This window comes from Mchenga conophoros, linkage group LG14 (assembly GCF_057382185.1).
Source record: "Mchenga conophoros isolate Kocher_MC1m ecotype Shallow Benthic linkage group LG14, M_conophoros_male_GT1.1, whole genome shotgun sequence".
Lineage (NCBI taxonomy): Eukaryota > Metazoa > Chordata > Actinopteri > Cichliformes > Cichlidae > Mchenga > Mchenga conophoros.
Window position 1 is genome coordinate 3492504 of NC_140539.1, and position 72089 is coordinate 3564592.

General features: G+C 40.5%; 1 protein-coding gene and 1 non-coding gene across 2 annotated transcripts; one reads left to right on the forward strand and one right to left on the reverse strand.

Moving 5' to 3' along the window:
* Nucleotides 1-36349: 36349 nt before the first annotated feature.
* On the reverse strand, nt 36350-36431 carry trnas-uga (transfer RNA serine (anticodon UGA)). The gene has a single exon. It is a non-coding gene; the product is annotated as a tRNA-Ser (tRNA).
* Nucleotides 36432-41007: 4576 nt separating this feature from the next.
* On the forward strand, nt 41008-43703 carry LOC146559097 (E3 SUMO-protein ligase ZBED1-like). Its single transcript, XM_085244961.1, has 3 exons — nt 41008-42356; nt 42533-42785; nt 42955-43703. The coding sequence occupies exons 1-3, from the start codon at nt 41239-41241 to the stop codon at nt 43369-43371; spliced, it is 1788 nt and encodes a 595-aa protein (XP_085101087.1). The 5' UTR covers nt 41008-41238; the 3' UTR covers nt 43372-43703.
* The last annotated feature ends 28386 nt before the right edge of the window (nt 43704-72089 follow it).

Here is a 72089-nt window from a genome sequence, read left to right on the forward strand (position 1 = left end):
AATGGAGCTGGGTTTTTCTTTTCACTGAGCTCATTTAATGTGTTTTATGAGGACTGGAGAAGTCAGAATGCAGGGATAGATTTACCTCCTGTTTTCACTTTTTCACCTTTAATTTGTCATTTTACACAGTGTGTAAATCTCTGAATTTAAGGAGAAAGCCGGTGTTTGTCAATATTTTTCTTACAGTCAACAAAGCACTTAAAAGAAACCTAAAACAACAATAAATTAGCAATCGCAGCGCAGTCTCTTGGAAGGGCAGAGTTTATCCACCTCCTTTTTTTCAGTCGATTTGGTGAATGTGGGCCATTCATAGGCTTTCCAGTTCTGTCATGTGAGCAAGCTTGCTGGGAGCGGTATTGTGATAATTAGTGGCTGCATGATCTCGGTGGCTAATATGCACTACAGTACATCAGTAAGCTTCTAATGACACAGATTTCGCTGAAATGTGAAGATTAACTTCAGTGTGTCATTTTCTGCTTTTGCTTGTTATTTCTGTACTTATTAAAAAAACGAATTGAGAGGTTGTGGTTTAGCGTACTGGTTCGTTCAGGCAGCCCATATGGGCTAACGCACAGGCCTGGGCCTTTAGTCTGTGTGTTCCTGCACACGCTCTCTCCCAGCTTTTTATCAGCATCTTTTTTCAGAAAGGCCTGATGTACGGTCATAAGAGAAAAATTCTGTCAATTGATTAATCAGTTCATTTTGCCAGCTCGTTGCACTAGTTAGTTTCATTATGGAAAGAATGAAAGGTTTAGTAGGAGCCATATATGTTTAGAGATTAGTCTTGTGTTATGTATTAAAAAGCTTTAGGAAGGAAGTAGTACAACTGGTTGGATGGTGGGATAAATACCATGGTTTTTGGATGGTTTAGGCCTGTGCATTGTCTAATATATAGTTAATATCTGCAGTTTCATCTTATAAGATAAAGTTTGTGACAAGTGTGGCCACAACACTTTACACCAAAAGAAAAAAAGTGTTAGAATATGTCAAACATTGTAAGTAAGAATCATAACTGAGGACAGCATATGTGCTTTTCTGTTCTCTCTTGCCATTACTAGTAGTTTATCACCTTCATCAATAGCAGGGTCAAGAAGATGATGGCAATCTCACATGCGCACACCCTGCACGACCCAACTCAGTGCATTGTAAATTTTACATACATTCATGTGTTGTCTATCTCTGTGTTTAGGGGACATTTAGATAAAAAATGTTAACACTACAGACCTCTCACATTTCTTCCTTAAGATAAATTGTATTATATATCTCCAATCACAAGCAAGAATACACAGGTTGCTTGTTCCATTATATCATTTCTGAGCTATTTTCAACTGTGACTGCACCTCTACACACACAGACACACAGAGAGAGAGAGAGAGAGAGAGAGAGAGAGAGAGAGAGAGAGAGAGAGAGAGAGAGAGAGAGAGAGAGAGAGAGGCTACCTAAGCACCATAATCCACAATCTGTGTTTGAAATGCAGGGCCAGGGTCGAGGATTACAATAAACACTGATGATCAAATAATGCAGGAATTCTTATTCCACTGGAGCGCCTGATTGTCTCGACTCCAGAATACTCAAGAAGGAAAAAGGGAAGGAGGATAAGGAAATGTGAGGATGAGGACAGGATGGGGGAATAGAGGGAGTAGAGAAAACATAAGAGCGTTGAGAGTAAACAGCATAGAAAGCAAAACAAGGGAGAAAAAAAAATTGTGTTTCGCTGGAAAACCAAAATTCTAAAAGTAAAACAGATGCTTAGCAAAGTGTTCACGTATGAGGCGCCGGTGGGAGGTATGTTCACATGGCTTCCAAATGTGATCCTCTATTAGCCCAATGTGTTGTGCTGCCTATAGCTGGTTGTATGCATTTACACTGGAGAAAAGGCTCGAGCTATTTAGCACTGCAAAATTGCCGCAACCAAAATTATAATCAGATCAGCTTAAATTAAAGCAAAATGAAGAAAAAAACTTCAATGAATGTAGAAATTACACACTCCAAATAAGGAGGACTGCATTAGCATTAACAAATGCTAAACAAACCTACACTTCAGATACAGACGGCTCAGGCAAAACGAACAGAAAATAATGAAAGCACCACTAATGAACACAATGACTAATTATGTACTGAAGTCAAAATTGCATGATTTTTAGCAAAGTAACAAACCAACAAAAATAGTGTCGGCTCATTTAATGACCAGTCAGTATTTTCTGGATGTATTGTTCACCTACATATACATGCATGTATTGTTGTGCAAATATGTGTCTTTTTGTTTTTTAATCGTACATTTGTGTGTGCAGTGTCATGTCAGAGTGTTTGTAATTCAAAATGCAGTTTCATAAACATCTACTTTAATTCAGAGTAAATCAATGGTGAGCCACACAAAGACGGGTTACTATTTAGTCAGACTGTCATCAAGTCATGTTGCTGTCTTTGCTGTATTGTGGAGGATTTATTATTTTTTTAGCTTCATTCTAAAACCAAAAATTGAAATCGATGAAAAGCAAATGCCAACAGACTGAATGAATGCTTGATGCAGACAGGAGGAGCCATTTCGTGCATTATTACCCAAACATAGTACAAGAATTACTAAAACTGTAAATGTAGAAATAAAACAAAACAAATATATAAACAAATATATATATTGATATCAGGTGAAATGAAGATGTGTCAGGTATGATGGGGGTAAAAACAGAAAAGCTTGGTTACTAAAAAGGAGAAGCAGGAAAGAAACGCCCAGAGATGACAAGAAGAGACGTGAATAAATAAAAAGGAAAAGACGCAAAAAAGACAGAGCCCTGAAGAGGACTGAGGAGGAAAGCGGACGAGTCATCCATCTCTCCATCTCTACGCTAACGTGGGCCTTTGCTGAGCCCCGGGCTGGCTGCATGACACGGACAACGTATCCACCATCTGTGTGATCTCTGATCAGATAGCAAGAGGGTGTGTGTGTGTGTGTGTGGGTCTGTCAACCTGTGCATGACTGTGTGTGGCCCTCTGCAAGTGTGGAACCTATTGTATGTGTGTGTGTTAGTGAATGGGTAAGTGAGTGTGTTTGTATTTGTGTATGCCATTTTCTCAGATTGTGAACATACTCTATAAAAACACAGAGGTGTGTGCATGTAATTGCATGAGCCTGTGTGTGCATGTGTGTGTGTGAGCGCGCGCGTGTGTGTGTGTGTGTTTGGACCCCTAGCTCTCTCCACTGGGCATTAACATTCATGGAGCCAGCGGGGCATGTCAGAGCCCATAATGACCCCAGAGAGAGGGTCCTGGGCTGGGGGAGGGCCAAGAAGGTGCCTGGGGGTTTGGGTGTTGATGGAGGCCTGGAGGTGGGAGGAAAGGAACTGCTATATCGAGCCGTCTGATGCGGTTTGTGTGTGTTTATGCATTTATTACAAAAGAAGGTATTGCTAAAGGAATTTTGTGAGCTAATAAATCCACTTCATCAACAAAACTGGAAGCTGTTAACATGTTACTGTCAGGGAAATGGTTTCTTTAGTGTTAAGCAAGTTCCAAAGCATCACGGAAAATGGACGACAGATCCGACTAACTTGAAACATAAGCTTCGTAGACATTATGGTCAGACATTATAATGATAGTTATTAATCTCTTATTAATAATCTACTATCAGCTAGCTTCCTCATATGCAATGATGGAAGTATGACTGTCAGTTACATTAATGCAGTTAAAACCCTTATCATGGGGTTTTAAAGGTTCTTTTCAAATATCTGAAAAAAATATTATTATGTAGTGAGTTTTGTATTTTTAGGTAGCTTAGAGAAATGGTGTAAGTATTTTGCGTTATTTTATGTAAAATATATATTTTAATATATGTAATGAAGTCAGGTAAAAAAGTGGAAATTATAATCCTTAGAAAAAGTGCACAAGTCCTAAATTTCCTTGAAAGTGTAACATGTGTAAACATAATTACACATTAGAAATATGTTTACATTTATGCACGAGTAGTGTTTTTTGTTTATGGTGGCACTTTGCTGATATAGTCTGGATCTATTTATCCCTTTAGAGGCTCACTGCAAATCAATATGAAGGTATTTGTAGCAATCACCATTATCCTATGATTAAACATTTCTATCCTGATGCAGATGGTCAGCATGACAGTAGCCTCATCCAGATAGTTTGATAAATATGAAAATAATGTCAGTTATGTTTTATGTACTTAAAAGTCAATGTCAGCTGTGTTGGGAAGATTTTTACAGTGTTTGAGGAAGACTCTACGTCTTAAGCGGGGTTGAATTTCAAATGTCCTTCAAGCCACTAAAACTACATAAAGAAAATGAAAATAAGCAAATTGTGTCACATGATTTCATGTCGGTGACTGAATTGAAGTTAAACAAACAATTGTTTCTATTGCAGTGTTCTGATGTCTAAGTGCAATGAGGAGCATCAAAACTATCAATATATACGGTGCTGTGAAGGAGTATTTATCTCGCTGTTGATGTTTTTGCTTTTGCATATTCGTCATATTTAAACGTTTCAGATCTTCAAACAAATGTTTTTATATTACATAAAGATGACCTGAGTAAAAATGCAACTTTTAATTTGATGATTTCATTTATTGAGGGAAGAAAGTTATGCAGACCCACCCAGCAGCGTGTAAGCAAGAGCACTCAGAGAGACCACCTCCCCCCGAAGGACAAGAGCTTTACCAAAACGTTGGTGTTTTATGCTGATGAAAGTAATAACAGTACGTAAAAAAACACCTTAATTTTTGTAGATGATCCAATGGAAAAACACTATTTCTTAATTCCTGATTTAAGCAGAACTGACTTAAATCTTTGTCTTCTATAAGCTGTAAACACATCCCCCGGGAGGCCTAGTATATTGTTCTGAACTTTTTATGATCTATAAAACATTGTAGGTAATGTGAAATTTTACTGATTTTCAAATTTGGTATGACCTTGACCAAGTATTCAACAAAACTAAATGAGCTTGAGCTATTACTGATATCCACCATCACACAAAATGTGAAAATGATATTCAATGCAATGGAATTCACTCATTAACCTATAACTTAACACACAATAGAAATCATATTGAATCAAACCATTCCACAGTTAAACCCATATATTTTGCAAACAAATCTAAATGAAGTTATAAATAATAATTAATTTCAAAATGATTCACACACTCCTGACTTAGATAAAACACAAAACACATGCATAAGGATAAATAACGCAATATTCACACAACCTCCACACAACATTTCCACAGCATTTGTGCACAATACACCGTTACTCTTAAACATGATGTTATTAAAGTACAACATGGCGACAGAGTACTGCTAACACCATGCTTATAAGAACAGGCTTTTCTCTTAAGATCTTAATACTATCAAACTAATATACATTTTCTAAAATTGTCAATTGCTTGTCTCATTAACTCACACTTGTAAAAGTACTTAATATACCAATCCTCTGGAAAAGACATACTGCTGTGATACTGACTTTGTTAAGAAAAATTCAAAATTTAGGGGGTTGATTGTAGCATTTTCCAACCTACTATGCCTTCACTGTAGCTGGAAAACTCAAAGACCAGTTATATTTGTTGTTATCTGTCGTCTACCCGGGCGTTACTCAGAGCTTTTGTCTGATTTAGTGTTCAGCTTGTATAAAATAATCATTGTGGGTGATTTTACTAAAAGTCACTGCCTCAACAAGGCTTATTAGACTGAACTGTCTTCTCTCAAAATGTAGCAAAAAACATTTTCTGGCACAACTTCACCTGCTTCCAAGGTGCATGGAGAGGATAAAAGAATTCACAAAGCAGGAACTCCAGCAAGACTTGAAGGAAGATGACCCTGATGAAGGCCACAAGCCGAAACGCGTTGGTCTATTATTAAAGTTGTTCATCTTCCTTCAAGTGTTGCTGGAGTTCCTGCTTTGTGAATTCTCTCAAAATGTAAAAGAACCCACCACTTCAATCACGCTCTAGATCTTGTTTTAACAAATGGCATAGTGTTTCCTGAAAACCCTCTTTGCTGATCATTTCCTGATAACAGAGGTGGGACCAAGTCATTGTTTTGCAAGTCTCAAGTAAGTCTCAAGTCTTTATCCTCAAGTCTCAAGTCAAGTCTCAAGTCTTTATCCTCAAGTCTCAAGTCAAGTCTCAAGTAATGTCAGGCAAGTCAGAGTCGAGTCTCAAGTCACTGGTGTAAAAGTCCGAGTCAAGTCACAAGTCTGAAACTTTGAATTTCAAGTCCTTTCGAGTCTTTAAAAAAAAAGAAAGAAAAAAGAATGTTGCAGTTATGCTAAATGTAAATATTAGACCATGTAATTTTAAATCTGTGTTTTTCTCAACACATGACAAAATAGTGAACTTAGAAAATATACACAAATTGTGGAATTGCACCTCTTTAAAATGCAGCTCAATTAAACCTAGCTCCAAGAATAATTTTCACCGACAGTTCTGAGATAAGCTGCATGTTATTCTTGGATGCGCTTGTAGGACCGGCTTTAAAATCACATGACAAAAATATCATACACATTAAAAAAAACTGTATCACCAACGTAGCCTGGACAACATTTGCTAGTTAGATGAAGTCAGCTATCTCATTGTAGCACATTTATATGCATATTTATAATTATATGGTTCTTGGAGTGAGTGCACACACTCATGAAGTTTAGTAACTTCAGGTCACTGCAACAAGCCCAGGTACAGTTTACCAACGGATGGGTGCAGGACCTTGAAATGCACCGTGTAGAACGAAAGACCATCGTACGTATCATAAGTTTACCAGTCTCACAAATTGTCGTCATAAATACACATTCCTTAACCGTTTATTAATAGGACCTTTGAGCTCAATGGTAATTAATTAGTAGGGGAAATAATTTCTGGTAGCATTACAGAAATGTAGCAGTGACAATAATATTGTATGCTGTAATCGTACTGGGCAATTAGTGATACAAAAAACCTGATTTATCCTGTGAATAAAAGTATATGTTTTTGTCAATGTACCATAATAACAGAGGCGAAACGCAATATTGTGTCAGGACAATTCACTATTTATGCACAATAAATAAAGGAGCATAGCGCGACAATTTCTGTTCAGCGCCAGACTTGCTTGTAACCTATATCACCAATTATGTTATGAAAATGACGCATTAACTACAACAGCAGACTGACCTTTGTGTAAATGCTTGGAGCAGACTAACCTGTGAGCTGGAGTGTTCTGGGACGTTATATTTGGTCTTTGAATGGCTGCAATCCAGGCCGTCTTTGTTACTTCGGAAACATGGCTCGAACAATTTCTCTTCAACGACGTAATCCGATAACAACCGATCTCTTTACCCGTCGGCTTCCCGTGGCTGTCATGCGACCGGCTATTGCAGTTAATAATACAACAGCTTCTTGACATTTTTGTGTTTCTTTTTATCGCTGTGTGACTGATTTCAATTGAAAGCCTGCGTGCGCTAGTACCTCTTGCCACGAGTTCCCAGAATCCTTTGCGGTTTACCCCTGAATGACGTCACATTTTCAATCTCTATATAATATGCATGTTAAATTTTATATTTGGGGTGAAATATCAAGTCTTTTCAAGTAAACCAGTTCAAGTCCAATTCAAGTCCCAAGTCATTGGTGTAAAAGTCCAAGTCAAGTCACAAGTCTTAGAACATTTTTTCAAGTCAAGTCTAAAGTCATAAAATTAATGACTCGAGTCTGACTTGAGTCCAAGTCATGTGACTCGAGTCCACACCTCTGCCTGATAACATTTTAATTTACAATAATTGATTACACAGCAGTGGTGAGTAGATTTCATCACAGTAGATGTCTTTCTTAATGTCACAATCTGGCGAGGGCAGACTGTATGAATTGAGAAAAGGACCCAAAACGCAGACTCCAAGGAACAGGGAACAAAACTTGAATGTTAACAAAAGGTGAGCCGTTTAATATGGCTGGTAGAAAAGGTACAAACAAAGGGCAAGGCAAACTGAAGCAAAATTAACACAAACCTAAACTGGGGAATCTAAACAAACAATAAGAAAAACCTAGACAAGAAACTTGGAAGCATGGCATGGCATGGCATCGGAAACATGGCGTGGACAACAGACGACCTGACAATCACACACTGAAAACAGAGGACTTAAATACACAGGAGGTGATTAGGGGAAGTGGAGACACATGAGGAAACAGCTGACTAGGATAAACATAATGATGCACAGGCAAGAGTAAAACTAACCGCATGAGCACAGAACACAAGACCCCTTTTCAAAATAAAACAGGAAACATGCAGACTTAGACACGACAACCAGAACTTGACAACGTAAGACACAGACATGAAACGCATGAAGAGCAGGGGAGATTTAACATGGTTGGAAACACGAGGGGGAAATAATAAGAACTAGAAACACTTAGGCATGATAATACAAACTTGATAACATAAGACATGCAGCATGAAACACGAAGGGTGAGGGGAAGCTTAAATACAGGAGAAGAAAACACAAGGAGTCTAATAACCAAATGAACTTAGATAACCTAATGAACAAAATAAACTCAAACTTAAAACGCTGGGTCAAAAGACCCAGGACCATGACACTTAAAGTGTTGCAACTAAGGTTAAGGCTATATTTCCTCCACTGTTGTCATCTTCAGTGCCTCGTACCAACACAGTGCAGAGCAGCTAATTGAACACTACTCCCACAGAGGAAAGTTATCTTGTTAATAAATTTACATCTTCATTGTGCACAACTCTGCCTACTATAGCTCCTTTAAAATACAAACCCTCAAATCAGAAGTACTTGACACCCTAACTCTCAAAGTATAACTCATCAACTAGATAACTGATAAGCTGGAGAGGAAATGGCATCTAACTAATTTAGAAGATCATCATTTAACCTGGAAAATAGTTTTAATCCAATAGTATCAATAATTTCAACTGATACTCAATGCCTGCAAATAGTTGTGTCCTAATTTTATGCAGCCATTTAGAACCAGATAGAGCATCGCTGGTGAGAAACATCATGAATCCGTTAATGCAGGCTTTAACTTTTTGTTAACACCATGGAAAAAAATTTGAGTTCAGATACAAGTTTTGGAAATGAGCTTTCTTCGAAATGTGCATGTGGTTTTCCTTAGCAGTAAGGTGAGGAGTTCAGCAATTTGGGAGGGGCTCAGCGTACAGCCGCCGCTCCTCGACATTGAAAGGAGCCAGCTGAGGCCGGTGCACCTCCTGGGTGACAGGTTCCAACTGGGCATGTGCTACTGGGCTTACTGTGCCTAATTGTGACACAGGTGACAAAAATAGAAAACAGTCAGGAAGGAGGCAAAGACTTTTTCACACCACTGTATATGTAGTTTATATATTTGTTATATTGTATATATAGTTTGGTCTCTCTTTTCTTTTTTTAACGTATTATTGAATTGTTATAAAATAGAACAGGTCTGTGTATGTATGTGTGTTTTGTCCATTTACTTGGACTTAAGGGCAAACTGTGTAAGAGAGTTTTGGTCAAAAGTCAAAGATGGGAATATAGACATGCATATTCAATTTAATACAAGGAAAACTGAGAAAAGCCTCAACAAACATATGACACCTATAATTCAAGAATTGTAACTATTATGAAACAATTGTGCCAAAAATGTCTAACAGAGAAACTGAAGCATTTCAATATGCTTATCATTAGAACCCACTGCAATATTGGGGGACTCCCATTAAAAACAATATTCACAATATTAACATTGGGAACATGCAAGACATGAAACCAAATTCATGAAATAAATCATTTTAAACAGCAAATCAAGCAAACTATGATACTTAATAAACGTTTCTTTTTCATGTGCAAATAAAAATCTGTCTGTGGTAGCCTTCGAATATGCACACTTTTTTCTATATATTCACCTGGGCTACTGGATGTGTATACATACAAGTGTGTACCTTGCATACACATCAGTGAGCTTTGTTCTTTGACAAAACATTTATTCTGCACACACATGCATGCATGTGGAGCTTGGTGGTCATCCCCCAACCTCCAGCCTGGAAAGGTCAGTGCCTTCTTTGATGTTGGCCCCATAGATCACCATTATTACTGTAGTCTATTGATTCCTATGGAGATGAGACCTGGAGTTGTGGTTCTGGGTGACTGAAGCTGAGGTCAGGGTCTGCCTCCTCTGCCTCTGCTTCAGAATATAAAATCCAGCTAACTGCTACCTATTGCTCAGCATGCTGAGCTTGTCTGAAGGACACACAGGTACATATATAAAAGAGGCATGAATACACATACACATGAAATAGAATGCACATACACTGTAGCTACAAGTACTCAAGTAGACTGCAATTCTGTGGAGTTTCTATGCTCATATACTGAACTGAAGATGCTCAAATACATTTTATACATGTTTTTGTGCTGAGATTTAAAAGCTTTAAATATTTCCAACGTTTAGCCTTTAGGCAAGAACAACAAGAATTCTGCATTCTTGGAATTTTTAACCTAAAAATGACCATGATTCCATTTTGGGGGGGAAACACATTCATACCAGACACTACATTATGATTACAGCAAAGAAATGAAAATATGAGTTATGTGATCCAGTACACTTACCAACTCTGCAAGGTTTTATTGTGTTTCTGAAGCACTTTAAAGTCATTACGACGTGGAAGTGTTTTATACTTCCAGGCCCTGAATCCAAAAGATACAGCAGCAACCTGTGTCTATGTTCATGCATATGACCCTGACCCACAACCCAAAGTGCTTTGCTACTGTTGTTAAGCATTTTGTCACAATGACCCCCAGGTCAACCCACTTCCTCTTCCTGCCTGTTGCTGCAGCGACAGTCAGCAAGGGCCTAGCATGAGTGCTGCTGTGCTCACATCAATCATGCTCACTCTAAGATGGCAACCTTTTCCACCTTTACTAATGCTCCCTCCTCATTTGTAGCCTTAGCCAATCTGCTCTGAATAACCCTCAACCCCCTCTCAGCAACATAACCTTGTACAGGTTAGTGTTGCAAAGATAGTCAGGCGGTTGGCACTTGAAAGAGCCTTCTTTGTCCTTTTATGACAAACTGAAAGAGCAGAAAAGAGAGTGGACACACAAAGAAATCAAGTGGTGAAAAAAATAAGCATTCTTATCTTTTAGAAAAAGAGTATCTCCAGCTTTAGCAGGCTCTAGTACACGAGTTTGACCAAGGAGCTGAGAAATATTTGCTACATTTGGATTCTGTGTTTGGTGCTAATTAGGGCTGTGCAATATGACCAAAATCCAGAGGTGGGAGGTAACAAAGTAACAAAGTATTCTTTGTTACTGTACTTAAGTACAATTTTCAGGACTACTTTTACTCCCTACATTTTTAAACAAATATCTGTACTTCCTACTTCTTACATTTTCAAAACAAAATAGTTACTTTGGATTAATTATATTACATATTTTGAGTGTAAAGGAAATCAGCCAGGACATGAAACATGAAACATCTGCTGACATCTGGCTGAATTAAGTGGTGTAAATCCACAAAGACCAAAAAAGGCAGCAGTGAGAAAATTTACTGGCGCTCTCAACAGAAATTATTGTGAGTTTGGGTTATTTTCCCCACACTGAACCATTACAACCAATTTTAGGGTTCCCCCGCCTGCTAAATCTCCCACTTTAACCCCCGACTGTACAAATTTTCCTGTTTAGAGGCAAAGTCATCCTCTACGATAAAGGGAACATTATTTTCCTTCTTTTTCTTCTGATTCAAGCTGAGTATAATTAGGAAACAAAGCTAGACTAAAGTTTGTATTCCCATCTGCTGATATTATCATTTTGCTAATATAACACAAGGTTCAGTTAACTTTGCACAAAAATAGAAACCTCCTCCAAAGAGATATTTCTTACTGTTTTTTCCTGAGTTCAGAGCCTGTACTTTTTTACTTTTACTTGAGTAAAGAAGTTGAATCAGTACTTCAGCTTTTAACAATAGTGTTTGTACTCCTACTTGAAAACAGAATCTCTGGACTTTTGCCAACTCTGCCAAATTCTTGTATCCTGACATAAGTCATTTTTTTTATCCTGATAACAATGTATCTCAATATAGTGCATTTTCTATAAATATACCGAACAGCTTATATAATCATCACATGGGAAGCACTATTTTTTAATATTTAAATTAAATCATCAAAATAAAAAAACTGGGCAAGTTGTTTTTTTTTTTACTTTAGTCCCCTATTTTCAGTTCCATCCATCCATTCGCTTCCGCTTATCCTTTTCAGGGTCGCGGGGGGCGCTGGAGCATATCCCAGCTGTCATAGGGCAAGAGAGAGATATTTTCAGTTCCCTGTTTGCTTTATTAGTCAATTGACTAACAAGACACTTCATAGTCAGGTGAGGCATGTTCCCTTGAATTTGGAGCTCATAATACAAATGATTTTGACTTATTTCTAAGTGATTCCTTTCACCCACACTACATCGCTACTTAACCTTAGGGTTCCTCACCTGTCAAAGAAAACTTTAACCCCTGACAAAGGTGGACGATCAAGTAATTATTTTCTTAAAAAAGCTCACCTCACAATATCTAGTCAAGTCAAAAACAGTATTGAGTGGTTAGGCATATCAAAGTCTACAATGCCTTATTGAATGTAAATGCATAGGGCTTACAACAAAATGCAAACAACTGGCTACACTCAAGATTTAGACTTCCGAAGAGACTATGCTTAGAGAGCTCTACAAACCTCATCTGTCATCTGACCTCATCTGTCAACCACTGTAAGCCCTGTTTGCAGCTGCTGAAAGCAGCTTGCAGAGCATCTCACGGGAGGAAACTCAGAATTTGTTGATGTCCATCTGTTCTAGACTTCAGATCTTCTTCAGTCTTCTTGTTTTGCCTGGTTATGGGGTCACCATAGCTGATCATGTGTGCTCATCTCATCTACTGCTAGACTCTTCTTCTGTCACACCAACTTCCTGTATATCCTCCTTCACTATATCCACTACATCCATGAAGACTTTTCCCCCTGCTTGGCAGCTACATATTCAATATCCTTTGTCTAATGTATCCATTATCCCTCCTCTGCACATTTCAAACTACCACAAGCTTTACTCTCTAGTTTTGTCTCCAAATGGTTAGATAGTCTCTGCTCTCTATCCTACCATGTCCCTTCTGGTTACGCACAGCGCTGAGCTCCTGGACACTCGGATGTACAGCCTGGTGACATCAGATGAACTGAAACATAATGTTCCAGAGGTGTTCTACTGGATTTAGGTCAGGTGAGTGTAGAGGCCAGTCAGTGGTATTAATTCCTTCCAGGAACTTTTGCTACATAAGGCCAGGCATTATTGTGCACCAGGACAAACCCAGGACCCACTGCACCCGTGTTGGGTCTGACAATGGGTCCAAGGATTTAATCTCAGTACGTAATGGCAGTCAGGATGCCGTTGCCTAGCTGTACAAGTTGGTGACTGCCCATACTAAACGCTCACAAGCAGCATAACATTCTCCAAGGTTTCTACAGACCCTTTTACATCAGTGACATATTCTTAGGGTGAACCTACTCTCATCTGTAAAAACTACAGGGTGCCATGGATGAACCTGCTAATTCTGATATTCTATAGCAAATGCCAGTCAGGCTCCATGGTGATGGGCAGTATGCACAGGGGTCGCTAGAAGATGTTGGGTGTCGTCCACTCTTATGAAGTCTGTTTTAGATTCTTTGGTCAGAGGAATTCACCCCAGTGGTCTGCAGGAAGTCATTTTGTAGAGCTCTTTCTGTGCTCAACCTGTTCCTCCTTGCAGGACAGAGCAAATACTGATCCTGCTGATTGTTAAGGACCTTCTACTGCTCTGTCCAACTCTCCGGAGTAACTGCGTCTCTTCTGTAGTCCCCTCTAGGGTCTTGAGAGCATATGTGCTCCTTCTGGCAATGTGCCATCTTGGAGGACTTCGACTACCTGGACTCTACCTCTTTAGAGTCCAGGTATTGCCTCATGGTACCAGTAGTGACACTGATTAGAGTGAAAAACAAAAAAAAAGTGCAAAACTAGTGAAAAAACAATCAGAAATGATGAGGAGGGAAACAATGTCAGTGATCTCGACCTGCAAAATCATTTCTGTCTGTTCTTGGTTTCATTAACATCAAAGCAGCTGAAACTGACGAACAAACCTCTCTGCTACTTAACCGATCGGATCAATATCCCAGAAGTTTAATAATCATGATGCTATACTCTGATTGCAAGTGCTCCTTTAATTTTTTGAGCAGTGTTTTCTAGCTCCACAAAGACACTGTGCAACTTCTTCTGATGCTACCTATACTTAGCCATCAACAATCAAGAAGCAAACACACATTTTTTACATCTATATTATTCTTTCTCAATATAAAGACATTTTGCCGCTGTCTGACACTTTTCTTCTTTACAGTAGCTCTTGCCCATATTGATGGTATGGCTAATCAGCTTTATACCTTTACAGTTACTGCAGCTCTGCACATCATCCTTGCTCTTCAAAAAGCCTTGCTCTTGAAATGTACTGAACACAATCCTAACATTTAAAATGAGCTTAATTTGTACAATTTTGTTTTTAAATGGGACAGTGTATAAAAATAGTGTTAATTCTGTAACAGTGAATGCTATAGTTTTATTAATCACTTGAATAAAAGCTGAAAATCTGCACTTTAAAACATAGCTTTTTTTTAAAGCTCAAGCTCAGCTAAATTTAAATTTAAAAAATGTGTGTACATGTGAAGAACATATAGACTCATGCTTTCCTTATGTCCTCGTGTTAGACATATAATCCTTTAAGAAGTTCTAAAAACAATAAATATTGTAACACATGTTGTTTAATGTGCTTTCCTTGCACCGAGTGCACTGCCACTAAAAGACAGAAATGGGCAAAACACATGATTTTGCATATAAAATGCTGTTGCACATTATCTATGAATATTTGCCCATTAGATCAATATTTGTTTTGAAGCCTTCTATCAGCTGAAGGAAACACACCTTGTCAGTGCCTAGGCTGAAGCTGCATCCAGTATGACTTTCCCACTGATAATGAGCATTTCCACACAGCAAACAAAAACACAATCAATAGTGCGCATTCTATCTGGCTACTCAATTTCAGCACACTTGTTTATTGGCTTTGACATGATGGAGTGGCATTGTAAGCTGCCTATTGAATAGAGCTGAAAGAATACTGTGCTTGAGGGTCAGAAGTGTGCTTAAGAGAGCAAATGCAGTTTTGCGTAGTGGCTTTTGTTGCGATGACACTATTCCCTATGCTGTTCATAAGTGGATGTGATTCTTTTGTATTTATTACATTAACAAACCTTAATTATTTTGCAATTAAACACTAAGTCACAGACAACCATTATAGAGAGGTTAAATCAAATATAAACTAATAAAATCAAATTTTAATAGTCTATTTAACAGAGATAGGAGCCTTGAAGGTGCTTCATTTAAAAAATGTGTTGATTTTATGCTGTAACTATAACTTACAAGTAGCTTATGGAATTGCCAATCACCATATATCAATAATAATAGTTAAAAAAAAATCAAAAATTATATATGTTTTTTACTTGCATGCACATATGCCTGTTTTGGCAACATCTACAAAACTGTACGCAGCTTATGTGTGTATATGTATGCTGCTTCAGTTTCAGTCTTTACATTTATACTATATGTGGCTCTATGCACACACACAGAACTAAAGTACTGATATGAAGCTGAAACGCTGGTTTCCTTCCATTCTGACACATGATTTCCCTGGGAAACCTGCGATGTTACCTGAGAACAAAGGGGGACCTGGACACAGCCAACGGTCTATCTCCAGCACATGCCACTGTTAATCAAAGACAATTAAAAAGGGCCCTGCCAGCAAAAGCAGCCATGATGATTTATGAATAAATTACAGGGCTCATTTGTATGCCATAGATCACATTTGTTGGGCACATTCACCCCTGTGGAGCCAGGAAACAGTTAGGCAAAATTTCAGCTAAGGGCACATACTACATAACAAGGTGATTGAGAGGTGAGATTGTGGTGCAAACTGGTAAATATGAGAGAGGAGAGAGATGAGCTTTTTTCAGTTCTCTTTTGTCTATGAACTCGTGCAAATAAAGGTTAGATGTGATTTTAAGAACAACAAATTGTTTTGTTTTCCAACACACAAATTATCCACTCAGGATGGCCAAGAAAAAATGTTTTGAAAGTACCTGATCCCTTTAGTATTCTTGGTGATTTTACTTCCTGTCTTTTTCTTGTTCCTCAGATTCGCTGAATTTTTGTGGTTTAGGAGATTGAGGAAGTACAAACTCCAGAGTCTTATCATTTGATATTTAATGGTCTTTATTTTGTGCATGCAAAATTAACCATCATCAAAAATATTATTTTACTGATGTTGCTTAAGGATTTGGACTTAATAATGTTTAGTTCATCAGGAGCAATAATTTAGGGAAACGAAGTAATGTGTATTAAGGTTATGCACCTTAATATCCTCTAAAAATGGAACGTGCCAGAGGAAAGGGACCTTTGATCAGAAGGTCACTACCCCTGGCGGCACGACCATTGCCGAGAGCATCTGTAGTGCCCATCACCATCTGCCAAAAGCCAAACCACACAAAGAAAGTCATTAGTGTGCTTAGAGCAGGAGAGAAGCCCCTAATAACATTATACTGAGGCCTCTTCAAGTCTTTTTAACACAACACAAGACTGGCAGCTGTCACCGGTCTTTGGCAGACAACTCAAGTTTTCCAACACATTTTCAAGACGACACCTGACATCATCCTTGTGTCAGAGGCACGCTTAAGCTCGCCATGCTGTGGGAAGAGAAAGAGAGGTACCAAGACCTACAGTAGTCAGTGACTACCACAGACATGGCCGGGGTGTGAGGTGCTTGCCTGTGGCGAGAGTCTAGAAACTTTGCAGGTGAGTCTCTGCATGGCCTTTTCTCCACTCTGGATCACAGGTGGAAGAAAGAAGGGCCATCATTAACAGCACAGAGGCAGTGGAAAAAGACTCCACGTGGTTCTGGATAAATTGAGGAGCATTGTGCTGTGGTTAAATCTGGCTGGTCCCTATGGTGCAATGCCTCAAAATCCAGTGGTAGAAACTTCGGAGAGGCACCCTGTACCAGTCATGGTAAAAGACATCATTTGGAATTATTACAGCAACTTCTGTTTGAGAGTTTTCCCGGGTTCACACATCAGAGTGGTACAGGCTGGAGAGAATCATGGTTACACCATCTCAGTGATCCCATTTGATCTGGCAACAAATTTTCTGGTAAAAGCAACTGAAAGCAGAGTTGGAGGCCCTGCCATTGTGCATGAAAGGGCGTGTGAACAACATACTTCTCTGACAAATTCTGAAGAACTATGTAAATTTGAATGTTCTCATCTGTTGTAGTAACTGTGGGTCAACAGAAAGTATGATTCTGTTTAGCAAAGATTGCCTACTGCAAAAAACATTTATGACCAAAAAATACAGTATTGGGAGACAAGTCATGTGGTGATTCAAAAATGTGTAGTTTTGGTCATTGCCAGAGAGCAGAAATGACGTGGACCTGGTACATCTACGCCTGGTTTTCAGGCGTAGATGGTGACCATTTAGCGCAGATATGTCAGGAGGTTTGGGAAGAGGGTCCATTCAAAGACATTTTACTAATTTAGTGTCCAAAAGTTTTGTGTATTCTCAGTGTCAGGTGAAGCTTGGAAATTGAATAATTTTCACCACAGGCATTGTGGTATGGGTTAAATGGAGGGGAAATGAGATCGGGGGGAAGCACTGGAAAATTTTGCCTGCCAGGTTTCTACTTTTATGAGTGAGGATCGTCTTTTGGTCGCTGACAGCAGTGTCCCATCTCCCCACAGTACACTCACCTGCTGCAATTCTCCTGCTCTTTCCCTCGGGTGTTAGTGAACCCTTCAAATTTGCATCAGGTTGAATCAGTGCCTCCTATCACATGTCCCTTTTCCCATTGTTTTGGTGTGGCTTCCTTTCTGGAAGCAGAACCTCTCTGTGTTGAACCAACCAGCAACTCTAGGCCCTCAGGCAACAACTTTCATGAATGTGATCATCCATTCTAACGCACATAGAAACAAATGAGAGACTCATTTGTGTAGTCTTTTTGCCTAGCAAGTCTCCTCGGCCAGTATCAGAAAATCCACCACACTCTTCCTTCCCTGTCGAAGAATAAACATTCAGTGAGCTGCAGCATTTAAAGTTAATAATAAACTCAACATAGGAAGTAATTTAATTGAAACTAAGCAACACTTGGGCAAACCTGAGCGCTCTACATCTCATCGAACTAACCAGGAAAACAATTTGTGAATAGTCGAAAAATAAGTCTGACTGACCTGTTTATACACAAGATGAACATTAGGCTAGGAAGCTTGGGCTTGAGCCAACTCACCAGAGACTGTTTCTGGCAATCAAACATGTCACCACTGTCGACACAACAATCTGGCAAGGACTGAGAAAAATCTTCAACCTTTAGAAGGCTGCTGATGACAGTATGAACCACAGATGACTTAGTCAACTAACAGCTCCCAGGTGTGTCTCAGCCTCCGATGTATTATATCAAAGATCCCTCACACAAAGAGAATTTACAATAAAATCACAAACTGCACATGCATTGTGGCAATAATATCAGTGCTATCTAGCCAACCTTTTTACTGTGCTGTGCTAACTTTATTGTCAACTTATTCCTATGCTGTGTGTTTGTGTGTGTGCCTGTGCATACTAAATGCACAAATCTTACAAATACACATGCCTATATGTACATTCTAATGTATGAATCCTCTGTGAACCCAAATGCTCTTATAAGAGCCATCACTCTCTGTTCTATTTTGATCTATTTATTTCTATTGTATTTTATTCTGTTACATTCCCAACTTTGTTATTGTGTGTTTTCTGTTGTGTATTTCTATCCTGCTCCCACCCGCCCCTCTTCATGTTTCTGTGTGTGTGTTATAATGACAAGCTACAGTCACAATTAAAAGTTTAAGACCACTTGAAAAATGGCAAACAAAATCATATTTTGCATGACTGGATCTTAACAAGGTTCCAAGTAGAGCTTCAACAAGCGACAAGAAGAAATGGGAGGGAGGCAAAACAAGTTTTTGAACCTTTAAAAGGCCAAATCTGTGCAAAAATATGGATTCATCGTCATTTTCTGTCAAGTAGTCACACTGTCACAATGTTCTAAAACCGTGTGGTTTTTTAAAAAGTGGTATATAATTAACATTGGATTGGATAAGCCAAGGTGATGGATACATGTTCCCTCCATTTATACACAAATTGGTTTGATGTTTGAAGGTACACATTGGTGGGAAGAAATTTGCTTGAATTCGTGTTTAAACCTCAAGTACTGAAGCTATTTTGAGACCAGAAAGTAAACAAATGATAGGGAATAAAAGTAAAAAGTTATGAAAATAATTAATTGTCAAGTAAATTACAGATACCTGAACAGTGATGCAAACTCCTCTTGTGAAAGAAAGAAAAAAAAGGGAAAACAGCTATATTTTAATTTTTAAAACATTGCTATAAACAATAATTCATTTTTCTGTTAAAACAGAGAAGAAAAAAAACAGATAAAACACTAGCTTACAGGTTAGAGATTCTTAGCGTGTCAGAAAGGCAGTAATTACATTGGTGAGTGAGAGTTTGTACCTGGGCAGAAACTTGTCCCAGGCCTGCTGGAACGGCCTGCATTACAACACTATTACAAATGGTGATCTGATAAAAGTGATGGAGCACGAAAGGAAGGTTTGTAACCTGGGTCAGTGCTGGTGTGTGGGGAGGAGCTGATGAACATCATTAATCTGCTGGTTGGCATGAATCATTGCTCACAGATTGGTCAGTAGGTGCCTCAATCATCAACAAGCCACTGGGATCTGATGAGCATGACGAAAATGAATGAGGACACCTAAGTTCTACCACCGTGGTCAGCGTGGTGAATCAGACTAAACATTTAACAGTGTGCTGTCTGTGTGGCATGATTACTGAGTGACTTGTTGAGGTGGGAAGTAACAAAGTACAAATACTTTGTTACTATACTTAAGTAGAATTTTCAGGTATCTTTGCTTTCCTTGAGTAGTTTTTCTTTCTGACTACTTTTTACTTTTTACATTTTTACGCCTGTTCCTTATAATCCTTACATTTTCAAAACAGGCTCAATATTTTTGGTTTAAGTCATTTGAGGGAAGTTATTATTTCTTCAAACATCAAACCGATTTGAACCGAAACATTAACACATGAAAGGCAATCCTTTGAAGCAAAGCTTCAAGCTCTATTTGTGAAGAGCACATTAGATGACAAAAAACAGCTAGCTAGTACAGCTGGGTAATATTTTCATAAGCTAAGATGGACTTAAAATTACAGCGCTACATTTGGTGGTGCTAGTGTTAGGCATGTTAGCACGTTACCTTCAACACGTGGACTGAGTCAGACTGAGTCCACAGGTGAACACTTGGAGGTTCAGCAGAGCTCCTTCACTCTTCACCTAGCTGTATCGGGCAGAGTTTAAATCCCGAGGCTGAATTAACTTTGTACAAGCACACGCTCTTTTCAGCAGTGCAAAGCTATGAGCACAAACAGAAGTGTAGAAAAATCCAGGTAGCCAGCCTGTGTCTGTCCAACCAATCAGAGAGCTCCCGCGCGGTTAATTTGCATTGCTCCGGGATTTCAGAAATGAGATAGCTAATCCAATCGCTAACACGATAGCCAATCCCAGAGCTAATCCAATAGCTAATATGATAGCTCATTTGTGAGCTAACAGGAAAGGGAAATGGATTTTCAAATGAATAGTGAAATCGCCATTTTAAATGTCAGAAATAAATCTTTGAGTTTTGAGTCCATTTACTTATTTCTGTTTTTTAAATTGTGTTTTAAAAACAATTTTGAAAATTGACTTTTTAATTTGGAATTCCAAAATGGTTTGTGAAATGAGGTTTTTATTGAGATTTTAATTCTTTAGCTTGATAAATTACTTTAGTAATGTTTGAATAAATATCTTTAAAAAATGAATTTACAAATGCATAATTTATTGTACAATTTGTTATTTAAGCACAGAAGTCTTTAGTTCGATGCACGTGGCTCTTGTGGTCCTCCATATTATCTAGGTGCATTTATTCTATTTAGAAAATTTCATGTAGAGTCAGAATGCAGCAAATAATGTAGAAAGATGCTTAAACCGCCTATGGAAAAATATATTTGTACTATATAGAATAACATCAGTGAAAAGGGAATATGAACTGAGCTACATTTATGACTCTAATTTGGAACTAGGTTCCTGGTTTGGCTATGTCCTACTTTTAAATAGGCTCTAAAATCTGCCATACAAGATTTTTACTAGAATAAATTGTCCAAAAGATAAGAAGAAAGAGCAACTGAAGTCAAACCAGAAGCCCGTAGCCAGTTTTATGATGACTTGCCTGTGTAGCTGCACTGGATGGCAGAGTAAAACTAAGAAAATGGAGCTTTATGGTCATATTGGAGTGCCTCATTGTCTGTACATACATTTTATTGGTGTGACTAAATGCTCCAGATGCTCTTCTCACACACAGTGATGCAGTAAAAACTAAATTAATAGCCATTATCATTCACAAACATTTGGGAGGCTGCAAACAGATGGAGAAGGCTGCTGTTGCTGCTGCTGAACATTTCAAAGATAAAATATTTTCCTTGATGAACTAAACTGCTTGGTATTGGCAATACATAAGTGATAAGTGGATAGGGAAGGTAAATCGGTGTGACACTATAGATTAAGAGAGAAAAAAAAACTAACCCTGAGGATTATTCTGTTAATTTTTGTGCTTTAAACCAGATTCACTTGAAAAGGAGCTGTCTTTTTAAAGCCAAATCAGAAAGTCACATTTTACATCTAAGTGCAGTGAATTGGAGATTATGTATCTGAATTTCAGGAGCGGGACCACGCCTCCAAACACGCTCCTTTCGGTTGTCATCTATATAGGTTCCCTCCAGTTCTGCAAACTGTTCATTCTCATTTACGTGCCCCATCCTCCCTCCCTCCTTGTTCTCAAGTCTTTAACTTCTTCACTTCTATTTAGTGCATGGGGATCAGCCAGGCCCAGGAGCTGTGGCCAGTCCCCTTCGAGGCCTTCCCCAAACTGCAGCTTAGTTCATGTCCAAGCATTCGCCTTTACCTACTAAAACACTGTCAATCCTAAAATGAGGACGTGGGCCCAGCTAGAGAAATACAGTATTGTATTTCTATGTGACATCTATTTCTGTACCAGAATTGTAACAGCACAATCAGTTTCATCACACTTTTGATTGCATTATGAAAACACCACACATTACAGAAACATCTAGAGCAATTCTGTTTTACAGGTATGAAAGCTCGTATTAACCCGTTTAACCCCCCTGTTTCTACAAACCGGATTGCAAAAAAAGTTGGGACACTAAACAAATTGTGAATAAAAACTGAATGCAACGATGTGGAGATGGCAAATGGCAATGTTTTATTCAGAATAGAATGTAGATGACAGATCAAAAGTTTAATCCAAGAAAATGTATAATTTCAAAGGAAAAATATGTTGATTCAAAATGACACGGTATCAACAAATCCCAAAAAAGTTGGGACAAGTAGCAATAAGAGGCTGGAAAAAGTAAATTTGAGCATAACGAAGAGCTGGAAGACCAATTAACACTAATTAGGTTAATTGGCAACATGATTGGGTATAAAAAGAGCTTCTCAGAGTGGCAGTGTCTCTCAGAAACCAAGATGGGTAGAGGATCACCAATTCCCACAATGTTGCGCAGAAAGATAGTGGAGCAATATCAGAAAGGTGTTACCCAGACTTTGCAGTTATCATCATCAACTGTGCATAACATCATCCGAAGATTCAGAGAATCTGGAACAATCTCTGTGCGTAAGGGTCAAGGGCGTAAACCCATACTGGATGCCCGTGATCTCCAGGCCCTTAAACGACACTGCACCACAAACAGGAATGCTACTGTAAAGGAAATCACAGAATGGGCTCAGGAATACTTCCAGAAACCATTGTCAGTGAACACAATCCACCGTGCCATCCGCCGTTGCCAGTTGAAACTCTACAGTGCAAAGAAGAAGCAATTTCTAAGCAAGATCCACAAGCTCAGGCGTTTTCACTGGGCCAGGGATCATTTAAACTGGAGTGTGGCAAAATGGAAGACTGTTCTGTGGTCAGACGAGTCACGATTCGAAATTCTTTTTGGAAATGTGGGACGCCATGTCATCCAGACCAAAGAGGACAAGGACAACCCAAGTTTTTATCAACGCTCAGTTCAGAGGCCTGCATCTCTGATGGTATGGGGTTGCATGAGTGCATGTGGCATGGGCAGCTTGCATGTCTGGAAAGGCACCATCAATGCAGGAAAATATATTCAGGTTCTAGAACAACATATGCTCCCATCCAGACGTCATCTCTTTCAGGAAAGACCCTGCATTTTTCAACAAGATAATGCCAGACCACATTCTGCATCAATCACAACATCATGGCTGTGTAGGAGAAGGATCCGGGTACTGAAATGGCCAGTCTGCAGTCCAGATCTTTCACCTGTAGAGAACATTTGGCGCATCATAAAGAGGAAGGTGCGACAAAGAAGGCCCAAGACGATTGAACAGTTAGAGGCCTGTATCAGACAAGAATGGGAGAGCATTCCTATTTCTAAACTTGAGAAACTGGTCTCCTCGGTCCCCAGATGTCTGTTGAGTGTTGTAAGAAGAAGGGGCGATGCCACACAGTGGTGAAAATGGCCTTGTCCCAACTTTTTTGGGATTTGTTGACACCATGACATTTTGAATCACCATATTTTTCCCTTAAAATGATTTTCTCAGTTTCAACTTTTGTTCCGTGATTTATGTTGCACATCGTTGCATTCAGTTTTTATTCACAATTTGTTTAGTGTCCCAACTTTTTTGGAATCTGGTTTGTAGTTATAGTTTAGTTTAGTTGACTTTATCATATAAAAAGTGGGCTAGAGGTCAATTAATATTTAGTAGATAAAAAATAGTAATTTCTACATAATAAAAATGTTAATGTGCATTTTGAAACTGCAGTGACCTGAATAAGTTTCAGGGGGAATAGTTTCCTGGCTTCTTGCTCTCTTCCATTTCAAGGGCAGAACTATCAGGTTAGCGGATGAATTTTTTTTCTCATATTTTTTTTTGTATGTTTTCTGTTTCCTACTAACCAGCTGACCTTTAGAGCAGCTAATGCAGTAGTGCAGTGCAACACCTCCACTAATTATGTGTTTTTGTTAAGTAAAATACTGTCACTATATGGTTCAAACCTGGGCCTGCCTGGGCTCTCTCTGACTTCCTCCCACATTCCAAACAAGTGCATGTAAGGTTTTAGCGATTCTAAATTGGTCATTTATGTGAGATGGATAAAGTGCTTAAAGTGAATGCATAGTTAATGTGGCTTGTAGTCTAACATCCTTTGAGAGGTCAATTAGACTAGAAATGGAATATAGTGTATAAGTGCCACTTCATTTGAATTCCTATGACAGCATCAAGAAAAAACTGAACATTACAGAATTATAGAAGAACCTAATTAAATTGCCTCCCAGTATACACTGTGACTCATTACTCACTTTGTGTAGTAGTGTTTTACTGGATTATGCCTTGGTATTGGTATTGGATTTGGTATTTGTGTTGTGATAGTTTTTGATCAAAACTTTCTTGCAAATGTGATGACGAACAAATCAACATTTATATTATTTACTTTTTTGCAATTGTTACTTTTTCAGGATGATGTGTGATGATCTTGCTTCACAAATAATTGACTTCATAAATGATTAAAATCAAGACAGATAAATAATCATGGAGCCACGGCAAAGGCCATGAAACTTCTGACTTGTGTGGCTGACTTTCCAAGAGTGTGGAAGTCTTTAAGCGGGATCTCAGATACCTGTAGCAAGTCTTGTAAATTCCTACTGTAATGGAGCGGACTGTTGAAGACTGTCCCTGAAAGAGAAGACACTCATTATTTTGAAAATGTCCATTTTTTACTCTGAAAACTTGAAAAACTGTAGATAAAAATTGAAGAGTTACATAAATCAGTGTTTACCTGGTATTCTTTTTAAGCATGTAAAGCTATTGATCCCCATTTTTTCTTTGTTGATAGTGTTTGATCTGTTCAGCAAATCTGAATAATTGTTGTAAAGATGTTGAGAAAATATAAGCCAGTTTCTTCCAGTAATGAATTGCATGTGACTCAGTTCACGTCAAATGTTTAGTAAATACAATTTAATTCATTCTAATGCAAATAATATAATTTACAGTTTTCTTATTAAGTTAGTTTACATTTAGTGTGTTTTGTGTATTGCTTTTTAATAAAAGGTGTAATACTTACTCTCTACTTAGTTGATCATTTATGACTTTGTTACTATATTTCATGGTCACATTTTTTTTTTACTCACGATGTTCATTGTTTAATTGTTTAATATAAATATTGGTTTATTTCATGGTAAAGGTCGGATTTTTTTTTCACATTGCCAAGTGGTGAAAAATGTTCATCTTTCTCTGTTAGTGTTTAGCCACGATAAACAGACTGGGTTTTGGTGGGAAGAAAGTATTTTTTCATTTTGATGCTGTGAATTGGTTTAATAGTTTGAAGGCTTTGTATGTTTTTGTTCTGATTTACGTTAATAAACTTTAAAACACATTTTTTTTCTTAAAGATTTATTGCACTCAAATGAACCGTTATAGTCTCAGGGCAATGGACAGTGATGAGGACACCATGGGCACCATGAGCTCATTGAGATCACATGAGGTTTGCTCTAACACATGATGGTTTTTGGTGGTGGACCCACAGAAACTGTGAGTTGGTGAATACATGTGTGGCAGTTGTCTCAAGGGTCACAGTGCTTTTTCAGTTTTTTCATCTCCTCAATACTTCTTCTAAGGTCCTATGAAAGTTGCTGTGATTGAGGCTTGATTCACACTGACCAGTCTTCCTTGGGAGGAGCAAGCTTTGTCAGTAACTAAACTTTAAATGCCTGAATTTAAAAGGTCAGGCACCTTTAGGGCACACATTTCCAATCTTATCTCCTCCGCCTAGCAGCATCTACTGTAGATTTTGTCACAAGCACAGAAGTTTCCATGCTTGGACTTTAAATGATTATTTGATTTCTCCTCTAAGGACATGCTTGTCTTTTATTAGTTTGGTTTGATTGTGTTGTTTAATCTATAATTGTGACTTAGATGAAGAGCAGACCACAACTTTGTAACTATTAATGCCTCCAATTGAAAGAGAACAGTTATTGTAAAAATGTTGGCATTTAGTACAACCAAGGTCCAGTTCACTTTCAATGCATTTGTCAAAAGACAGGCTTACCAGGCCTTTCTGAATAACAAGGCCATTTTCTTTCCACTTACTTATTTATTATGTCCAAGATTTTGTCATGCCAGAGGTGTACATATCAAGTCTTTAAGCTATACATGAACAATGCAATTAGGACTAGATAGGTAACAATTTTAAAGCCTTTAACCATAACTAAAGGTAAACACCCCTTTGGTTTCTTTCCCTGCCTCTCCCTGTGCAGGATGAGCTGCATTTAAAGAATCAATTAAGGTGAAGATGGAGAACATTGTGAATGACCTTTCAGAGAGGGAAATTAAAAGAGCACCTCCAGCTCTTGGGAAAAAAAAGAGGAGTGGATAAGAGGGTTCTTTCTGGCTGAATTTGCCTTTTAAATATACTTACAGTCAGTCTTTTGTGGGAATTTATTTTGTAGGAAACGAATGAGTCGGCCTTATAGATGACATTTACAGGGCTGGTTGTTTGAAGGCAGGTCACGGTTTACTTGCTTTACTGTACTAGATGAAAATTGACTGAAGCCTTAAGTCTGGTCAGTTCTTAAGTGTGCATCACTGGGCATGGCCAGACTAATGTATTTTTGATGAACCATCAATACCAAGTACAGTTTTGTTGACAGTTAAATCAGAGGGGTAGAGGTACATTGAAGCCACCTGGTGAAATGCACATGTAGTAAAAATACTTAAGTTTCTAATAATGCAAATGATGTTGATTAATATTAACAATTACTTGCTTATCTTTCTGTTATCACTCATGTTTATTATTTGTCTTTTGCCATCTTCCAGGATGACACAGGTGTAAATCTTCTGACTCTCACTCATACCACACATTAGGAATTTTTAACTCTTGGGATAAAATGCTAAACTAGCTGTCATATCTATTAATTACACAAACAGTCTTTACTCCTCTCTTAACAATGTTTTTAGTTTGTAACATATATTATGGGCATTCTTGTCGACTTTTATTATAAATTAATTTACATTGATTGGAGCTGACTTGTTTTCTGATACGCTGCATATGTTAATCCCAAATGATTTACTTCCAATTCTTCATAAGATGGGAATTTTATTTCCTCTTAGATGTTTTAATTTTATGCTAAGAAAAAAGTAATGGTATTTAGTTTTTTAAATTGTATATGAATCCTGTTAGTGATATAAAGAAAAAGTGGAAGTAATTGGGAGTGACAGCAGCTGATCAGCGGTGTCAGGTCACACAAAATTCAGAGCTACAGTGGCTTGCAAAAGTATTCGGCCCCCTTGAACTTTTCCACATTTTGTCACATTACAGCCACAAACATGAATCCATTTTATTGGAATTCCACAGGAAAGATCAACACAAAGTGGTGTACACGTGAGAAGTGAAACGAAAATCATACATGATTCCAAACATTTTTTACAAATAAATAACTGCAAAGTGGGGTGTGCGTAATTATTCAGCCCCCTTTGGTCTGAGTGCAGTCAGTTGCCCATAGATGTTGCCTGATGAGTGCTAATGACTAAACAGAGTGCACCTGTGTGTAATCTAATGTCAGTACAAATACAGCTGCTCTGTGACGGCCTCAGAGGTTGTCTCAGAGAACATTGGGAGCAACAACACCATGAAGTCCAAAGAACACACCAGACAGGTCAGGGATAAAGTTACTGAGAAATTTAAAGCAGGCTTAGGCTACAAAAATATTTCCCCAGCCTTGAACATCCCACGGAGCACTGTTCAAGAGATCATTCAGAAATGGAAGGAGTGTGGCACAACTGTAAACCTACCAAGACAAGGCCGTCCACCTAAACTCACAGGCCGAACAAGGAGAGCGCTGATCAGAAATGCAGCCAAGAGGCCCATGGTGACTCTGGACGAGCTGCAGAGATCTACAGCTCAGGTGGGGGAATCTGTCCATAGGACAACTATTAGTCGTGCACTGCACAAAGTTGGCCTTTATGGAAGAGTGGCAAGAAGAAAGCATTGTTAACAGTGTTAGGTTTTGTATTGTTGATTGCCATTTATGCTTAGAAATATTTACTCATATATGCTTAGAAGTATATAATCATTTGTAGATTGAAAGAATGTCTTATCCTAGGAGGTCTGTAACAACTCTGTGTAGCATGAAGAGGGGAGTGCGTTCACTCCTCTACAGAGTGTTCTGGCATAGATCACACACCACCTTGGAGAGGTCGTATCTTCTCTATATGGCATAGCAAACAATCGTATATCTGTTTAAGTATAAGAGCCTTTTGTTCAGAACGACCTGCTAGACTCCTGGCACCAGCCTTTGGGGAGTCTTCACAGGGTCACATCTTGACCACACACACACACACACACACACACACACACACACACACACACACACACACACACACACACACACAAAGGCAAGGTACTCTTTGTGTGTATGTAGACGTCATATGTTAATGAACCTATGCATATTCATGTAACCTCAATAAAAGAGCAGTGTTACGGGAGAACGGACGAGAGCAACTGGGGTCAAGTGAAGGAACGGCGTTTGTCCGGTTCTCTCCCGTGCACGAGAAACATGAAGAACTTTGCCTACTTCGTGTCTTGCTTGCTGTGTAATTGTATTGCCTTCAACGTTCCAGCGAATAGGTTCAAGCTACAAACCTATCAAACAGAAAACCATAAGAAGTCCCGTTTGCAGTTTGCCACAAGCCATGTGGGGAACACTGCAAACATGTGGAAGAAGCTGCTCTGGTCAGATGAGACCAAAATGGAACTTTTTGGCCAAAATGCAAAACGCTATGTGTGTCGGAAAACTAACACTGCACATCACTCTGAACACACCATCCCCACTGTCAAACATGGTGGTGGCAGCATCATGCTCTGGGGGTGCTTCTCTTCAGCAGGGACAGGGAAGCTGGTCAGAGTTGATGGGAAGATGGATGGAGCCAAATACAGGGCAATCTTGGAAGAAAATCTCTTGGAGTCTGCAAAAGACTTGAGACTGGGGCGGAGCTTCACCTTCCAGCAGGACAACGACCCTAAACATAAAGCCAGGGCAACAATGGAACGGTTTAAAACAAAACATATCCATGTGTTAGAACGGCCCAGTCAAAGTCCAGATCTAAATCCAATCCAGAATCTGTGGCAAGATCTGAAAACTGCTGCCCATCTAATCTGACTGAGCTGGAGCTGGAGCTGTTTTGCAAAGAAGAATGGGCAAAGATTTCAGTCTGTAGATGTGCAAAACTGGTAGAGACAGACCATAAAAGACTGGCAGCTGTAATTGCAGCAAAAAGTGGTTCTACAAAGTATTGACTCAGGAGGCTGAATAATTACGCACACCCCACTTTGCAGTTATTTATTTGTAAAAAATGTTTGGAATCATGTATGATTTTCGTTCCACTTCTCACGTGTACACCACTTTGTGTTGGTCTTTCATGTGGAATTCCAATAAAATTGATTCATGTTTGTGGCTGTAATGTGACAAAATGTGGAAAAGTTCCAGGGTGACGAATACTTTTGCAAGCCACTATAGATCCGTGGATGCTGAGGTGCACAGAAGTTACCAACTTTCTGCAAAGTCAGTAGCTACAGACCTTCAGACATCACGTGGCTTCAAATTAGGGTAAGTATTACCCAGATTAGTTCAGCAGCAGTAAATGGAGAGCTTCATGGAATGGGTTTGCATGCCTGAGCAGCTGGTTCCAAGGCGTACACCACTAAGCACAATATAAAGTTTTGGAACGCAGTAGTGTAAAGCAGGCTGCCACTGGATTCTAGAGCAGTGAAGACAAGTTCTCTGGAGCGATGAATTATACTTCTCTGTCTGGAAATCCAGTCTGGGTTTGGTGGAGGGGAGATTATAGTGTGGGGTCGTTTTCAGGAGTTCAGTTTCAGATGTTTCCTTAGTTCCAGTGAAGGGAACTCCTAATGATTCAGCGTACCAGGGTTACCGAGTTAAGAGGAGTAACTCATCTCTGAATTGTTTGATGTGGAAGGACTTACCTGGTGTGCACACAATCCTGACCTCAACCCGACAGAACATCTTTGTGGTGAATTAGAGCAGAGACAGCGATACAGGCCTTCTCGTGCAGGATCAGTGTCTGACCTCACAAATTTGCTTCTGAAAAAACAGTGAAAAATTAATTAACATTCTTCTGGATAGTTGGTGGACAGCTTTCTCAGAGGAGTTGAAACTGGATCGGCCAACATCATTCAAATGGATTGAGAATGTTTTCTGAAGTTTTTCAGGTTCTCCAAGTAGACCCCCTACTAGCTCTAGAGAAACTCCCAACAGCCATCAGTACAGCAAATCGTATAATCATGTATTCAGATTACACTGAATCCCATTAGAGATTTATCTGTTTATCTATTTCTCTCACAAGTGTTGAAGACATTTTGTGAAAGCTCTCCACAAAGCTGACTCAGATTACCTTAGATTTCAGTTTGTGAAAAAAAATTCTGAAAGTGGGTTGTCAGATCTTTTTCATTTTAAGAAACTCATCTATCATAGATAAAATTTCACAAGCATTATAAATGTTCAAATATTCTGCCATGACATTTTTATGCAAGTTGAAATTGGAGCGGTTAACTTGGTTTATTGGACATGGAATGACTCATATTAGAAAATGACGATGGAGGAATCACTTCCCTAAACCTAACTATAGTACTATTACTTTAATTAAATTTATTGTGTACTACTGTCTTATCCATTATTGTAAAAATGTTCTGACAAGAGGATTTTCAGGAAAACTGTTAAATGTCCAGTTTTTATTTCATTAGTCAGAGCAGAGTGTGACTAAACCTGTGGGATCATATACATTTAGATGGAAGCAGTTGGGTACTCTGTATGTTGATTCATTTAAACTAACATATTCATCGTGCTGTAGCCAGGTTTCTGTGAAGCAGAATAAATCAATACCTTAATCAATTGTTAAATAATTTCATTTCAAAGAGAGCTTTTTTTTGTCTAATAGTCCACATTTTATTGATTTACTTATTCGTGCAGTTGAGTATGTTATTTTTTTCACTGTGGATTTTTATACCTAAATGTTTTTGCTGGTTTTGGGTTTGTCTTTTGGTGGTGTGGGAGCAGATACAGTCTCTGTGGGGAGTGGGTTTCAAGGAGATGACAGGAGGAGAGAAACTGCAGAGAGGTGCACATGACTGCAACTCTGCTTCCTTGCCTCAACTCTAGATTTTGAGGTGTTTAATAAATTTGACCAAATTTCTAAAAATGAGAGCACCTCAGATTTTGTACCAAGCTCACGTCCTTTTGTGGACACAGCTCAGCACATGTAGCTTACAGTAAATACTTGAAAGTTTGTAATTAATTGAGTTACACAGATTATGCTACACAACACACAACTTGTAACAGGAACAGGAAGTGATCCAATATTGCACTGAGAGCCAAGTTATATATAACCACAACCATTTACACACTAATAAATATGGTTAGAGATGTTTCTTTGTTTAGTCCACATGGCCTGCTGTGCTCGGTATTTGGTTCATGTTCTTTTAAATCACCAACATGACAAATCATTCATAAAATGTTCTAAAGCTACCCTTGAATCTTCTAAACACATTTAATTCAAGCTTTAAAACACTGTGTAATGATTTTGCTAAACCAATGATTGTGAATCTAATGAAATATTAGATTTTTCACACACACACATAGTTTTCATTAATTAAATGCCAGTTATGCTATTAACACTTTCGAATAATAAATTATAGTTGTTGAAAATTACATCAACAATCACTCAAAATGTCGAGATAAAGACTTCCAACTACATTACAAACCATTTAAACCCATTTATTATGTTTAAAATGCTTAAGAGAGTTTTAGAGGATTCAAATTATTATATAAGTATCTAGCCTATAATCTACACTTATTGCTTAATAAAGAGGTGCTTAGCATTTAAAAATATTTGTGACTGAAATACATTGTAGGGAATAACCTGAGAATCTACAGCGTCAAGGTGGTCTTCATTCAGTGAAGCACAATATCCAGCCCCGCTGTTCTCTGTGTACCATCCCACCAGCAGTGTTTCATAGGTGCAACAACACCCAGCTTGCTGCCCTGTGTGGCAGATGGCCAGGACAGACTACACTGAGCAAGGCACTGTGGGAATGGAGAGAAGCTCCATAGGAAGCTGAGCTGCACACAAAAACACACACATGCAGATACCTGTGTTCGTGTAAGCTGGTGACACCAACATAGTTAGACTGAAATTCCAAAGTGTCTGACATTTTCTGCATTTAAAGCAACAGCTAAAAACTCCCAATACTGGAACTGATGTTTTTCAAAGTGGAGTAACTATCTACAGGGTGGGCCATTTATATGGATACAGTGTAATAACATGGGAATGGTTGGTGATATTAAAGTCCTGTTTGTGGCACATTAGTATATGTGAGGGGGCAAACTTCTCAAGATAGGTGGTGACCATGGTGGCCATTTAGAAGTCGGCCATCTTGGATACAACTTCTGTTTTTTCAATAGGAAGAGGGTCATCAAACTTATTGGTAATGTCACAAGAACAACAATGGTGTGCTTGGTTTCAACGTAACTTTATTATTTCATGAGTTATTTACAAGTTTCTGACCACTTATAAAATGTGTTCAATGTGCTGCCCATTGTGTTGGATTGCCAATGCAACCCTCTTCTCCCACTCTTCACACACTAATAGCAACACCACAGGAGAAATGCCAGCACAGGCATCCAGTATCCGTAGTTTCAGGTGCTGCACATCTTGCATCTTCACACCACAGACAATTGCCTTCAGATGACCCCAAAGATAAAAGTCTAAGGGGGTCAGATCGGGAGACCTTGGGGGCCATTCAACTGGCCCACGACGACCAGTCCACTTTCCAGGAAACTGTTCATCTAGGAATGCTTGGACCTGGCACCCATAATGCGGTGGTGCACCATCTTGCTGGAAAAACTCAGGGAACGTGCCAGCTTCAGTGCATAAAGAGGGAAACACATCATCATCTAGCAATTTCAAATATCCAGTGGCCTTGAGGTTTCCATTGATGAAGAATGGACCCACTATCGTTGTACCCCATATACCACACCAAACCATCACTTTTGTTGTTCCAACAGTCTTGGAGGGATCCATCCAATGTGGGTTAGTGTCAGACCATTAGCGGTGGTTTTGTTTGTTAACTTCACCATTCACATAAAAGTTTGCCTCATCACTGAACAAAATCTTCTGCGTGAACTGAGGGTCCTGTTCCAATTTTTGATTTGCCCATTCTGCAAATTCTGTGCGCCGATCTGGGTCATCCTCGCTGAGATGCTGCAGTAGCTGGAGTTTGCAAGGGTGCCATTTGTGAGTAGCTGATATCCGCCGAAGGGATGTTCGACTAATGCCACTCTCCAGTGACATGCGGCTTATACTAGTGACTCAATAGGATAGTGGTGTACATACTCACCTATTAAACAAAAGATCCTCAATTTGATCCCATGAAAAGACAAATTCCTTTGGGTTTGAAAAAGTCTGTCAAATTCAACATGTTGCAATCCAATATAAGAGCTGCAAAAACAGCAATAAAATACAAATAAAATAAAATACAAATAAAATAAAAATAGCTGGTAGTGGCAGAGATGGGGAGGTGGTGGTTGAATGATAGTCTGAAATGCAGAATGATATACAAATATAAAAACATTTAAATAAAATAGATTTATATTATTTTTTTATTAAAATCATCACCTCACAAACACTTTTGAAAGACCTGAGCACTAATTTGAGAGCTAAAAGTAGTACATGAGCTTTAAATTATATTGGCCCAATAGATGGATTATGGTTTATTGTAAATTAAACACAGTAGGTCTGTGTTCTAATATCTGGCAGCAGTCCTGTATTGGAGGTAATCTTTTTGTGTTTTTCTTTTTGTCAACTACATTTTCCATGTCTGTGGCTCAGTTCTGTTGTCATAATGGGGACGATCGTGGCCCAAGAGTTGGCAGTTCGTCTTGTAATTGAAAGGTTGCTGGTTTGAGCCCTGGCTCGGACAGTCTCGGTCGTTGTGTCCTTGGGCAAGACACTTCACCTACCGCCTACTGGTCTTGGCCAGAGGGGCCGATGGCGCGATATAGCAGCCTCGCTTCTGTCAGTCTGCCCCAGGGCAGCTGTGGCTACAACTGTAGCTGCCTCCACTAGTGTGTGAATGTGAGAGATGAATAGTGTAATTGTAATGCGCTTTGAGGGTCTCGAGAAGTGCTATATAAATGCAATCCATTATTATTATAATGGTAACACAGTAACACATATCCTCATGTTTTCAAAGCCAGTCTCTGTTCCCTGTTCTTTAAATCACTGTGATTATGTCATTTGTGCACCACTTCGATCTAGATGTTAAGAGGGAATAGTTATTCATCCTGTACCTTATCTCCCCTTATTGAATTATCAGTTGTTATCAGGTGTGATAGTGCTCACTCAGTAGGCCACAATCACTTAATTATATGGTGGTTTTGGCATGGAACTGTCAACAATGAATTTTTTTCAGAAACCATCCTTAGCTGTGGTTTGATTGAAACGGGGAATAGACTTTGACTGAATTGAAATCCTGATAAGTGAGTGAAATAAGTATTTAATCCCCAAGTAAAACATGACATGGTGTACTTGGTGGGAAAACCCCTTGTTTGCAGGCACAGTGGTAAGACATCTCTTGTAGTTGGTCATCAGGTTTGCACACATCTCATGAGGGATTTTGACCCTCTCCTGTGTACAGAAACCCTCTGAATCCTTTAGATTGGCTGCCACTTGGTCACTCCAACCTAAAGGATTGAAGTGTGGAGACCGGCTAGGCCATTCCATGACCTCAATGTGTATCAACTTTAAACACTGTTTTCTTGCTTTGGAGGTATGTTTTGGGTTACTATCATGTAACGCCACTTAATTAGGTTGCTGCTGATCTTTTTAATCAAACAGTCATATGACGTTGAAACAGATGGGCTATAGCAGCAGAAAAACCATACCAGGAAACTGAGGTTACAATTGCAATTGACAATAGAAGAGTGAAAAAATGTCTTGTCTGACAAGTTCAACTGTTACACTTGGATGGGTCTTAAGTTTCATTTCAAAATGGATAGATCATGTAAAGGAAGTGAACACCCATCCATCCATTCTCTTCCACTTATCCTTATCATGGTTGTGGGTGGGCTGGAGTCTATCCCAGCTACCACAGGAGAGGCAGGGTACACCCTGGACAGGTCGCCAATCTGTCTCTAACACAGAGGCAGACAACCATTCACACTCACATTCACACCTGTGGGCAATTTAGAATCACCAATTAACCTAACCCCACTAATTACAAGTCTTTGGACTGTGGGAGGAAGCCAGAGTACCCAGAGAGAAGTCACGGAAACACGGGGAGAAGATGTACACTCCACACAAAAAGGCCCTGGAGTCAAACTCAGGATCTTCTTGCTATGAGGCGACAGTGCTAACCACCATGTCACCGTGATGCCCTGGAAGTGAACATTATTTACTAAAATACAGATTTGGGTAATAAACTATACTGCAATGAGACTTCAGTGAAAATACATACATGAGTAGTGCATAGAAACTCCATCCCCTCTGGCTGACTGATTTCTCATCTGAGAGGGGGATACCTGAGAGACATGGTTTCAAATTTGGAGTGAAATGAGCATGACATATCAAGTAGATGATCAATAAGGAGAGAATCATTCAACAGGTGAGGAGAGGGGGATGCAAAAGAGAATTTGAATCATGATGAAAAAAAGAGATGCCCCAATAAGTGAATGCATCAGTGGTATCGTTTAGCAGCTACGTGTCATGGTCAGTTAACTTTATCAGCCTGAAGCACTATGGAGTGAAGTGTAATGAGGGATATTTTTCTTTTTTCATTTGGGATATTGCAAGTTGTGAAGTCATTTTGGCCAAACTGGAAAAGCAGATATGAAAGTGTGTACATTATTGTACTTTTATTGAGCCCCGTGGGGAAATTGCTCTCTGCATTTAACCCATTCACTCAGTGAAGCAGTGGGCAGCCATTGGGCGCCCGGGGAGCAGTGTGTAGGGACGGTACCTTGCTCAGGGGTACCTCAGGGTAGCTGTTAAGGGGAATCGAACCCCCGACCTTCCGATCATGGGGCAACCACTCTACCTACTGAGCTATCCCTGCCCAAAGAGAGCATACCGCTGCGAGCAGGGTTCGAACCTGCGCGGGGAGACCCCATTGGATTTCAAGTCCAACGCCTTAACCACTCGGCCATCGCAGCTATGAACGAATTGCTTATTTTTCTTTTTTCCCTATCCGGTCTTTAAGTGATGACGTGACGAATCCTGCTTCCGGGCCTAAAGTAGTCTGCGTTTAATATGGGTTTTATGTTGTTAACATGTTAAATGCTTTGTATTTTCTTCTATTTAATCTCAAAAAGCTCCTAAAAACAGTCAGTGATCACTGTTGACCTCCCTCTGCTTTTATTACTACTAATATTTTAAAGCTCAGTTTTTAAAACCTTACGATGTAGGTACAGCCCAGCCCATGCAGCACTATATGAATGACTAACCCTATTCATCCTTGTGGATGAATTATTGTTCTCCTGGCCGAAGTTTGGTTTTACATGAGATTAAATTTGTTCCTGACCACCGAGAATCCTCACGTTAACTTTTATCAAGTGGAAAAAAGTTAGCGTGTTTATATTGTGTTCACATAGCTGTGTCGCTAGCGGTCATGTAGCACATCATTATATACCAGCTAGTCAAACTTCAGTAACCCTACAAACGTCACTGCTGTTTAGTTTTCTGTCTTCATTTATGTTGGAAGTGATAACAGAGCTGTACGTTTGAATTTGTTTCCAAAACCCTGCAGTCAGGACATGCTATATTGTATTTAGATGGGAGCTAGCGAGCTAACTTGCTGCTAATTTCTAACTCCGTTAAATGTCATAAATTCCGTTTTCATGGATGCCTGGATGATAAACTCAATTGTTACACCTAGTAGAGCAGAACGCTGATCATTTTATTACAGATGAAAGAATTTAGATAGTTTTTCAACTCTCAGTGATGCCACAGTGATCGTTTGATTTACGGACCTGCAGCGGAGTTTGAGCCCAGACACGGCTAGTGACGTCAGACTTAAAGACCAGATAGCTGACTGACCAACTTGGGCGGATTAATAGTGAATAATTAATACTGAAAGTTCTTATGTTCAAATGACTCATACCATTTTGTAAATACAGCGATAAATATCATTCATGAAAAAATGGATTTTAGATGCATATTGTTGAAAGTAATACATACATGGAAGCTGTGGTGGGGGGAGTGCACATTTTCAAATTCAAACATGTTAAAATTGCCAACACCCTGAGACTATATGGTAAACCCAAGGAAGGAGGCTGAGGACTAGTGAGTGTCAGGACCACTATTAAGGATGAAAAAATAAGGATGCGTGAGTTTGTCCGGAAGATGGACACAACTGACCATGTGCTTAGTGAATACCTCAAGCAGCAGAAATCCAACAAACAAGAAGAGCAAGAAGAGAAGCCATCATGGAAGCACAAGCCCCTGCACATCTGGCATGTACAAAAGTGGGTGATATCAAGAAAGCTGTTTTTAGTCCTGCTTATGAGACATAGGGCAAATAAGTTCTTAATATAATATTTAAATGATGCACTGTCTGATCAGAGCACACAAACATGACAACATAACCACTTGCGAGAAGAAATGGGAGATATTCCTCCTTGAAACAAAGTTGCCGGTAACACACACACACTCAGACATACGTAGCCACACTTAGTCTGAGCTCTGAGAAATGCAGGGAGAGAGGGGTGTCAATGCACACTGAGTGTTACCTGTGCTCAGGCATGGAGAGATCGAAGGGCAAAATCTCTGCAGGGAGGACAGTCTGGCACTGTGTGAGCAGGTAGGCATGAAAGGAGGTGAGCCCACCCTGTCCTACTGTATCAGCTGGCATCTAACAGATTAAACTTGGATGGGCAGATAGGTTTATAAATACATGCCGTCCCACCCACCCACCCACACACCCACACACACACACACACACACACACACACACACACACACACAGAGAGAGAGCCAGATAAAACCTCCACCACAGAGCAGATTTCAGGCTCATCGTCTCCATTCTGTCAGGTTGGAGACGTGAAACGATGGTGGGTGTACTGGAGCAGTCCCAGTCAGGATTAGCAACACTATCGTGGGTGGGAATCAGTGTAGAATAGGAGTCTAAGCTGTGTTGCATGGGTGTTGGGTTTGACAAGGAGGAAAGGTAAAGGTGAGCGAGGGTAGAGGAGACTGAAGATTGTAAACCAAGGAGTGAGGCAAAGATTAAAATGTGGCAGTAGACAAAGAACACCGATACAGAGAATAGAGTGACAAATACTCATTATGAGCTTCGAATTACATTCAAAACATACATGCAATGCTAAAAGCTAAAATATATTATCTGTGCTTATTAGAGGGCACATTGTTGCTCTTGATACTGTAAATGGCTAGGTATTATAAATACTTTGATTTTATTAATGCCAGTTTCATTTCCAGTGGAGTCTTACAAAGGGATTGACAAATTGTAGTAAAATAAAATTCATGACACATAAAAAAAACAAAAACTCATAATCATCACTACAATGCTTTTGGATAACATTGGTGTCAGTGTCATATCTCACTGTAACAGTGTAAATAACTTCCTGTCGCAAAATGCTGTTTTGGTTCAAGCCTATGGGTGTAACCATGAAGTTTTATGGATTAGTGAGGTATGTTGAGCTTGACGTCAAAGTTTTCAGTATCACAAAGACACCTTCCCTTTTGCTTTCCAATTCATTATAATTGTCACGGTTCTGGGTCATTTTGACCCAACATGTTCAGTTTCTTGTGTTTTGGTATTCTTCTGTACTTTGCTTTATGTTCTGATTCTTTAGTTGTGCTGTTCTGATTATTATTCTAGGTTTCAGTTTGGTCCTGGTTATGAGTTTAGTTCTTAGGTTTGTTTTTTGTGCCCTCATGTTTAGTGTAGGTTTACTTCAGTCTGCGTCTCTGTGATTTGTTTCTTGTTTCCTGTTTTACTTTGAAGGTCCATGTCTTATGTCAGTGTATTTAGTTTTACTTCCCCCTGTCTCATTAGCCCTAGTTTCTCCCAGCTATGTCTCCCTCCTGTTTCCTATTCCCTGATTACTCCACTGTGTATTTCAGCCCTGTCTTTGCCTTTGCTCTCTGTCATGTCGTTAATGTTTGCTACCCTCTTCTTGCTGTGTGTTTGTCTCGTGTTAGTTTCACCTTTGAGGTTTTTGTAAGCGTTTATTTTCATGAAGAGTTTTTCCAGCAATAAAAGCTGCATTTTGACTTTAAGTCCCGTCTCCAAGAGTCCTGCATTTTGGGTCCACCATTCCTGCCTGCCTGCCATACAGCCTATCATGGCAACTTACACTGAACACATAACATGGCTTGGAGTAGATTTTGTTCAGAGTTTTGGTTTAATATCAGCTATGAATGGTATATTTTCAATGTTTTTTTTTCTGGAGACTGGCTGATCAGGCCAAACAGCTGCACCGGACCATGCACGGCACACAGAGGGCTTCACTAATGACTGATACGCCGGCCACTCTCTCCCTGGGAACAGGAACTGGTGAAGGAACAGGCTTGACCCTAACCACCCCCACCCTTGGAACTGGCACAGGCAGGGACAGGTTGGATCCTATCTGCCTTCACTCTGAGAACTATGATGAGCGCAGGGTTCAACCGAACACCATCCACACCCGAGGAACAAGTACATGTGCAGGGATAAACTTGGCCTCAGCCGTCCTCAACCTGGAAGCCAGGAAAGGTGCAGGGACCTATAGATGCCAGCCACCCATACCCGAGGAACAGGCATGGGTGTAGTTTTTAAACACACTGGCTGTGACAAGTAAACAGTTCTTGCAGTGTCCAGCTCAGAAGCATAGTTCATAGCTTGTGACTGAACTGGCAGAGAAACACAAGCTGTCTCAGGGAAAGCTGGCCCACAAAAAACGGCTCTCAAATCAGCCAGTTCAGAAAAACCACACAAAGATCCAGTCCCCAACAACTCAGAAACACAATATTAAGCACGATCAGCTGCCGACTCTGATGCACAACAAGAAAATCCATCATTTTTATTCTTCAGCTCAGAAACACCACTCTCAGGCTTTTTTAAGTCAGTCTTTACATAAACTTCCCAGTCTTAATATCTATCTCCACTGACTTACAAGTAGAAGTCATAGTCTTTGAACTGGCTGATGCAGAAAAAGCAAACTGAGATGAGGCAGTGCTAGTCACAGGTGATGCAGACTCTGGAAATCCCACATTGGCAGGCTCAGGCAGCAGATGCCTCCAGAATGCCAGACGGCTGAGTGACTGGTGGGCCGGACTATGTTGACAAGGGGGAATTATGGGGCATTGACCAGGTAGAGAGCTGCAATGATCACAACATGAAAAAGAAGAGAGGGAACTGAGGACTTAAATACACACATGACCTATTTAGGGAGATGGAACACAGTCAGGCAACCGGCAGGGGAAGCAAAACTAACACTGAGACTGAGAAATACAGACTTGACAAAGACAAAGGGAGAATAAACAGAGACATGATTAGGGAACAGACAAGGAAGACACAGCAAACAAACAATTATAACTAACTAAGAATAAAAGATCGCAAATCAAAATGATGGGTCAAAGACCCATGACAATTACAGTATGATAAAAATATGTAAATGCTAAAGCAGTTATTTTACACCAAAAACTAAAATAGCACACATTATTACTTTACACACGTTCTTATTAGAATGTATTATTTCATGCTTGCTTGATAGTAATATTAGGGGTGTCAAATTATCGCGTTAATTGCGATTAATTAATTACAATGCTATTTAGCGCGTTATGTTTTTTAATCTCGTTAATCTAATTTTTAATCTCTTGACGTCATTGATTTTGTATGAGAGTTGCTATGTTATAAAATCCGTTTTTATGTGCTGGGCTCCTTGTGCTTGACTTGTTGGGGGTGGAGTCACGTCGTGAGGTCAAGGTGAGAAGTGGTGATTAGCTTACAGTGTGGATATGGAGGCGCATCTGAGAGTTGTTGGCCCAATGAACGGGAAATTTGTATTTCATAAACGCCCCGACGGCACCATTGACAAAGGTAAAGTGGTCTGCCTAGAGTGTAAGAAGGAGTTTGCTTACCACCGAAGCAGCTCAAGTTTGGCCTATCACCTCAACGCAAAGCACCCAGCCGCGAGTGCAGCAACAGCTAGCAGTGAAGACGTTAGCAATATAGCAAGCCAGAGCAAAGCTTTTCGCCAAACAAAACTAGAGAATACCCCTCGTATGAGCAAGTCTGCGACCGACAGGCTGACTAATGTTATTGCCAAGTGGATAGCGATGAACTGTAGGCCGATAAATATAGTAGAGGACGAAGGATTGACAGAGGTGTTGCAAATTGCGTCCAATGACCCGTCATACAAGCCGCCGTGCAGGACTACAGTAACGACCAAAATCAGCAAAATGTACGACGGCGAAAAGAAAAACAAACTTGAGATTTTGGCGGAGGATTCTCCCAACTGTGTTGCTATAACCGGAGATCACTGGACCTCAGCTGGCAACCACAGCTATTTTGGGGTGACTGGACACTTTATTGATAGTGAGTGGAACCTCAACTCATTTGCACTGACCGTCATGAGAACAGAAACCAGGCACTTTGCTGATAAATGCGCCGAACAGTTCCTCAAGGTAGCAAATGACTGGGGTATTGAAAACAAGATATCCACCATTGGCACAGACAGCGCAGCAAACATGCTGGCTGCTATGAGAGCACTTCCATATGAGCACATCGCCTGCAATGCTCACATTCTCCAGAGGACCATCACGGTATGTCTCGATAGCAGTGGTTTTGTCGGTGTACTGGCAAAGTGCCGCAAGATTGTTGGTCATTTTAAACAAAGCCCTGCGAGTACCACAGAACTTAACCAACAACAAGTAGCACTCGGAAAGAAGAGCGATCAACTTATACAGGATGTACCCACCAGGTGGAACTCGACTCTCGCAATGGTCTCACGCCTCCTATGTAACCGAGAGGCTGTCCAGGCTACGTTGGACCAACAGAACCACAGGTTGGTCTTGCCAACCGAAGCTGAGTGGGCGAAACTGCAGAGGCTGGAGCTCCTGCTTGAACCATGCAAGTAAGTTCAAATAAACACCTTCCCATTTTAATTATATAAACTACTGTTACATGTGTAAAATCAAAATTAATGAACATAACAAGGAACTTTTAAGGACAATTAAATTGGAAATCAGTTACACTTTGATTTAAATGAATCCAGCTAGGTTTATTTAGCAAACCTCTCCACCTCTGCAGGTATGTGACAGAGCTGCTGGGTGGTGAGGCCTACGTCTCTTGCTCTGTAGTGCTGCCTGCTTTTCGCCATCTGTACCGTGTCATGGACATTACTGATGATGATCCTGCCTACGTGGTGAAGTTCAAGAATGCCTTCCAGAAGGATCTGGCAGCACGACGAGCTAATGGCAACGAGATATGGTTCGAGGTGGCCACAGCATTGGATCCACGGTTTAAGGATTTGAAATGTCTTCCAAGAGAAAAGAGGGAACAGGTAGGACAATAAGGTTAAGCTGGACTAATGAGTCCAATTCATTATCAAATCAAACTTTTATTTATTATATGGAACACAAAGTTCTTTACAAGATTAAATAATAAAAAAAAAAAGCACTTAGTTTTAATCACAATCATTCATTCATTCATTCATTCATTCATTCATTCAGGTGTGGACCATTCTGGAGAATATGCTCCAGGCAGCAGAGCCCAGAAGAGCAGATAGTCTCCAGCCCTCCACAGAGGATGATGGACCAGCTCAGAAGAAGAGGAGGAGCGAACTCCTTCTGGGGTCTGACTCTGACTCAGAAGATGGAATTGAGTCTGGAGAGCTGCAGCGCTACAGAGCAGAACCCAGCATCAGTATTGATGACTGTCCCCTGCAGTGGTGGTATGCTCACTCAGGAGTCTATGAAAAGCTGTCAGTCCTAGCACAAAAGTACCTGGCCTCCCCAGCTACCTCTGTACCCTGTGAGAGACTCTTTAGCCTTGCAGGCCACATAGTGCAAAAGAAAAGGGCAGCCTTGCTTCCAGAAAATGTTACCAGGCTGGTGTGTCTTAGCGACTGGCTGAGGAAGAAGAAATGAGACACATGTGGTCAGCATAGCTGCTGTGTCATTTGTAGCCTACTAGAATAGATTGCTTGATGTTCAGCACTTTTTTTTGTGATGGAAGAATACTTTGATGTGCTAACTTGCAGCACTGCAATGTCAGTTTTATTTTTCATTATCTGAAGCAGAGGAATTTCAGTGCTGTATTGCTCAGAAAAGAGCAACTCTGATGTGCTAACTTGCAGCACTTAATTTATTTGATTTTATTTGTATTTATTTTTCCACTTATTTTACAAAAGAATACAACAGTATGTAAATGGTTGCATCTGTTTAACGTTTGTTAAACAATAAATGACTTTATAAAGTCACTTTCTTTGTTATATCAGTCTTTTGGTCTGCCACAATAAGTTGAGGGCTTTCCTCAGCTATTTTTAGGTGAGATTAAAAAAGAGATTAATTAGATCAATTAATTAAAAATCATAATTAATTAATCTCTATTTTTTTTTAATCTCTTGACAGCACTAAGTAATATCCCCCAAAATTGTATCTGTTTAATTAATTATGTTTATGATAAAGTGCTATGAGGTGATATAGGCATGTCAGGCACGGGAGTAGACAAAAGTGGTTGCTTTAGAAAAACAGAATGTTTATTTAAATGATAGCACCTGAAGCCCAGATGTTCTCAGTGTGGGAAAAGTTTACGCTATGACAGTTTTAGGTATAAATACTATTTCCTTTTTCAAAGTTTGGCGTTATCTGAACAGTTGGGATGCTATGTGAGATAATTGTCTGGATTGATATTTGGTCTCTCCATTAAAATGTAACTACCATGAAAAGTAGAGACTGCTGATTTCTTTGTAAGTGACTCAACTGACAAATTCAGCAGGAGATCAAATAATTATTTCCCCACTGTCGTTGACAGAGGATGGCTCTAAGTGTCATGGTGAGACATCAACTTAGTCTGCTTACCTCTATTTTCCCCTTTCAGCACAGTTTCTGCTCCCCTCCTTTGAGTCTTTAGAGAAACTATAGTTCAGCATTTTGATCAATGAACTAGAGAATATATACATGAGTACATTCATTGCATTAGTTTTATACTCTGAGGAATATCACTTGTCAGATTTTCAGTGACAAATTGCATCTATTGTTAAACATTGGTCGTTTAATTTCAGTCTAAGCCCTTCATTGTGATATGAGTTTAATATATTAGACATTAAAAGAGAAGCTTATGTATTATTTGACTTTTTAAAATTTTTTATCCAAATCTTATAAACTAAAAAAATATATTTTGAAAGTTCTTTTTTTATGTGTGTTTACCACCAGAAGTGACTGTGATTCAATAGCAGGGCGTTGTGATGTGTCAGATACCCACAGCTACAAAGAGGGCTGGCTTGTGCTTTCCTGATAATAAACTTGTAGTTGTCTCTTGCTAGTATTAAACTCCAGAGCTGGGGATAATGCAGGGAGACAGAAACAAGGTAGAAAATCACAGAATACAGGAAAACGACAGGAATTAGGTGCAAGTGACAGAAAGCAGGAAAAAAGGGATAGGGGGTGTGGTAACTATGAGACTATTAGAGGGATACTAAAGATGGAAACAGCAGCTCTTCTTTCTCTCTGTTTCTCTTAGGAGATCTGTCACTGTGAGTAGTTTTAACTGATGGGATCCCGGATCTATGGCTCACCAATCATTACCCCCAGTCACAACTGGAAAGCAGTAACACAAACATAGAGGGGCAGAGATGGTGACAAAACACTGCTCTGATGTCAGTGTGATATAAAAAATTGAACAAGTACTGAAGGCTGTGTAATAGTCAGTAGAACGCTTGTGACCCTGCAGACACGTTAGTCCCATTTATCATCTTTTCATCTCGGATACTTCTTTATATTGTACATTCTCTAAAATTCCTTTGTTGTATAATTTGGTTGCATTATTTAAATTGAATGAGCATTCTTATATATTTACTTTTGCCAACCAAAATGGTATTGCTATGCTTTTCAATTGCTAAGCTTGATCCATAAAACCCTCCATGCATGGTAAAGAGCTTCCTTTATTTGATGTCATTGGCTCCTCTCTCCTATCTCCTCCTTTGGCTGTCTTATTATCCTCTTATGCCCGGTTGGTATCTTACAACCAGCAGGACATATATATACATACATATACATATATCTATATATATATGTGTATTTTTTTTTCACAGTTTCCTGGCTATAAAGCACAGTCTCCAATTTCTAAAACTAATAACACAAAAAGAAACTAACTTGTCACTAAAAGAAGCTTGTGGCTACTGTATAAATATGAAGAAGTGTTAATATGAATCATCTGGGGAAAGTGGTGGTGTTAGCTGCCAGACAGCGGCTAAGTGATAAGGGATGTGTGGTGTAACCCTGCACCATATTTAACCGCAGCAGGGGGCCGCATCCCCTGCATTCTCCCTGAGGCCCAGAGCCAGATGTCAAAAGCTGCTGGCAGAGCAGGTTGGCAGCAGGGTGGCACAGCAAGCCTTGCTACAGTGAGGACCACGACTCAACCCGCCCCACTGAAAACTGCCAATTGCTGTTCATTCACTCTTAGAATGAAATACAATCCACATTTTGGATGGACGCATTGATAGGGCTGTTATATTTAGTTACATATTGATATAGTTCACTTCTGATATGAGCTTCTCATAATAAGTTTGATTAATTGGTTGAAACAGTGGTCGTCCCTATGCTGTGAAGTTGTGAGAAACACATGTGCACTGGAGATGTGAAGCAAAGAAAACTCTGCATGAATCCCAGTTGTTTCAGTTTGAGCAAAAATGTTGCTCATTTTCGAACACTCGTTCTGTTACATCAATGTAGAGACTAGAGGGGAAAAAAGAACAATACTGTGACAAAAACCAGAAAGTAAGACATTCACAGGTTGTACACAAAGAGTCCAAACTGTTTCGAGTTAACTTCAACCAAGTTCAACTAGACCAATCTAGACTATAAATTAAATGAAGCCAAAATTAACTTCAACATATCTGCTGACACCCAGGTTTTCCTTCTGTTACTTCCCTAAGCTAGAGTTCTCATTTACTCTTGATATATACGTGATTTTTAAGATATATACAGGGTGGCAGTTTCTATAGTGGTAGAGCAGACCACACTCTGCTTTCCAGGAGGTTGGTTATTTGGACTTCCAGCAGCTGCAGCATTACTGCCATGTTGAAGTGTAGAAGATACTGAATCCCCCAAAATTCCCAGGAATGGAAATGAAACTTTTTTTTAAATGTTATCAACACTCTCCTTCAATTTCAAATGATGTGCAATACTTCAGACACTGTCTGGATTAGTCTTAACTTTGAATGTCAGATTTACACTCATGAAATTTCTTGACCACGTCCACTCAGCCCACTGGATTTATATGATCCTTTACCAATTCTCAACCACAAGTGTCATGAGACATTATGCTATTTGTAAACTTTTTCCACAAACCAAAATGTTAACAATATCATTATGAGATGTGTAAATCCTTTGTTTAATGCAGCAGTTGACAGTTCCGTGTTTTTATCACAGGTTTCATCACTAAATAAATTGGCATAAAGAGGTTTTACCAGGTATCATATCAGCAGACTTTATTAGAAAAATATCATCATCAGATTTCAAAAATTCCTATATTTGAACTGTAATAAACACATTTAGCCAGACATAGAGAAAAACGCGTGATATCTGCAGAGAGGCTGTGTGTCTATGTGTATGTGTCTGCATAAGCAGTGCCCCCCAATTAGTCATTCTCTCTCCTTCTGCCTGCTCCCCCTTTTTTGTTCTTTCTTTCTCTCTTTAGGACACTCTGCCGGAGGCTGACCAAGATAAAGTTTTGACTGGCAGGACCATTTGTTTTAATCAGGTGTTTGCAGACGCTTCCTTGACCTCCATTAGTTGAAGTTTTAATTGAAATTAACCCCCACTACTACCCCAATTAACCCATGTCCCCCCTGAATGGCGCCCGCCTTCGTCCTGAGCATCTGTTTTGGGATGGGGGGAATGGGAGCCATAGCAGCAAAGTGGAGGGGTGGGCGGGTTCACAGAGAATGTTGTGTTGTCACCCAAGGAGAGGCTGCATCCCGTCGAGTGCATGCCGACTGAGCCCGACTCACCATGAAAACCCCGGAGGGGTGGGGGGCTTCTTGCTCTCAGTCTATGACATAGCAGTACAGTTGTCTCCTTCCTGGCCAGCAAGAGGTGGGAGGAGATAGGTAGAGGGATGAACCCAAACATGGGAGAGGATGATAATATTCCATCGGGGGACAGTCACCAAAAGGAAAGATGGCAAAGTTTGGAAGCGGTAAGCAGGGGGTGGGGGTAGGTGGTAATTACTGTACAGCAAGCTTTCCATCTTAAGCCCTTCTGCAGGAGATAAGAGAGTGTGGCTAAAGTACTGTTTGTGTGTGTGTGTGTGTGTGTGTAGCCTCCAGCACCTGTTTTCTTGTCCGTGGAAGGTCTAGAGTGAGGCATCTGTCGAAGTGGCCCCTACAGCTCACTATTGTGTGTACACATGTTGGAGTAAATTTTCTTGGCCTTTCTCCCTGCCGAAGTGTATTTGCAGATGACAACAGGCAGAGTACAAATGCAAAAGTAGAATCGCAGCAAAACTAATATACTGTATTGAACAAGCATAACAAAATGCATACCGATCCCACTGATGTGTTAAGGGGTGGCTGTAGCTCAGGTCACCTACTGCGCTATAGAGCACTTTGAGTACTCTGGCAGAGCACCATTTACCATTTACCATAGTTTGTGATGTTACATGGGTTGCTGAGGGCTAGAGTGTTGGCAGTGCCCTGCTCTTCACCTAAGGTAGAAAGGATCAAGTGTATGGTGGGAGGAACTAAGGAAAGTAAAAGTAAAAGGGTCGGGTGGAGAGAGTGCGATGTGAAGGACAAAAAGGCAACAGATCTAACCCTTCTACCTACAAACTCCATCTAGGCCCATCCCTCATGTGGGACCTCCCCTAGTGTTGGCCTGTCTATCCTTCACAGACACACATAGAAAATTAGTCACTGTAGCCTTTTGGTCTCCAGCCAGATTATGTATGTGTGTGTTGAACTGGGGTGTGGAGTGCCAATCCCAGAATAAAATGTACCCTTGTCTGGTCTCGACATGCTATTTCTCAGTTTTGTTGTTAACATAATTATTGAGTTCCAAAATTTCAAAAGTGTCTTTTTTCATATAAAATATGAATTGGGTAAAAATTGAAAATAATAATTTGATCATCGTTTCACGTCTTTGAGAATTCCTTAAAAGTGTTGTTAAAAAAAACTGCCCAGATAAATCCAAACTTTAAAAAAGAAAATATTATTTATACCTAAAAATGCCAGAGGGTGAACTTTACCCACACTGAGAACACTGAGGTTTCATTTTAAATAAGCGTTCTATTTTCCTAAAGCAACCTCTTTTGTCTCCCATGCCTGACATACCTGTATCATCTCACAGGCTGGCCATCAGTATAAACAAAGCTGGATTTGCTTACTCCATCATTTGAAGAACACCTGGTAACACTTTATCCTAAACATAATTAAATAAATAACAAACAGATAGTTGATGATACTTAAATAAATAAATAAATATTTAAGGTTTTCCTAATTTGGACACTCGGGGAAGCCATGGTTTGAGTTGGCCATGTAAAGAGGATAGCAACATCACTTAGAAGCCTAATCCCATGCTAAGTCTTCCTGAAGAGTGAGAGTGACATCAACAGGCTGAATAAACTGATTAGGAAGACAGTTCCAGCAAACTAGACACTACTGAAGCTGCATTAAAGAAAAAGCCACTAAACAAACCATTACCCATCATGGATAATCCTAACCATCCTCTGCACATTTCACTGGACAGGCAGTGGAGGACCTTCTCTGACAACTGATTCACCTCTGCTGCCACAAGGACAAACACAGGAAATGTTTCATACTGCATGACATCACCCTCTCTAATGCAGAGAGAAAGATAACCATTCACACGGAGGTTCACACCTATGGCCAGTTTAGAAACATCAGTTAACCTAATGCCCGGCATGTCTTTTGGTTGTGTGAGGAAGACGCACTACCTGGAGGGAACCAGTGGGAAAAACATGCAAACTTAACACTTGGTGGTCAAGTATAGTAATGATACGGAAAGCTACAGGATGAAATGTATCTTTTTTCCATCGTTATTGCTATGAAACATTAGGAGTTATATACTTACTTACATTTTCATTAAATAATTATGGAGTTTTCAAATATCAGTTAGTATAATTAGTGATATTTGCTCAGTGTTGGGAAGGTTACTTTTAAAATGTATTCCATTACAGAATACAGAATACATGCCCCAAAATGTATTCTGTAACGTATTCAGTTACGTTACTCAATGACAGTAACGTATTCTGAATACTTTGGATTACTTAATATATTATAATGCTTTTTACAACAACGTGAATGTACTATTGCTGTGATTTATTACTATTACTGAAGGTCCGCGACTCCGAACTGTAGTAAAGGGACCTCTGACTAATACGGCGGGGTCCCTGTCGGCTCATAGCCGAAAAATAGCTTTACTTTGTTGTCTGGGTCAACTTTTATTGCGAGACACAGAGAGAGGCGTTGAAAGGCTGCTCCAACTGAACTTATTGTTTTCGGAGGAAAACACGAACACAGTGTACAGTCGAGTCTTAATAGCTTACTTACAGCTGGGCTCGTCAGGCACTCTTCTTGGCTGCAGTGGTTATTATTATATTTACATGCTTCCAGCTCCCGTTTTTGCTCGATGACAACTCGTAGTTTTCCACTCCCCTATTCTCCCTCCTCGTGCTCACAGACACATAATGTGTATGGCAGTCCATTCTCCCTGCAACACGGACTACACTGCCCATGATGCTACATTCTTTAGAGCTATGCTTGTAGCATTCTGCCTGTTAGCTTAGCACAACAACAACAACAACAAAAAGGCGCTCTCTCACCCAGGAAACACACAGTCGCAGAGAGAGAGAGAGAGAGAGAGAGAGCGTCGCCCTGTAACCATGGCAACCGTAACGCTGCCGCCTGGAACAAAAGAACGTAGCTGTCAAACAAAACCCAAACCGTCCTGACCCGCGACAATATGAAACAGGAAAGTACCGCCGTGTAATCCATTTATTTCAACAAAGTAACTGTATTCTAAATACCACCTTTTTAAACGGTAACTGTAACGGAATACAGTTACTCATATTTTGTATTTTAAATACGTAACGGCGGTACATGTATTCCATTACTCCCCAACACTGTATTTGCTAAGCATTCAATTAAACTGAACTGCCTGTTTTATTATTGAACCTGAAGCAAAGTGCCTCCATCAGCTTTGTAACAGTAATCAGGTAACCTTGGACCTACAGGTCACATGGAAATTTGAACTTTGATTTCTTTTGACCATGACCTGTGCTTTCTTCCTAATCTTTGTTCTTTGGAAAATTATGAAATTCACTTTGGCATCCAGGCATGTCCCCACCTCATCCATGTCATTAAGCCAGTAGGGTCCCCAGATCCAAAATCCCACCCAAATCAACCTGTCAGAGATATTTAAAACAGCAAAAGGCAAGCAGAGGATTGAATATTGTTTAAAGTTGGCTGATAAAGCCAGATCTGTACTCATGCATGTGAACCTCCTGTGCACTCAGATGTTCCTTCACTGTTTAATAGATGAACTTACCTGTAGATGCTTTCCCTGTTCTTGGAATGAATTCCAATCAGGTGTTGCCATCGCTGCAGCTACAGCCACTGAGGAACAAATTACAGTTGGGGATTAGGATTGGGGAAGGGGGTGGGGGGGAGACCCAGTGTTTTATCAGTGGGGCCGTGTTCTGTCTGCCGAGCCGCTTATATTTCAGGTAAACATAATCCAGATTCGGCTCTGGCGGGGGTAGATTCAATTAAGATACAGAGACAACTTTGTTAATGCAGCCGTATCTTAATACCCTGGCCACAGCTTGTAATGAATCTGGGCTCGGGGGTGGGAGCTGGAAGTCAGGGACAAGAGAAGAGGAGTGAGTGTGACAGTGTCCTATAGCGGTAGTTGCTGGAGCTAAAGTCATTAAGCCAAGTCTTGCACTATATTGGTGTGGAAACTTATAAATGTTGAGGGTTTTCACACCATGTTTTGCACATCAGAAATTGTTTTCATTAAAAAAGGGCAAATTCAACAGTTCCTTGATATTCCATAGATATTCTCAATATTCTTAATCAGGAAATCAAGCCGAACTGACTCTATTTTTTAAAGGTATATAAATTGACGATAAATTATAAATTGTTTTTGACCAAGTAATAACAGATTATGAATTTCAAGTAAAAAAGCTAATTCAGTTAAAATTCACCATGACATTTGTAAAATGAAATTAGGAATTATGGAACAGGAATCAGAGATGATGACAATTGCTGAGGCAAAAGAGAAAGAAATAGCTAGCCTTGGTCCCTCCATAGTGAAGTGACAGTTACTTGCTAAAGTTAATTTTTCAGAATTACTTTGATGAAACTACCATATTGTCAATAGCTAAATAGTAGAGATTTTAGTTTTCTTTCTCTTTACAGGGCTGCTGGCATCAAATAAGGCATCACAGTAATAGCTAAACCTCATTAAAACAGATTGTAGCTGCAGCAACTACAAGTTCTTCCACTAAGGATGAGTGTCAGCCTGTGGTTTGTACACAGTTCTTTGTTTGACACACTTTCTGTATATATACACATGCTTAATCATGCTCAACATAATGTGCCCAGCAGTGGAGCTCTAGAAACTTGCCCATTGGATCGCTAAGCATTGTTTCTCTACAGGGCTAGGACAAACAGGAGAGAAAAGTTAGGAGTGCGGAGGAGCACAGAGGGCCTGTTTCCCCCATTTAACACACCACCTGGAACTACTTCAATTCTCGCGTGTGAAATTTATGCTTTTCAGGGTTTTTATCGTTAACTCTGTTTCCCTGGGTCTTTTCCCGTGGTGTAGTTGTGTGTCTTATTTTGAAATAAATATTTTACGCGTTACCATAGCGACTAGAGAGCATTAAGGGGCAGAGAGGAGGATGTTACTCTCAATGTTGTTGGCGCATTTCAGGAGGACGCTGCTAATAAAGTTACACAATTACACAGTGGATGCGCTTTTGTTATTGTATTTACAAAATACCACAGTTTTTGTCATTTTATTTTGTTGTATTTATCTGGGACACCTTCAAGGCCGGTGTGTGAAAATATTTTCTGATATTAAACCGGTCTGTGGCGCAAAAAAGGTTGGGGACCACCGCCCTAGATGGTATACCTCCCTCAAACGTCACACTTCTTTGTGTTCTCATAGACTCCAGTATGACAGCCACCCACTGCATATACTCCAGGCAGGTGTTACTATAGATAATAACATCATCCAGGCAGGCAGCAGGATATGCAGCATGGGGGCACAACACCCTGTCCATGAGGCACTGGAAGGTAGCTGGAGGACCAAACAATCTGAAAGGAAGCCTGAGATATTGTTACAAGCAAAAGCCAAGGTAATGTCATCCAGAGTAAGAATCTGGTTAGATACCATATTTCTACGATTTTCAGGGCCGAGTACAATAACCTCAGTTTGATCTGAATTAAGAAGCAGAAAGTTAGCGGCCATCCAGGTCTTTATGTCTTTAAGACATTCCTGCAGTTTAACTCATTGGTGTGTGTTACCTGGCTTCATGGACAGATAGAGCTGGGTGTCATCTGCATAGCAGTGTAAATGTATGCTGTGTCTTCTAATGATGCTGCCTAAGGGAAGCATGTATAATGTAAACAGAATTGGTCCTAGCACTGAACCCTGTGGAACTCCATAATTAACCTCAGTGTGTGAAGATGACTCCCCATTTACATGCACAAATTGGAGTCTATTAGATAGATATGATACAAACCACTGCAGTGCAGTACCTGTAATACCTACAGCATGTTCTAATCGCTCTAATAGGATATTATGGTCGACAGTATCGAACGCAGCACTGAGGTCTAGCAGGACAAGCACAGAGATGAGTCCACTGTCAGAGGCCATAAGAAGATCATTTGTAACCTTCACTAAAGCTGTTTCTGTGCTGTGATGAGCTCTGAAACCTGACTGAAACTCTTCAAATAAGCCATTCCTCTGCAGATGATCTGTTAGCTGTTTGACAACTACTCTTTCAAGGATTTTTGATATGAAAGGAAGGTTGGAGATTGGCCTATAATTAGCTAAGACAGCTGGGTCTAGAGATGGCTTTTTAAGTAAAGGTTTAACTACAGCCAGCTTGAAGGCCTGTGGTACATAGCTGATTATTAGAGATAGGTTAATCATGTTTAAGATCGAAGAATTAATTAATGGCAGGACTTCTTTGAGCAGTTTTGTAGGAATGGGGTCTCAGTTAACTCAGAAAGATCAGTTGAAAAAAAACCTCTAAATAAATATCAATGGTACTGAAAGTAGTTGTAGATAATGCTATATCTGTGAGATGATTATGAATAATTTTTACAATTTTATTTTGAAGAAAATGGTCTATTTCTGGTTCCTCTGCTGAACAAATGTTGTTGCAATTATTGGGCCTAAAGAAAAGTTTCATGTGATAATCTACTACGTGTGTATAGTTTGGCTTTCAGGTCCGTAATCAGCTGAATTTCATTTTTACTGAATTCTAATGATTTTCATTTTTACTGGGCCTTCCAGTTTTCTCTAAGAACCACACGTGGTTTCCTACTAAACAGCAGTTCAAAGGGAGAAAATTGCTTGGAGGCCTGGGGAACCACCTGCACTGCAAACAACAGAGGATCCAATCACTGGTCCTAATTGTGTTCATCATCACTAATGAACTTATGACCCTAGATTTTTATAGTCTTATTCAGGGGCTCCACCAGACCATCAGTCTAGGGGTGATAGACTTAGTATGTAGTAATTTATACAGTTCTCTTATGGATGACATCAATGACATGTCCTATTCTGTCAAAATCTCTTACAGTATTCTCATGTGGGAAATACCTAAAACAGTGCCGGTGTCACACCTTTTGCACTTTTGCAGAGATGTTGCAAAAGCATACTGTTTCTGTATATCATGTTGTGTAGCCCACCAGCCCTACGTTCCCAGCCCTCATCTTCTGTTCCGCTGAGACTCCCACTCCAGCAAACTGCTTCTTCACCAGTAGTTCCAGCAGATGTTGTTACCCTTCTGATTCTCTGGCGCCAGCTATCTTGTGGCACTGTCTTTCAACTACTGGGAATAGGAAAATAAGTGGTCGGCCAGCTCCAGCTTGGTGTTCCAGAACCAGCTGTGATAGTTCTCAGGGGAATAACCCAACATCTCACTTCCACACAGATCTTTTACATTGCTCTTTGGGCACAGATAAAAAAAAATGTGAGAAATAGAAATACAGTGGGGCAAAAAAGTATTTAGTCAGCCACCGATTGTGCAAGTTCCCCCACCTAAAATGATGACAGAGGTCAGTAATTTGCACCAGAGGTACACTTCAACTGTGAGAGACAGAATGTGGAAAAAAAATCCATGAATCCACATGGTAGGATTTGTAAAGAATTTATTGGTAAATCAGGGTGGAAAATAAGTATTTGGTCAATAACAAAAATACAACTCAATACTTTGTAACATAACCTTTGTTGGCAATAACAGAGGTCAAACGTTTACTATAGGTCTTTACCAGGTTTGCACACACAGTAGCTGGTATTTTGGCCCATTCCTCCATGCAGATCTTCTCGAGAGCAGTGATGTTTTGGGGCTGTCGCCGAGCAACACGGACTTTCAACTCCCGCCACAGATTTTCTATGGGGTTGAGGTCTGGAGACTGGCTAGGCCACTCCAGGACTTTCAAATGCTTCTTACGGAGCCACTCCTTTGTTGCCCGGGCGGTGTGTTTTGGATCATTGTCATGTTGGAAGACCCAGCCTCGTTTCATCTTCAAAGTTCTCACTGATGGAAGGAGGTTTTGGCTCAAAATCTCACGATACATGGCCCCATTCATTCTGTCCTTAACACGGATCAGTCGTCCTGTCCCCTTGGCAGAAAAACAGCCCCATAGCATGATGTTTCCACCCCCATGCTTCACAGTAGGTATGGTGTTCTTGGGATGCAACTCAGTATTCTTCTTCCTCCAAACACGACGAGTTGAGTTTATACCAAAAAGTTCTACTTTGGTTTCATCTGACCACATGACATTCTCCCAATCCTCTGCTGTATCATCCATGTGCTCTCTGGCAAACTTCAGACGGGCCTGGACATGCACTGGCTTCAGCAGCGGAACACGTCTGGCACTGCGGGATTTGATTCCCTGCCGTTGTAGTGTGTTACTGATGGTGACCTTTGTTACTTTGGTCCCAGCTCTCTGCAGGTCATTCACCAGGTCCCCCCGTGTGGTTCTGGGATCTTTGCTCACCGTTCTCATGATCATTTTGACCCCACGGGATGAGATCTTGCGTGGAGCCCCAGATGGAGGGAGATTATCAGTGGTCTTGTATGTCTTCCATTTTCTGATGATTGCTCCCACAGTTGATTTTTTCACACCAAGCTGCTTGCCTATTGTAGATTCACTCTTCCCAGTCTGGTGCAGGTCTACAATACTTTTCCTGGTGTCCTTCGAAAGCTCTTTGGTCTTGGCCATGGCGGCGTTTGGAGTCTGACTGTTTGAGGCTGTGGACAGGTGTCTTTTGTACAGATGATGAGTTCAAACAGGTGCCATTCATACAGGTAACGAGTGGGGGACAGAAAAGCTTCTTACAGAAGACGTTACAGGTCTGTGAGAGCCAGAGATTTTCCTTGTTTGAGGTGACCAAATACTTATTTTCCACCCTGATTTACGAATAAATTCTTTACAAATCCTACCATGTGAATTCATGGATTTTTTTTTCACATTCTGTCTCTCACAGTTGAAGTGTACCTCTGGTGCAAATTACTGACCTCTGTCATCATTTTAAGTGGGGGAACTTGCACAATCGGTGGCTGACTAAATACTTTTTTGCCCCACTGTACTACTAAATTTAATGAACAAAACACACAATAACTATTTTTTTAACACATACTGACAAGAAATTTAACCCAGCATGTGTTAGATGTTGTTATGAGACAACATTCCTTATCCCTGAGCCATCTGCATGTCAAATCATACAAAATTTACACAGTTGTAACAGAGCAGTGGTCCCCAACCCGTGGGCCACAGACCGTGAGAGTTGAGGCTCGGGTGTGAAATTTATGTTTTTCAGGGTTTTTTATCGATTTTTATCGTTATTTTTTTGACTCGGTTTCCCTTGGTCTTTTCCCGTGTGTTATGAATAAATCTTCTTTTTTTGGTACCGGTACTGTTTTTATTTTGTTGTATTAATCCGTGACACCTTAAAGGCCAGTCCATGAAAATATTGTCAGACATAAACTGGTCCGTGGCGCAAAAAAGGTTGGGGACTGCTGCACTAGAGGACCAAGGAGAGTTGAAGCTCACTAAGGGAGCTACATCTACGTAGGTATCTTTACCTTTGATGTATAAAAGAGGCGGGATACGCAGCTGGGCAGCTGGTATATTGTCATTGTTGCACCTGAGGTCAGAAATTACAGCTGTAATTGGGTGACAAGAAAACTATTTATAATGCAGTTGCATCAAACATCATATCTGATATCGCTTTAAAATGGTGGTGGGAAACAAGGGCTGGGGAATAAAATGAGGAGAGGAATTGAGGATGTGAAACTTGGGGATTTAGAATCAGGGTATATGTACACATTGTGACAACTTCGCTGTAGTAAAACCAAAATATTAAAGAAATTGGCTTTGCTGTCTCCCATCACAGACCTCACTGTCCCTATCAATGCCAGACTAAGAGCATAACCATTTAAAAGGAAGAATATCTATCTAGCTAGATATCTGGGAGCAAATTAATATTTTTGTTAAAATAAAAAATAAAGACAGCAACATTTCACATCAGTTCAAGACTTTTGATTTAAGTCTACTATAACTGTGAGTAACACTGTGCAAAGCTAATCACATGGATGTCAGATATGAGGACCAAAGAATGTCTTTGTCTTGGAAGACCTATTAAAAATGAAAAATCCCCCACCCTGCTTTGGTGAAACAACAGTTTTGACAGATGATTTAATGGCATGATTGGTTGAGACATTTCCTGAATAGCAGCTACAAGAGCTGCACAGTCCCAGTGCTTTTTCTTTTTTTTTTGTCTGGGTCACTGGCTCAACAATTCTTCCTCAGTATCAGCTGAGAGACAGGCACCCTGAGACCCATGCAGTGAACAGACGGCCTAACCGCAGCATATCTCATCCCTCTGGATGTTAATATTTATTGATGGCACTAGGCTGGTGTTAGAACATTAAAAAGGGGATCGGGAAGAAGGGCTCTGCGGACTTAAGCCCTGGGAGGGCACGGCGACTCAAAGTCTTATTCAGATGATGTGCCGTGAGATGCTTGCCCTTGAAGAAAGGGAATTAGTGTCTGTGGAAGTCAAAGAAAAAATGGAGAGAGAGAAAAAAGAGTAAGGGTGAGAGAAAGACAGGAATAGAATATGTTTGACAGAAAATGTGCCTGTGGATTTGTGGATGTGTGTTTGCATGCATTTGTGTGCAGTTGTCTGCATGAGACAGAGAAAGGGGGGAGAGAAAGGCAAAGTATGACTTCTTCACACAGGATGAGATGATGCAAAAAGCAGTGGTGGTACAAAAGTGTTACCACAAGACCAAGCAGGCAATCCCCTCTCCAGGAAACTCAGATCAAAGCGGATTTAAGTAGTCAAGACTTCTTCCGTGCAATTCCAACCAGCAGTTTCGACCCCGTAGCTATACTTTCCTCTCTGTGTTAAGATCAGTTTGGAGGTGTGACGAAGCTCTGGAATTGAGTCACGGGAGAATTTGACAGAAACCCCGGTGTTCCTAAGGAGCAGCAATGCTCTCCAACACTGGGAATTTTGTGGAGGTTGCTTGTCACAGTGTGGGGAAATACATTTAAATGGGTTTGTTTGTGTGTACAACTGAAAGGATTAGTTGATGAATAGTGGTCTGCGTTTTAAGATTGTTTCGTTTTTACCAGATATGTTTTTATAGGAACTATACACTCATTTCCCTTCTAAGATTTGTTCTTTTTTACGTTTTGTTTCATAAGACATGCAACTTCAACACTGCTTCTCCCAAGGTATTATACTGTGGCAATTCATTTGTAATAGTTGGGCAGCAATGAGGGAAATCAAGGTCACAAGATAGTAATGCACCCTAAATTGTGGCCACATCTTAATCATGGCTTGTCTTAAGGCACTAAATCTGTTACTTGCTGACCACACAGACTAAGCTAACCTGTTATCACACATGAAGCATGGATAATTTGGAAAAAAAAAAAGGTTGTTGAATGGAAGCTTTTAAACATACTCAAAAGTTTCTTCACTTTTAGTTATGCTCAATAAATACAAAGAACTGTCTTATGTGCAAAACCTCATCTACTGAAATTTCAATATCCTTGAATATTTGTTTCTAAAGAGTTCACTCCAATATCACTGCAGTAAAGCACGTCACTCCCAGACTGCTGGCTTACTTGCTGTTCCTAAAGTATTTAAAAGTACAGGGTGGGCCATTTATATGGATACACCGTGATGAAATGGGAATGGTTGGTGATATTAAAGTCCTGTTTGTGGCACATTAGTATATGTGAGGGGGCAAACTCCTCAAGATGGGTGGTGAATGACCATGGTGGCCATTTAGAAGTCGGCCATCTTGGATACAACTTTTGTTTTTTCAATAGGAAGAGGGCCATGTGACACATCAAACTTATTGGTAATGTCACAAGAACAACAATGGTGTGCTTGGTTTCAACGTAACTTTATTCTTTCATGAGTTATTTACAAGTTTCTGACCACTTATAAAATGTGTTCAATGTGCTGCCCATTGTGTTGGATTGTCAATGCAACCCTCTTCTCCCACTCTTCACACACCGATAGCAACACCGCAGGAGAAATGCCAGCACAGGCATCCAGTATCTGTAGTTTCAGGTGCTGCACATCTCGTATCTTCACACAATAGACAATTGCCTTCAGATGACCCCAAAGATAAAAGTCTAAGGGGGTCAGATCGGGAGACCTTGGGGGCCATTCAACTGGCCCACGACGACCAATCCACTTTCCAGGAAACTGTTCATCTAGGAATGCTCGGACCTGGCACCCATAATGTGGTGGTGCACCATCTTGCTGGAAAAACTCAGGGAACGTGCCAGCTTCAGTGCATAAAGAGGGAAACACATCATCATGTAGCAATTTCAAATATCCAGTGGCCTTGAGGTTTCCATTGATGAAGAATGGACCCACTATCATTGTGCCCCATATACCACACCAAACCATCACTTTTGTTGGTCCAACAGTCTTGGAGGGATCCATCCAGTGTGGGTTAGTGTCAGACCAATAGAGGTGGTTTTGTTCGTTAACTTCACCATTCACATAAAAGTTTGCCTCATCACTGAACAAAATATTCTGCGTGAGCTGAGGGTCCTGTTCCAATTTTTGTTTTGCCCATTCTGCAAATTCTGTGCGCCGATCTGGGTCATCCTCGTTGAGATGCTGCAGTAGCTGGAGTTTGCAAGGGTGCCATTTGTGAGTAGCTAATATCCGCCGAAGGGATGTTTGACTAATGCCACTCTCCAGTGACATGCGGCGAGTGCTACGCTGTGGGCTCTTGCTGAATGAAGCTAGGACAGCCACTGATGTTTCTTCATTAGTGACAGTTTTCTTGCGTCCACATTTTGGCAAATCCAACACTGAACCAGTTTCATGAAACTTAGCAAGCAGTTTGCTAACTGTAGCATGGGAGATGGGTGGTCTCGTAGGGTGTCTTGCATTGAAATCTGCTGCAATGACCCGGTTACTGTGTTCACCAGATATCAACACAATTTCAATCCGCTCCTCACGTGTTAACCTCTTCGACATGTCAATGGCTGTGAACAAAGAGAAACTTGTAAATAACTCATGAAAGAATAAAGTTACATTGAAACCAAGCACACCATTGTTGTTCTTGTGACATTACCAATAAGTTTGATGTGTCACATGACCCTCTTCCTATTGAAAAAACAAAAGTTGTATCCAAGATGGCCGACTTCTAAATGGCCACCATGGTCATTCATGGCCACCCATCTTGAGGAGTTTGCCCCCTCACATATACTAGTGTGCCACAAACAGGACTTTAATATCCCAACCATTCCCATTTTATTACGGTGTATCCATATAAATGGCCCACCCTGTAGAATGGGATGCAACGTTTTTGGCTTTCAAACCCACAGAGGAGAGGAATGGAACAAGCTTCCAGTTTGGATTTGAGAGACAGACACTCTCTCTGCTTTAAAGATTAGTCATAAAACTTTACTTTTTGATAAAGCTTATAGTCAGGGCTGGATCAGGGCACCCTGAATTGTCCCTTTGTGATACTACAATAGGCCTAGATTGCTAGGCGTCCTATGATCCACTGAATTTTTCTTCTTCACTCACCTTGTTTGTCTCGATATTTATACATATACAGCTGCTCCTCCCTGAGCCTGGTTCTGCCAGGAGTTTTCTCCTGTTAAAAGGGAGTTTTTCCTTCCCACTGTTGTGAAGATCTTACCTATAATATTGTAGAATCTTTATCTGGCAATATAAAGCACCTTGAGGTGACTGTTGCTGAGATTTGGCACCATTTCTGTCAAATGTGTCTAACTAGCCACTATAAACTGTGTTGAAGGCTTTAACCATTATTTCCTATGTTTTTATTGTCATGGGGTCACCAGCTGGAGATAACCTCTGAGGAGCTGTAATCTGCCCCTTTGGACTGGGCTCTGGGGCTCACAGGCACTGCTGCTCAGCCTGCCACCCTCGACATGGCCACCACCAAGCACTCTAGCCTTGATGCAACCACAGTCCTGCCCACTGGAGGTAATGCTGCCAGGGGAATTAACTAGCCCCACTTTGGATGCAGTCTCTTCCTTGGCTGATATACTGGAAGCCAATAGCTCTGAAATCTCCCCCTCAAGAAGAAAGCTGGGCTCCTGCCATTGTTGCTCCACACCTCAGCTGGACGCTGTTGTCCACTATGCGTCTGCCAAGGGTGGGCTTCATGGGCCAGCTTCTATCATGAGTCACATTGACCTACTCTCCTGTTCTTTTTCTTTGAGCCAGCAAATTTTAACCTTAAGACCTCTGTTTTTAAAAGGACTGAGTTTTACATTCCTAAGCCTGACAATATTGAGCATGTGTTTTCTGTTGCTGAGCCTGTAATTACGAAGGAAATTCATGTCTCTTATTCTTTAGACTGAGCTGGCAAATATAGAGACTGTGTGATTGCCAAAATTTCTGTTTCTGAGTCTAACAATGTCTCTACCAAGTTAAATGTCTCACTCTCTCACTCTCTCCCACTCACCCTGCTGTCTTTATCCTACAAGCTCAGCTCCTCTATGGGAGCTCAAAGATTCTGTACAGTATCTTCATTGTTTCTTGGACTCCACTCTTCTAGACAGAGGATGTCATTCTGTGAATCGCCCAGTTTGTGGGTCACTGCAGCAAGTGCTCTGATTACCACGGAGGACCACTGTTGCCTTCACTCTCCACATTTTCTCTAGCTCCTCTCTAAGCCTTTGGTATTTCATGAGCTTCACATGTTCCTTCTTGCCAATGTTGCCAATTTTGTCCCTGTTTTTCTGTTTTCTGATGAAGCTTTGGCAAACAGAAGCTGGATCAGTTGAAGGGTCAGATGTATCTCTTAGGACCTGTGTCAGATAATGGTCTTGGCTAAAATACTCACTTTTGAACATCTACCACATGTCATAACACAAGCTTTGCCCCAGATGGTGATGACACTGCCTTTTTCTTATTATGATATTCTAGTTTCCTTGTCCATTTAATAAGGCAGTCAGAACTGTTCAAACTGATAATTGCTTATCTGCAAGTATACAAACAATGTCTAAGATGTCTGCAATAGAAACAAGAGCTGGCAGAAGACTACATATCTTTACTGCTTCTCCTTGAACACAAGGCTCTACAGTACAAGTTGGCAGGACAACGGAGAGCGTGATGGCTGAGCCTCCAACAGAAACACAGATAGTGAACAACAGAGACAAGTGAAAAGGCTGATAGAGACATCAGAATGTTTAGAGGGGGAGCCAGCACAATGCATATCCACAGAGCCAGCACCCGGCTGGAAGAGGGAAGAAGGCAGTAGGTAAATCATTATTTGTCTTGATGTATAGTGTAGTGTGAGGACAGACATTCAATTTATTCCAGAAGGTAGAGCAGCGCATGTGGTGGTGTATGAGCATGAGTGCCCTTCTGCACACACACACACACACACACACACACACACACACACACACACACACACACACACACACACACACACACACACACAATATTTTTCATCTCTACATACAATGACCAAAAGAGTTTCATAAAATTAAACATGGCAATTACCACTTACCTGATTATACACCTGTCATAGGTTGGTTACTCCACTTGACCTGATTGGTAACTACAGAATCTGAAGAATGAGAGGGCTCTCAGCTCGAGCCCAACAAGAGGCAGTGGTGACTTGACTCCTAAACCTGAGGCTGCAAATGATGCTTTGATTAGAGACTAATCGTTCGGTTATTGCATTTACAGTTGCTAAATTATGTTTTTCTTTTTACTGCTGTTGATTTGGAAGTGGGACTGCCTTGTGATCCCCTGAGCACCTTTTAAAATTTTTATTTCAATTACACAGTCAGGTATTTCAGCAACATACTTTGTGGCAAATGTGCAGAAAATAAGAAATTAGGAAGGGGGAAATATTTTTATATAAGACTGTACATGATGAGACACGTGTAGTATGTTGTTATTTCTCTTAACATTTTCTTCTCTACAGTTGTTTTTTATTTCTAACTTTCATTTTTTGTAGTTCAACAGCTCATCAGGAGGAAACATTTTATTTTTTCTTTTATGTATGTTTTTTTCTGAACTACAAGTTACTACAAGTAATTGTAACAAGAAGTTACAGTTACAATTATGAAAAAAATTACATACATCTCTTATTTCTTTGAAGTGTTCTTTTTCCAGGGTTGAATGATTCTACAGCATTGTGACAATGACCACAGCTCATTACAGAAAAACACTATAAAAGATAAAACAAATCTTTATTACTTTCATTAATATGTTTTTTCTAGTGTCTTTTACTTTTTGAACCCTAGTTAGTATTGGTGTAAAATATGACATTTGGTGTTATGCCCCAGTCTAGTGACCCCCCCCCCACTTTTGGCATGGTCAGTTCCACAGCAGTAATTAGAGTCCAAACAGTTTTATATAATATTTTCAGGTAATTAAACTTAATGTGAACGTGGCCAAAATAACAAGCAAAGCATCTCTTAATTCTTAAAAACACAAAGGCCTCTTACCTGCCTCCCCAACATTTATTCTTATGCCCAGAATGAAAGATACACCACTGTGTGTGTCAACGTATTCCTAGAACACTCCAACTATTGGAAACCATGCCTGGATTCTCCTCAGCTCCCACTGTGAGCTCCTCCATGTCCAGATGAGAGAGGGCAAATCTCCCTCAGTGTGACAAGCTTGTTCTCCAGTGCTGTCCCCAGGTGGGGTACCCTCTTGAAATAAACTGCACATCACCCTTCCCCCTCCATTCCATCACAGGGAACAGAGAAAGAGATAGAGCAACATTTCAGACTTTTTTCACTGAAGTCTAAGTAGTTGTGGGTTTGTAGAAAGAGGACAGTGACAAAGATGCATGACTATAACCAGGTACCTCCTTCTACCACCTATTTCTGCCACCTGACACCAAGTATTAAGCTAATATCAGGAGAATTCATTACTTATCCACCCTTCACCCTATTTCCTATACCCCCACCCAAACCCTACTCAAATGGCTTGCATCCTTTAATCCGACAGATTAATGGCAGAGCATGAAATGCTGCGTTTACATTGACAAAAGTTTAGTGTTGTACAGAGGGAGTGGCGGGCAGGCTTTGGTGTGTGGATTACACCCTGTGAAACCCCCTTAATGCCAGTATAATTTGATGGCGCTCCCAATTTGCTGTATACGCACTCTCACTGTCCCACTTCTTATCCCCCCCACCCCACCCAAGCAAAGCCGACTTTCTCACCACACTTCTGAGGATCATCTGAAGTTTGGAGAGGCGGAGATACAGACTGGAAGGAGGGATGAGCAGTCACAGATGTTGCCTGGGAGCCGTACCTCCCCAAGCTTAACATCACAAAGCTAATGTTGCTGCAGTCTTCGTTACCTCTGGATTTGCATAATATACTGAATCAGTGCACTACAGGTGTATATACAGAAAGTGAAACTTAGTATGTGATTAGGTTACCCATGCATGCTAAAATATTAATAAAAAATACAAAAATGTTTCTACTGGGCATTATCTGAATTTTGTCAGCTTTGGATTTAAAGTTTGAATTTGATATTTCATGGAGCATCACCATGGTCATCACTGTCAGCTAAGGTTTTAGATTGCAGTTCATTCCATTTAGTCAGAATTCATCCTCACAGGGACAATGTCTGTGGTCAAAACACTGTCACTTCTAACTTGTCACATACTGACATTCAGGTGGATACCGCCAGATAACGATGTTTTTGTTTTAGATACATTGAAAAACAAACAAATAAAAACTCATTTTTTATTCTGCATTTGTTTAATGTAATACTCCTATTTGTAGCATACACAACTTTTGTATTATCAACTATAAAATAATTTTATCCCGTATAAATTTTCATTCTAAATTTTATTTCTTAGAAAGAAAAAATTAATTCTAAAACAGAAACTCCTCTGGTGATGACTTGCTTTTGGATTACTACAGTACGGCAGGTACTGTGAATGTTGTTTAATCACAAAACTTTATATAATCACATATTTCAAAGTGTAACCTTTATGTGCTTTATCTGAATCAAGTACACTTTCCGTTGAATCACCTGCAAATTTTATTCACTTATTGTATCTTTAGAAACTTGCTAGCTTGCGTTGCTATTAGCTTAGCTCTTAGTTGAATTGCTTGGCAACATGGCTTCTTCATCTGTCCATCGTGCACTTTTATACTTAGTGTGTCAAATATTTAGCTATTCCTTGGCCTTCTTTAATAACAATGACACTTCATATACTTTAGTAATAATGATAAATATATCCTATTTGCCTAACCAGCTTTGAAAATCCTATAGCTAGCCAGACCCCTGTAGTTGGTGCACGTGAAGTTAGGTTACCCACCATTGGCTGTTCAACAGCAGATTGTCCAGAGCAATTGGGAAATAAGGCCAGCCTTGTGTCTTTGAGGAGGAAACATAGCCCCAAACAGTAACCCAGATACACCAACAACCTCTGCACATTTCAAATTGATTTTCCCTGGGAGCCAATACACCTACTGAGGGAAAAATTGTCAAGGTCCTGGGTTGGTGACCCAGTGTTTTCTGTTTGGTATCAATAATCTTTAATTTCTTGATGTGTCTTTGTTAGTTCTTAGGGTTTTGGTTCTTGTGTTTAGTGCTTTATTATTCCTACCTGTGTTCTCCCCCTGTGCTCTGTTCGTGTCTGTTTGTGTTGTAAAACAGTTGTGCATTTCCTGTTTTACTTTGAAGGTCTGTGTCTCTTCATGCCTATTAGGTTCAGCTGTGTGTCATTTTTTGTAATTTCTTTGTGTGTATTTATTGTTACGACCCGTCTAGGGCCAGGCCATAACATGAGTGAGGCACTCGCTTCCCCCCCAAGACCCAAGCAGCCACAAGAAACAAATCCGTTAGATACAAGGTGATTTTTTTACAATGTGAAATAAAGGAACCAAAACGGGAGTGTCAACACTTCAGGGTGAGCCAAGGCCAAAACAATAAACAAAACAAATCTACACAAATCCCGCACCCCTGACCTTACCAAAACAAAGTCAAAAATAAAGACAGAGTCTGACCTCCTTAACTAACTCAAAACAGGAGAAAACGGGTGATCAAAAGAAACGGCAGCTCACCCCTTCCCACTCCACTTCCACAACTTTTAAGCGCACTGCAGCCAGCGGCTGCCACAGGAATACTGCTGGGTCATGAGGAGAAACGCGAGGATCTCTCCCGCTGTAGCATTCCAGCCTCCTTTTAATGGGCGGGTCCTCCAGCTGGAACCAGTCACGTCGGGGCAGTGTATCCACGCACCAATCGGAGTAAGGCCCTGGCACAGCTAAATTAACATAAAAAGACACAACACAAGCACAAACAAACACATGGACATGCAAGTTCGTAACACCCCCTTCCATAAGAATTAAACAACCCTCCTATTGTTTAATTCCCAAACTATGAAATTGCTCTCGACAGGGCGTCAGCGATGTCATTTTCCATCCCTTTCTTATGTTTGATTTGCAGGTTGAAATCTTGCAAATAAAGGGACCAACGCATAAGTTTCTGATTTGAGTTTTGCATCTGGGACAGAAACACCAATGGATTGTGGTCAGTGAACACTTGAACAGGGATAGAGCTGGATCCAATATACTTCCTGCATAAGGACAGCTCCTGCATCAGCCGCACTAGCGTCAACCTCGAGCTTGAAAGGGGACATGAAATTTGGTGCCGTAAGAACAGGGGAACTGCACAGTAATGCTTTCGCAGACTCGAAAGCAGTCTGACAAACAGGCGACTCTTTTCACGAGCAAACTCCACAAATGTCTGATTGGCAGTTTTTTCACACTTCCTAAATTTTTGACGGTAGGCTTCTGGGACAAGCTCATATGCCTGCAACACAGTCTTCTTCATGATGTCATAGTCCAGGCTATCTTCAATTGATAAACTGGTACACACCTCCTGGGCTTTGCCAACCAGTTTGCATTGCAACAGCAGTGGCCAAAATTCCTTCGGCCAGCTTAACGCGGCCACTATACGCTCAAAAGCGTTAAAATAGGAGTCCACTTCGGCCTCACGAAACGGGGGAACCAGTTTAACGTGCTTAGTGATGTCAAAACCTGTTGGGACAGCGGTGGACGTACTAGGATGACTAGAGGCAGATGTGGAGGGCTTTCGCTCCAGCTCCAAAGCTCTGCAAGCTCTGACACGGAGGTGCATTGCTTGTACCTCAAGCTCTTTAGCACGGGTTTCCACCTCCCTTATACGGAGGGTCAAACGGAGATCCTCCGTAGACCGCCCCGCCAGGGGTTCCCCGGCCGTACCAGACCCAGCTGCTTAAGACTCTGCCTCAGCAGCATCAGAATCCACCTCAGCTGCATCAGACTCCACCTCAGCCGGTAGCACGTCAACAGGCCCTTTGGCATCCGGCTCCGGCTCAGCCTCCGGAGCCACCTTCACACCCCCGCCGCCAGGCTGTTCTACAGCTGCCTTCGGGGCAGGAAGGATGCCTCGCTCCACCAGCCCTGCACACAAGGCGCCCTTAACCTCCGCTTTGTGGGCACCATAGGACACTTGAATATCATAACAACTAGCAATAATAAGCAAATCCGCTTTCCTGCGCTTCACTATTTTATCCCATGAAGGCGAAGTAACAAAATCATCCAAAGAAAACTCCATAATCCCACACACCTACTATCCCCACACCAAGAAAACTGCCAAACAGACCAAAACACATGGACACGCAAGTTCGTAACATTATTTATGCCAGTATATATTCCTCTGCTTGTTGTCAGTTCGTCTGTGTTATTTAGTGTTTCTCCGTGTCTCTCTGCTTCTCGCCTCGTGTCTCCCTTTCATGTTATGTTTTCAGGTCAGCTTACTAGCTTTCCCAGTTCAGTTTATTTTGTAATTCTCACCACCTCTTTGTGTTACTGTCACCCAATATCAATAAAGCTCACTTGCATCACCGCTGTTGTCTGCAACCTGCCTCGTCTGCAACCTGCCTCGTCTAGTTCTGCAGCCGCAATGCTGCCGTTTGGCCACCTCCGGCACCTCACTTTCCAGGCTGCTGGCTGGACAACATTGCTGTCGTGGACAGCCTCCTGAACGGCCCCCTGAACGGTGCCTTCCGTGCGGCTGGCCTCCGGATTTGTGTCGCCACCGCTGCTTTCTGCGCATCCAATTTTCAGATTTGTGTCTCTGCCGCTGCCTTCCGCATGGCTGCTTTTCGGATTTATGACCTCCAGATTTGTGTCGCCGCCGCTGCCTTCCGCGCGGCCAACCCTCTAAACTGTTTCATCCTGGCCCCGGGCGGGCCCCTGAGCTATGTTTTGGGACTCCGTTTCACAAGCCCCAGTGTGCAGGTGATAGACATTTTGTTTTGATCTCCTGGGGTGCTATCTTGGTTCTTGGCTAACTTGGGTCCTCCCTCTCCAAACACCACACAACTTCTGCCCCAGACGTGACAAAAACACTGGTTATTGGGAACTCTATTCTGAGAAACGTAATGCTATAAACACTCATGACCACAGTGGAAGCAAAATTTATAAACTTAGTCACATTTTGTGGTGTTTAATATCTATAGCTACGGCCAGGAAGCAGACTTGCAGTCTTAGGCGTGATTTTGTCTTCTTCTGAGAGTTGCCGATGTTGCTGCTGTCATTTCCACTTGTGGTGATGTTTTACATGCTAATTGGCTCGTGATTATGTCCCGGTGTTTTATATGTGGTGCTAGCCAATACTATGTTATTTTGTGTATTTATAGACCTCTTTACATTTAATCATTCGTCATAAATAATCTTTCTTCCACAGTGTGTCTTTTGTCCTGTCTCCCTCTCATCACCCCACCCCTTAAGCCTGGTTCTGCTTGAGGTTTTCCCCTGCTAAAAGGATGTTTTTCAAGTATTTCCTCATGGGGTTTGTTTGATTGTTGAGGTTTTCTCTGTATCAATATAGGTTGTTTTTTTTGTTTTTTTTTATCTTACAACAATGCCTTAAGGCAACTGTTAGCACTTGAGGTGCTGTATAAATAACACTGAACTGAATTTTAAATGAACTGAAAGAAAACAGTTACAATTTTGAAATAGTGAGATAATAAAATAAAACCAGAAGTTAAAAATACAGAAATTGCATATTTTTAATACTGAATTCTTAAAATAATATCCAAGTTCTAATGAATCAATATCTTTTTAGACAAAGAGTCTTACTGGGAACTGGAAATTCTAAACACTGGGATTCCATTGTGGCCTATGATGAAACAAGAAAGCCAAAAATATCAAAGTGATATAGATAAAGCGTGTATGGCATCATGGGCTTCGTGGTTAGATCTTCAAGACGTCTTTGACCTCGTGAGCCATGTCATGGCATGGTTGTCTATACTAATCGCCCAAACATGCACATAACAGCAATCTTATCAGCGTACACGTAAGTGTGTATCTGACACAAGTAGAGGCAGGTCCGATTCAATCAAAGTGGTATAGTCCTGTTCTCTGGCTCACCACATCCCACCTCCCTGAAATAATACTCATAATTCACGGGGAGGAGGAGGAGGTAGTGGGAGGGCAGGACGAGTTTGCTCTTTAGCATAATTCAAAGGACATTTCCAAACTATCGCTCAAAATGACAGAGGGAAGCATGGGGGTGTGAGAGGAAAAGGAGAAAGGGTGGGGGGGGGGGGGGTGGCATTCAGAACAATCACACTCATTCACACCTCCCTCACCAATCCCTTCATCCCCACATCCCTGCCATCCCTCCCCCTCTGAGTCCACCAATTAATCGTAGTGAAAACATGTCTGATTGAATCTTTTCAAGCAAATCCTCAGGCTTTGGCTTTTGTTTGTCCACTCCTTGTCAACATCCATTAAAACAGCCTTTTAATGCTCCCACCCCAGCTATCTTCACTGCAAAATACGTAGTGAGAGGACGTGAGGTGCAGGGAAAAAACAAAAAAGGAAAGGGAGGGAAAGAGAAAGAGGTGCGGCAGGTGGACAAAAACCTCCAGTGCAGACTGATCCCAGTGTCTTCAACTTTAATCAACTGTATGCTAGACCGCTCTTCATCCTCCCTCTCTCTCTTTCTGTCACGCTCACTGTCTCTTTCTTCTTCTCTTCTCTCTCTTTCTTGCTCTCTCCCTTCCTCTAGCTGCGCAATAATGGGCTGTTTGTAATGCAGGAGGCGAGCTCCACATCAATCATTTGCCCCAGTTCCCCACCCCCCCTCCACCATCACCACCATTGCCGCTGCCACCACCACCTCGTCCTCAGCTGCAATAAATATGCAAATGACTGGGAGCCAGTCATTGGTAATTTCAAACTCAGCTCTCTAGTGTTAAAAAAAGGACACAAATGTATTAATTGCCAGTGGCTAGAGGAATCCCATTTTCTGTGGACATTGATTACAAAATTGGTGTTAGCAAGTTACGATTGACTGTATGATGTCCGTGTAATCAGGAAAAAATAATGACAAAGATAGAGTTGGTGATGTCACATACACATAACCCTCATGTTCATCATCAGGAGAGATACATTAGATTGCGGTGTAGGTCAGTTCTCTCTCACACACAGTGAGCGATAGAAACACGAGGAGAAAGTATTACCAACTGTTTTTTCATTACTTTCAGATTAAAGCCAGTCGAGTGAACTGGTATCAATACATGTACGAGAGGGGCAAGCCCAAAATACAGTCTTCCCATCTATAAACAGGGAGTGAGCATGCTTGCTACACAGCTGGCTGTTCTAATGTGAGATTATGTCACGTGGAGACCCAGTTTTCCACAATTGATCCCAAACGCCTCCTACTGCAGCTCTTAGAGCAGTCATATGTGTGTGCGTTTTGCTGTTACACGGCATTAAAATCCAAAAAAGAGAACCTGCATGGACAACCTTGCAAATGCACCAGGGAAACACAGGGGCAGTATGAGGGATTTGGACAGCTTCCTATTATCAGTCAGAAACTTTACCAGAGCTTCAGGGCCTCATCACAACGACGTTTCCAGGCAAACTCAGAGTTGGAGGAGTGATCAAGAATCATTTTTAAGAAGAAACAATAAGAGAAACTCAGCTGTTGCAAGGTCACAAGATCAAGTGAAAAACAAAAATTGAATTTGGTGGATGATGTTCTTAAAACTAAGGTCAAATCACTGTTTATTTCTAAACCCAGAATTTATGGTGATTTTTTTTTCTGCACCATGAATGCAATAAACAAAACACCACACCTTTCAAGGTATAATACAATGTCACCTGTACAAGGTGCCCCTTGGAGCTGATGTTTTGATGTGCCAGCTATAGAAATATTAGACAATGAGAGAGTTTTAAAGAGCAACAAAGTCCACAGGAGGAGGCAGGATCACAACGTTTTCAGCCAGTGAAGTATACCCGAATTTTCTGTGTTGGGACTTTAGACATGGTCCTGGTCACATCTTAACATCTTGGTGTGTTTCTCAGACACTAGTGACTTTGACAAGATAGTATTTGACACAGCAGGAATGAAAATGGACTGAGTATCATTAAGTCAACACACACACACACACACACACACACACACACACACACACACACACACACACACACACACACACACACACACACTTTGAGTAGTAAAAATGCATTCAATTAAGTGGTGGCTTCAGCTTGCTGTGGAAGCTGGAAATTATTTTGTTCATACTTTTTGTGCTTTTGCCATTTTCTGATAAAGGTTCGCCCATCAAAGCAGCACTGTGGGGAAAATCCAGTTAATGTAGAGTAAAAATGCTAAGAACATGTTTCAGTTCTTTGATTAAAAGAGCTTTAAATACGATGTCCCACATTCATGGACATAGTAGTGTAGCCTTATAGACATGCATGAGTGTGGTTGTTGGAAAAGAATGTATTCTGCACTCTTATGTTTGTTTATATATGTTAAATGTTATTCTGAATGTTTTCTGTTTTAGTTTGTGCCTGCCTGTTAT

Bases quoted from the DNA above. Each gene is read 5' to 3' on its own strand.
- LOC146559097 (XM_085244961.1), top strand. From the start codon at position 41,239: ATGGAGGCGCATCTGAGAGTTGTTGGCCCAATGAACGGGAAATTTGTA. The intron at 42,357-42,532 runs GTAAGTTCAAAT...CCACCTCTGCAG, and splicing joins CTCCTGCTTGAACCATGCAA to GTATGTGACAGAGCTGCTGG. The intron at 42,786-42,954 runs GTAGGACAATAA...TCATTCATTCAG, and splicing joins CAAGAGAAAAGAGGGAACAG to GTGTGGACCATTCTGGAGAA.